At 33.7% G+C, this 72,089-nt stretch overlaps 1 protein-coding gene and 1 long non-coding RNA gene across 2 annotated transcripts; both read right to left on the reverse strand.

Moving 5' to 3' along the window:
* Positions 1-17,483: 17,483 nt before the first annotated feature.
* Positions 17,484-27,572, reverse strand: LOC128880999 (rotatin). Its single transcript, XM_054131633.1, has 29 exons — positions 27,305-27,572; positions 27,048-27,232; positions 26,778-26,951; positions 26,527-26,666; positions 26,188-26,446; positions 25,956-26,114; positions 25,772-25,876; positions 25,188-25,709; positions 24,877-25,097; positions 24,551-24,788; positions 24,274-24,483; positions 23,985-24,191; positions 23,739-23,912; positions 23,532-23,667; positions 23,227-23,451; positions 22,889-23,150; positions 22,637-22,812; positions 22,317-22,559; positions 21,882-22,105; positions 21,510-21,803; positions 21,108-21,348; positions 20,796-20,964; positions 20,507-20,703; positions 19,667-20,400; positions 18,899-19,103; positions 18,587-18,798; positions 18,370-18,510; positions 18,092-18,221; positions 17,484-18,006 (listed from the first exon to the last, which is right to left on the reverse strand). The coding sequence occupies exons 1-29, from the start codon at positions 27,348-27,350 to the stop codon at positions 17,723-17,725; spliced, it is 6,513 nt and encodes a 2,170-aa protein (XP_053987608.1). The 5' UTR covers positions 27,351-27,572; the 3' UTR covers positions 17,484-17,722.
* A 2,280-nt stretch (positions 27,573-29,852) lies between these two features.
* On the reverse strand, positions 29,853-42,711 carry LOC128880718 (uncharacterized). Its single transcript, XR_008457899.1, has 2 exons — positions 34,486-42,711; positions 29,853-33,772 (listed from the first exon to the last, which is right to left on the reverse strand). It is a non-coding gene; the product is annotated as an uncharacterized LOC128880718 (long non-coding RNA).
* Positions 42,712-72,089: the final 29,378 nt, after the last annotated feature.

The following is a 72,089-nucleotide window of genomic DNA, read 5'->3' on the forward strand; positions in this document are numbered from 1 at the left end:
ATCTCTCGAAGACAGAGGTTAAGATTATAAACTAATTTTTGGAAAAAGAATACAGTGACGGGCAAAACCCTAGGCATCGAATAAATCTGAAGTTTGCCGACATGTTTGTCTCGTTTCCTCTTTTGAACATTTTCCAAAGAAAGAAACGAGACAAAGGGTTTTGCCCATCTCTGAAAAAATATAACCGACTTCGAAAAACATTAAAACTGCACCAAAAAAAGTACGAAACAATTTCTAGTTACTTTATATGAATACTCACCAGCTCTACAGGGTGTCTACGTATAAGTTCGGACATACGTAGGCTGTCAATTCTACAACAAATTTCCAATTTTGATCGAGAAAAGTTGACTTTCAAAAGTGAAAATTCTCGAGAATAAGGCGACACAAAGAAAATGTCTTAAGAGTAATTTTTTGTTGGAAATTTGTTGTAGAATTGACACCCTGCGTACTTATACGTAGACACCCTGTAGATATAATTGTTTAAGAGTATGAGAAAATGCACTGAAAAGCACAATAAATTATGCTCGCTCTGCCTAAACCACCCAGTAGATGGATAATTTGTCGCAACATCTTTCGCATTGTGCATGAAAAAAAGAAGAAATTTCTTTCGACAGTTTCATCTTTTCGTTTTTTTAAAAGGAAAATTACATGCTGACAATCAATAATCGTTTGCGCTTCCATAAGACATATCGCGCGAGTTGTTCAAACAAAGTGTATATAAAGAACAGCGCGAAAAAGAATTATGTCGCGACACGTGGAGTATGTATGCAATTAAACTTGAAACTTTACATTAATCTTCGTGGTTTACGTTTTGTCGACTGAATGCTGATATGTGACGTTAACCGTATGCAAACACGAGAATCGTTCTTACCTGAATCCAAGGCTAGGCGCCACGGGTTCTTTTAACTCGTGGCGAATATGGAAATCAATGGCGCCACAATGAGCGATCGAGTTGCGATAGTGGCGCCATTAGCTTGCGTGCTCCTCGTACGCTGAAACGATCGTGGTCTAGGTCTGCTTTTTATCGTTTTGGATTAGAAAAATAAGTTAGGATGTCTTGTTAGCTTTCTCTGCACTCTATAGTGCGAGTTTGTAGTCGTTTCTATCATCTCTTTTAAAATGTTCTATCATCTTTTTTAAAAATTTGTAATAAATTAAGTTTGAGGTCCCTTAAAGTTCCTACGTGGTGCCTTATCAAAAAAATGTCTTAAATATATCAGTACTGCAATGTTCGTTGATTAGTCGATCTGTAATCGTATTTTATTCGTTTACGCTTTTTTTCGGTGAATATTTCCGTTCGCAGGTCTTCTGTCTGTCGTTCCACGACCCTTGCAACGATCGGGTCAGCGATTGATTATTTCCGCTCTATTTCTGTCTGGCGCACTTTGATTGTGATTGTCCAAGGTTGACGATCGCAATCGTGACTATTATTTTCGATATACATATATTCGTAGCGTGAGAATGACTCACGTGTCGTCGAAAAACGAAACGTGACGTTAGTGTACGATTTTTAGGTATTGTAAACCACATTGAGAGGTCAAATATTAAGTGATTTTTTTTATAAAGAAAACTGTAATTAATTTCTTTTTAACTTTGAGAATATCTTAGGCATGTTGTAAAGTACGTTTGGTAATTTTTTCGATTCATTTCAGCGTTAATTCACATTCGACTATGGTGATAGAGCGATTTTTGTTAAGTAATCTTAATCGTCCTCTTTTATTTTTACCCTAACATCTGAATCTCTTCAGTGGAAAATTGACTATACAGTAAAACTCAAATAATAGTACAGATTTTACCTTTGTATCTACAAGTGAAATGGAATCATTTATGTCTGTTTCGCTTGAGCGACCGTTGACTCGAGCCGTCGGCACTTGTGAAAACAAAACTCACAATCAGCTGACTGAACTTCAAAGCGGAACAGCACGCGTATAGAAGAGGTAGCTACCGAATACTTTTACATTTCTTGTTGTATTGTTTTGTAAATGTTACGAATGACTGACTAAATGTGGATTTTTTTAAATTATACGTTGTGGAACGTTTTCCAGAAACTATTCACGTGAATTCTAATTGAGAAAATATTCGATCTACTTCTAGATTCTAAAGTATAATATTAAAAAATGAATAATAAACAAGTTTGTTAATTTACACATGTTTATCCGCATTTATAAGGAAAAAATAAATTTTGTGAACATTTATATTCAGTAGATATTGTATGTATAGACACTATGTGAAAACAGTTGGTGAGCTTTTACTTGCATTTTAAATGTCCCACATTCACTGATAAAGGTGAAATAATAGCGAATGAAAATATTCAAATAAAAATAGTATACTTTGACAAGCGAGACTTATCTGAAATTGCATTCAGTAAAAGGTGACTCGCTTTTATGTAGGTTTGCACACATAATAGTTCATGTAAATTTTCACGAAATTTTTTTTTTTTTACTTCAAAGTGTAGATACAAGTGCAAATTAAAAAGAATTTTTTTTTGTTTAAATCTCTTTTTTCTTTTATTTAGAAATGAAGAACTATCGTGTCGAGTTAGGTTGGAACTTTATTAAGGATTGCCTCTCAAATATATTTCCACATAAGTTAATCAGCAAATTAATGTTTAGATGTTAATACCCTTGATCTATACAAAAACTGTATAAATATTCATTACTTAGACGTATTATAAATTACACTGATGCGTTTTAAACAAATGCGATTAATTGTTTTAGTTAAATTGCTAATCCACTTAACCTTACTTAAATTACTGTTTTATTTAAAGTCTCCTCGATGGACATTTCATTTTTCTTTATTTTTCATGATCAGACATGTAGTTACTTAACGTACCATCTTTTTCTTTTTCTCCCAATATTTATTCTAGGTAGGAGGTGCAACTGTTGATCGTGCGAAAGATTCAGTTATAATAAGAAAAACAAATCCCTCTATATTTATATTTATTCTCTGTGGACAAGCTCGGTACAAGAGTTAATTTACAGTTTTACTCTTTTACATGATGCCTGTCTATCAATGTGTTCATCCTGTCATGTGATTGCATGTGCAATTAGTAACGGACGTTGTATGGTCTTGATTCTCAATATAATCCAATACGACAGTTAATAACGCTCGGAAGACAAGATAATTGGTTTACATGACATTTATTAGGTACATTTACTTTGAAAGTAGACTAGATCGATAGACAGATAGATAGATAATTTATTCCTTGTAATTTTTAGGCAGAACTTTTGTTTACATCATATCATAAAAAAGTAATAAAAAGAAAAAGAACTGGAAATCTAAATGTGCACAGTGAGGTCAAATAGCAAAATTGTGGTCAAAAATCAAAATTTCATTACTAATATCAATATATTGCTATTTATTCACAAAAAAAAAAAATTAAAATTAACCATAAACATTAATAAAATCACAACAAGATTAACAAATTTAACAAAAAATTAACAAACCCCGATTTTGATGAAACTTTGTATACTTGTTTGTGGGACCTTCTTATGAATTACACCATCCTCAGTACGTGCGACTTTTGCGTTTTGAGGGAGAAATTAACCCTTTTATCCGAGCCGCTCCTTTTACTTTTGCTCGGGAACGATTAGAGATTTTTAAAAAATGTTCAAACAAATATTACACTGTTTTTAGAGGCCTATGAACCAATACCAACAAATTTTAAAAAAAAAACAATTTTTTTGTTAAATTACTCCCCTCCTCGAAATTTTTGAAAATTTTGATTTATTTCTAGATCAGTAAAAGCGTTTTTTTTTATTCTGAATCCAACAGTATGTATGAGTTTATGATTATCATACAGGAAAGTGATGTAATATTGTAAAATTGTTGCTTTAGTAGTCCATATTTCGAATTCTTTATGAATTTTTTTCTCATAAATAATAGAAGTTGCTCCTACATGTTATTTAACAAAATATGCTTCGTTTTGACCAAGGATGTGAAAAATAATTTTTACAGAAATCCATAAATCAATTAAATCAGAATTTTTAACTTCCAATTGCTACCCCACACCAACAGTACGGCTCCTTATTAAAAATGATGAAAAACCGAACGTTGCAAGTATTTGCAAGAAAACTTGTAAGATTCTTAAAATATAACAAATAATGTATCCAAATATGTTGAGAACACAGGATATTTTTTGCCGTTTTGTCTGTATGTTCATTTAAAGATAAAGATTGTATTATGGATACAAATGATTGATACATGATTATTTATAATAATTTCCATGCTGACACACATTTTCTACGATAGAAATCTGCCTCACATTGTGATATATACTAATATTGAATTTTGTCCACTTATTCCGCAATGTGTGTCGCAGCAAACCGAATCGGATGCAGATTGCGTAGTTCCGACAGAAGACACACTATCACCATGGAACCAATTTATCTTCTTTCCTGTCTCTACTTCCTGCTGCGTTATCGAAAAACGTCAGCGACACAAGTACGTCACAAAAGTGGTGTGATGCTTAGCGAAATATTATGATTATTCCTATGATAGAATTTTTCTTGGCTTCAAATGTCATGACTTGAATAACATCGCACGATCTTTCTCAATAAGCTCACTTTCTGAAATAGAAATTCAATTTTTAATTATTAACTGGAATATATGAATGTATACAAATATTAGCCAGGAATTTTATTTATAATTATTACTTTATTTATATTGTCAGCATACAGTGCACGTTGCCCTTTTTTTAAAGAGAAATGTGTAGGTGTTAGTACTAGGATCTTGTTACAATACAAGAGGAAAATTAATCGAACCACCAATTTATACTGTGATCAATATAAAGAGTGCACACAAATTGAATAGATACATATAAAATAGAATTCATACACACACATAAGTTATTCTTTGTATATAATACGTTTATGTAAACAGTAATACGTTTTATTTCCTTTTAAGTAATTAAAACAGAATTAATTAAACACTAATCGTATCAATATGCAAATGAAATCAATGATTAAAAGTAAAGAGAACTTTAAGAGGGAAATGTTGAAGTAATTAAGAAAATAGCTCGTAAATATAAGTATGAAAAGGATATAATTTACTACATATTCAAATAAATAAATATAAAACGTCGTTTATCGATCAATCAGTTTTTGATTACACGTAGAGAAAATCATGAAAAATGTAGAAGAAAATACCAAGTCCTCCATTTCAATAAATTTTAGTCTAAGAATCTGGTTTTAAATATTCATATGTTTCTTATATATACTTTTAATGTTCCAACGCGCGATTAACGAGTCAATAAATTCAGTAAATCGTATCGTTGAACTATAAATACGTAAAAACATCTCAATTCTTACTATTATGTTGCAATGGTCGCGTGGAAATAAATTTCTTAGCGCGATTCAGGTTACATTTTCACGCGAGACCTGTTATAAAAATAAATTAGTAAATTAATTATCATATTTACCAAGAAAGGTCAGTATCTGTCGTATTTATATTTACTGACATTTGTAAATAGCTTTTTGTTGCAATTTCTTCGTTACGTTATTTCAAGAAAAGGCAATGTTCACATCATCTCAATTAATGTTACGTGTTCTCTTATGCAACAGTACACATGTAAAGCCAATGAATGTAGGTATTTAATTGTTCACACTTAAGAAAATTAGCGCTCTATCTTTATATTAATGAAAGTATAAATTGATGGATTAATTAATTTTCCTCTCAAATTGCAAGAGGGTTCTATTATTGATACCTCTCATAAAGGAAGAGCAACGTATTGATACAAGAAATATGTATCAATACGGAAATACAGGTATTAGCTTCCATAATTTCAAATAATAGCTACACGTGGTATATTTTTTCCAAATCAATTTTGTCATAATTGGACTAAATAATGGACTAAAAGAGAGCAATTTACATGCATTACATAAATATTTGAAGTCCTATTGTTAACAAAAAAAAAAGATACGGTATCCACGAAAGATCATTTATTTTCCGTTTTCTTTTTCTGTAATCGTTAGTTTATATGCAAAATCGGGGTTGAATTATTCAAAACATATGAAATTAACGTAAAATCAATCACACTGGATTCGTATGTATTTCAACCACGTTATATTCAATTTTCTCGTTCTTCGTCGATTAATACATTATCATTCGTGAAATATTGTACTCCGATGAGTTCGTTAATACTTCTTCTTTTTGGAATTAATATTGCGTCGGCAACGCAAAGACGAACGTTTACGCGAAAAATACAGACTTTCATTATCGCATCTGAGGTAATGCCTTCGTTGCATGTTCGTCTTTTTTTTTTTTTTTTACTTGCCAATTAAACTCCACGCTGTAAATTCGTTCGTGTCAGTCTCGTGCCTCGTGCATTGATTGTAGACCGCATTGCGATACTTGAAATTATAACGTTACTTCGGTTTTTATGTCTTATTGTTTCTGGCACGTGACAATCGTTGCTGTACAATAAATTGTACTGTACAGCAGTCATGTAATTAATTCTGCTGGTACTACTCTTTTTCTTTACCCTTCGTACAGGGTGTATCAAAATGTCTGTGTGTAAACTGAAGGAGTGAATTCGATACACAAAAGGAATGAATAACTGTTTATTTAAATGTTTATTTACTTTACATTGTTTCATAGTTAACGCCATTTTTTGCTTATATATCAATAATTCTAACCCTAGAATTTCTAAAGAATCATTTCTTCTTACTCTTCAGTATTTTTTTCGTTTTCTTCACCTATTATACAAGGTGTATGAAAATATCTATCTCAGATTTTTAATAATGCGTATAATAAATTAAGTCGTTCACGGTCCTCCAGACATGATGGTTATGAAAATATCTCCAACTTTTAATTACGATCCACTTTAGTAATAATAATATACTCGTAATACAGTATAAAATATGATATGTCTCCCATGATAAAAATATACTTTCACACTAAATTATATCTGTTCGATATTATTCTCGTTGCTTCCCCATTACGCCACGATGAAAGATACTTTCTTATTCGTGCGTTCTATTAATAATGCACTGGAGTAGGCTATTTCTAATTCAATTCAATCAATCAATCGAGCTTAATAAGAGCAAATCAGATACGAGCTGCAGCGCAACTGGTTCGGCGTGCATTTCGCGTGGAACACGATCCGCATGCGGACAATACAATTTTAAACAGTTTCAATTGTGCTCGATGCGCATTATATAAAGTCTCGTTTGTTCCATTTGTGCGAAGATTTTGTAGATTGAGAAGCCTTGAGAAACCAAGAGGCCTTCGGTCGTATTAACCCTATGTACATAACTTAACCGAGACAACCACGTTCAAGCACACTTACTTATCATATAATTCAATGAACCGTGCACTGGTATGGATTTCAGTTATCTTCCGAACTTGCAATTCTTAAGTTTTTAAAGAAAAATGTCAGAAATATGATGGTAAAAGTTAATAATAAAAAAGTTTCATCGTTGCATTCGTTGCATCCCATTGTATTAGGGGGACCAGAAAGTAATGTCGTTTCTTTTACATTAAATTCAAACAAATCAGAACCACATCAGAAATACGATAGACTTCCTCAAAGACATCAATATATATTCTAAGATATAAATAATCGTAAATAGTTCTGTCGCTAATGACCTTGTAGTCGATGCGACATAAAACAGACAAGGAAAACAAAATTTATATGTTTTTAATTTTAATCAATTATGTAATTGTCCTCGTTATCAATAACCTTCTGTCCTCTAGTGTGCAAATTTTCAATACCTGATCGATAAAAATTGATTGGTACACGATGAGCTGGTAAATAATAAACAAGTATTCGCATTCGCAGAAACGACATTACTTTCTGGTCCCCCTAATATCACCGACATACCTCGGTGTTTTCGCTCCGTCCTCTTCTTTACACGCTGTACTTGTCTACGTTCGACATTCGGCGGCAAACATCAAAGAATACAGGGTGAGGCACTTAAAACCGGTCACCTGAATAACTTGGCTGGTATTAGTGATAGGAAAAAATGCATCGGGCTAAAATTATTTGGTATCGAGGAACTGGTGTTACAAGTTTAAATTTGATTGGTGGAGGCGTTAAGGGGGTATCCTGAATTAGGAGGTCTAAAAAAAAACGGTTTTTCGTGAATTTTTTTAGGATGGAAAAAAATAATTAATTCTATCGAACTTTTTATCCTATTTTCATACATGTTCGAGTAGTCTGTACAAATTTTTTCAACAAGAAATATTCAAATTGAGTCGACTGTGACACAAAAAAACCAAAAGAAATTATCATTTTCATACATTTTTCTTCCGTGTGAACTAAGAAAAACCCGCAAAAATGGTAAAATGTGAAATTACTGCAAGTTTGAAAAAAAAGAACGAGTTCTTTGGGTGAAAAAAATCACTTTAACTTGTTAAAAAAAAGTTGTTTAAAATTTTTTTTGTATGAATTTTCTTAATTCACATAGATAATAGTATACTTATATATATTAAAGATACTAATATATACTTCATTCTTATATTCTACTTATTTATATATAAATATAGACTATACTTAAATTGCTATAATTAAATTAAAAATTTTAATTTTTCCTAACTTCGAGCAAAACAATAAATCGCTGAACGACCTGATTTTAGAGTCGTTTGAGAACCATACGTGATGCGTTCAAAATCTATTTAAATCGAATATCGCGTGATCGCGACCCACGCATTATCAGAGATGCCTAGTAAATAATTTTGTTATCGTATACAGTAATTAGTGATTTATTCCTACAAGGAAGGATCGCGTGAAAAATGTGATAAAATAGTCAACAAAAGACGTCAATGGTAATAGTTAACAACGATGATTAATGCCAATGAGTTTCCATTCATTATCAAGGTCTCCTGTAAATCTGCAATCGATAACAAAATGTTATTCAAACACATTTCTTCCTTCTTGTACACATTCATTATCACGCAATTATTTCTTATGCAATTTTATAGAAACATTATCGATAAAAATGAATCGGGGGAACGATCATACTTCAGTTTCAAATAAATTGTGATTTTATGTTTTTTGATTCTTATTAAATATATTCGTACATACATGCACGAATAATGAATATAATATGTTTATTTATATATGTATAAATAAAAAAATATTCGCCAACCGTTGATGCAAATAATATTAGTTCATAACGAAAATAACGTTTCCTTATATTCGGTATCTCCTAAACGGTTGGAAGTAGAAAAAGATGCTATAAGTGAAAGTTAAATGGTATCGCATAAAATAATTATGGATGACACTACACACGATGTACAAATACACGTACTCTAAAGTTCAGATACATTTTCATTACAAAGTTACACGCTAACGGTGGTCGAATCGCTCAGTTTAATCCGGTTTGTTGCTCCTCTTGGGACTAATACGAAATATCTCGTCTCAGTTTCAACAGCCTGTCCGAAAACTTCTCTTATTTCGTAACGATTAAAGAGATAAAAGTCACTCTCATCCAAAGCTATTTACCACTTCGGTGCAGAAGTCGTTTACCCAGATGATTTTTACCTCCAGCGTTTTTATTGGAACATTAATTGCGACAATTAACATTTTATTTACCGGGAGCCTATTTATAGGCTTTTCAATTGCAGTATTTAGCTATTCGAATTTATTTACTGTGTCGATGATTGTCTACTTACAACGTTCAGTGTTTGGAAACAGACTTGGTTTTCAATGTACCTAGTAACGGTACAGAACAATTTTTTTTTTAATTAAAGACTGTTTCTAAATAGCTCGGTAGATAAAGCGTTAAGTATTGCAATTGTTGACGTGTTTATATTGAGAACGATTTAGAACAGTAGTTTTCAAACTTTATGGAGAACTTATCCCTAAACGAAAAGAAAATTTCTGGACTTTTCACTACTTTTCACTGCTTGTTATCCAGGGGGATTCGAGAGAAGAATTTTTTGGGAGCAAACGGAAAATGATCTACTGGTACGTTTCAGGGTGATCGAAAGAATGTTTCTTAGTACATGTGTCGCAATTTTTGTATTTAAAAATATTTTAAATTAACAAACTTACGGCGTTGTAGTTTCTTTACACTAGTATTCCTCGGTGACCACTCGACCTCGAAGCTGAGTTATCCGAAATTGAGAACACAAGCATTTTTGAATACCATATTAAATTATATAAGCGCTATCAAGAGGGTGTACTCTTTTTAACCTATTTTTTTTTTGTGCACGAAAAATGAGCGTTCTTCAGGGCTAGAATGTGTTCGAATCTTTACCATTTCATGATCGACAATGACAACGCCGCAACTTCGTCAATTTAAAATATTTTTAAATACAAAAATTTCGACTCATGCGCTGAGAAACAATCTTTCGAATGCCCTGAATCTCATTACCAGAAAATTGTTCGTTCGTCCAAAAAAGATTCTCAAATATGCATCTCTTTCGTACCGTACTAGGCTTCGCTCCTCAAATATAATAATAATCATTGTAAGAAACACGAAGGACAACTATTATTTCCACGTGTACCACTGTACTATGATGTATCCTTCCAACGGTATCCGTACACTCGATTTGGGTACGTTCAGACGGAACGTACGCAATCCATCTGCTTGTTCTATGCTCCCATTAGCATCCCCGTGGTTCTTTCTTGTTATTTCGGCCATGGGCGCGAAGAAACTGTGACAGCAATAATACACGTGCGAACCGTGACGCACGAAATTCGTTTACCGTCCAACGAGGATACAAGTTTCTCTTGCAATTTCGTTGGATCGGATCGGGGTCTTTCCGTTTCTGCCGTCGTGAAATCCAAGGTCCCGAGACCGACTTGTCACTTCTCCTCGTTGTCTTCGACACCAACACTCGGTACAGTTGTTGTCTTACCTCTCTTGTCTCGTCGTACATCGCGTTAACGTACATGGTAAAAAGACAAATTGTTCCTTTCGTTACGTTGCTGTGGCGTTCGCTGTATTTTTCCTTCGTTTAACTAGGAAAACCAAATGGAAGTCCATCGCGAATTTTAAATCGAGGGATGATCCTGCTGCCTTCGCGCGTTCGAATTCTCCTCTAATGCTCTTCTCGAACAGACTGTACTTCCATAAAAAAAGGGATTGTTTTCATTTAAAAATGACATAAGTATAATCGTCACCAGCTCTTAGACTACATGTACTTTGTTGCACAGTATCTATACTATTCCTAGGTGGCAAACGCCTGTTGTTTTAGTACATAAAAAGCAGCACCGAAAAGTATGTACAATTATGCTGTGAATTTTCTTGCGCATTGGTCACGTAGGTTCTCTTTGCTTATGTGAGAGGGATTATAACTTTCCATACTTTGTTTGCGTTTGGTACTTGATTCGTTTTAAGATCGATTCGTAAGAACAATCGCTCCGCATCCAATACGAACTACCCACTAGTTTAAAGGAAGCGTGGAGCACAAAAGAAAACTTAAGGGGGCATTTCACTGTGAACGCACAAAAAAAAAGCATATTTTCAATCATTTTCTTCTCAGGAACTATTGCATAAAATTGAATGAATGTTTTTCCCCTTAAAGGTATGATTAAGGAAAGTAAATAAGAAATTTTTTTTTGGTAAAAAATATTTCGTCACTTATTTACGAAATAATATGCATGTGTGCAAAAAAAAAAAAAGTTATCCGCTGGCGCAGGTGATTTTGGCTCTCCTGGTAATCTCAAACAGAAAATCGAAAGAGTTTATTAAACTATGTCGTCACACCTATGGTCGGAACCTCAACAAACAATTACTAGTTTATATAATTTGCGAAATTAACAAGAAAATAGGACAAATTGGTAGAAATATAGAAGCAATAAGTATCGGCAATGTTCTTATGACAAACAATTTACAGTAGAGAATCAGAAAATATTAAATTTCCAGTAAAAAAAGACTTGAAAAATGCTCTAATAAAGGAATGAAAGAAGATCCCATCCCGAATAACATCGACATTTGTGATAGTTAATTTAATGCCTAGAGGAGTTGCAGTAGTTATAAAATCAAAAGGAAATCCCACGAAGTATTGATTATTTAGAAATTAATGTAAATTTCGTTTTTTTTTTTTTTAAATGAAGTTTTAAAAATTTAACACTTGTACGAATACTCATTGCCTCTCTATTTCTATCGATTTCTTGTTTTTTCTTGTTGATTTCTCACTTATACAAAATAACTAATCTTTTCGTAGTGTATCTATTCTAGAGATTTCCAAGAATACGTACGATATCGTTGTTTATAAAAAAGAAAGTTAATAAATTACAATTTCACATAGTATTTTTTGTAAATCGATCGGTGTACGAATACTTTCTACACCCGCATGTAAATTCTAGTACATAGAAAAGTACGCGTGCGCGAAACACGTTTCTGTAGTACATATTTTTAAGGCCATGTACCGATGCTTCGTTCGCGATCTAGGTATGGTATAGATAGCTATGGTTTGTTGTCGTTTCCTCAGCGTCAGGCCACCAATGGGAGGCGTGGAGACGAGACCAGGCCTTCTTACCTCGGCTCCGAGTACTCGTACGTATACGTATACTTACACTGGTCCCACGGGTCCGTCCGCGGGGCCCATGGGGTATGCGGAACGGAGGGGCGCGGAGCGACGGATACGCGAACGCGGAGGTCACCATTGACGCAAATCCATCTGACAGTCACGTGACCGACCGCGCTGGAACACAATACCCGCCGCGCTGCCGCCTTTCATTAAATCCGTTCTTCCGTGCGTGCACGTATGCGCTAGGCCTGGCTCGTATCGCTCCAGAAGGCCCGAGAGGATAATAGGCTGTACAACGCAGCCCACCCACGCTACCGAAATAATGGGCAATTAAACGACCAACGGATCGACCGTACGCTGAATGCCAAACGGGGCCCCATAACAACGTTCTCGTCTCGAAACGATCCGCGTCGTTCCTCTATCGCGGCGGTCGGCAAACTTTTTCCGAGAACCGCCGAATGACAACGATATCGCGGAGTTCCTATGCCAGGAGGCAATATGCCGAGGCAATTATCTTGCTTAATTGAATCGTGTATTTTAGGTACCATGAGTCACTGATTGATTCGCAGTAATTCGATTAGGTGACTTCGCGGCGTCGGTAAGGTTCTTAGGATGAGATTGTCGATACAGGGTGCCGGGGAGTTTTTCACCTGTTTGTTTTCCTTGCTCTTTCGCTTCTACTTTTTTTAACGCGGTGCTTGTTAGATCAGCAATTCTGAACATTTCTAGGGGGTTAAGATTTTGTTTCTATACGAATGGGAAGTGTACGATGTAACTGTTGCGCTACCGCCATTTTTTGTAATTTTATTAAATTCATCGATTCTGTTTAAATTTATTTTCTTCGACACAGGGCCGGCGCAAGACAGATTCAGCGCGTTCTCCGGAACCCGGTCCCGCGTTTTAAAAGGTCCCGCGGTCTACGAAAATTACAAGGCACCGATTTTGATTAACTTTTTACAGACTGATGATACCATTAACAAATACAAGACACTTTTTTGGTAACGCTGATTAAATTGAAAGGCGCGACAAAAGTCATCGAAATGTTATTATTTAATATTCATCTTATAAAAAATATATAATATGTAACAGCATTTGTAAATAAATAATTAAACGTAGGGCTTGAACGTGAATCCAGGTCCCGCAGAATTTTTGAACCCGGTCCCGCAAAAGGTCACGCCGGCCCTGCTTCGACACCTTCACAATTAATTTTAGTAAAAAGTACTCTGGTACTCATTCAGGTACCTAGATATAGACGTGTATGTATAAGTACTGTACACGGTCCCTTGGTAACAGTAGTACCGTGAGTTTATGGCAAATGTACGTATCACGGCGCAAAAACCTTGCAAAGGATGTATCTTTCAACAGTTCTTTGGCTGTTTACAAGAATTACGGGCAGCGCAGGTGTCGCTCTGGATGACTGTGATGTCAGAGGAAATACTGCTTCGCGAAGTTTACCACGCGTCTTCCTTTTACGGGAGCCTGGACGAGCCGGTTTTTGCGAACCATGGCAAACTTCTGAACGTGAGAATACGTCATTCAGCAAAGATCAGCCAGCGCGCCAAATGCTCGACATCTCGAATGAAAATATTGACGCACAACCAGACCTACACCCGCCGATGAAACTTGCGTTTCGTTTTACCAATATAACATTTGCAATTCCTATAATATAGTTTAATATCTATTCAGTGAGTTTTCTAAATGATAGTTTAATTATGGTTATGTTTAGAAAGAATTTACGAGAGAACTGAGGAAATAGGTTTATATTAAAACAGAGAATGGCAATAAAGTTTGAAGAGAAATTAAGGCGTTAAGGCTAGGCTATTAGTAAAAGAATGTTTGAAGAAAAAGAAAAGGGCGATAACTAATTGTAAGATAAGAAATGGCAAAGAAAGGGGAGAATATTTTATGAGATATGGTTACAACCGAATAGGAACAGATGAATTAAGGGGGTATTATCGTCTAGTTTGTTTTTTCAGTCATTTTTAGGAATTAATTTTGCGAAAACTATCAAACCTACAGTACCAGGGTTTTTTTAATGCATAATAAAATACGTTTCAACTAACAACAGAAATTTTTATGAAATACTTGATTGAAATCTATACAAGTTATGCGCTGTTATACAGGTTGTGGCGTGAGACGCTCGTTCGATCGGGCGCACAGTCTGTGGCGGTTCTAGTCGTCTGAGACGGAAAAACAAATGTTTTTTTCAATCTATGTGAATGTAGTTATCGTCTAAACTAGAATTAAGTAAGTACTAAATTTTTTATCGGAATCGCAGCTGTTTGAAAATTAAGGTTTAATTTTCCCGGAAAATTGTCAACTAAAATATGAGAGCAGGGCTAAAATACTCAAGCTATCGGTATAATTCCAGTTCAGACCATAGGTGATGGTGCCCTCGAAATGTGTGTAAAACCAGAAGTCAGTCGGTCCAATAGTTTTTGAGAAAAACGTGCGCCCGACTTGAAAAATGTCGTTTCGAGAAAAACGCGTTTAAAGTTTGCTATACATTTAACACTAATACTGGTGAACAGCCTTTAAGCCTCTGTAACTATGAGAGCTCTACGAATTTCAAATTAATATTTTAGAGGCACTTTCTCAAAACCCTAAATGATAAGAAAATGCAAAAAAAAAAATATCGAATTTTTGATGTTTCTAGACGATAATACCCCCTTAAGAAAGCGGAGGGAGGATGTGGCGAGGGCACTGAGGAAGAGGGATAAAGAAATACAAAGACAGATACAATACAAGAAAATTAGAGAAGTTGAGATGTTACTTTAATTCGTCCATTCCACCACAAAATGTGATTTTCAGAAACAGAAAACGTGTTAATATACATTATAACAACAAGCTTTGTTAAATAGAAATCCTCTTATATATTAGTTTGAGATCCAGCAATCCTACGTAATAAGCGGTTACACTAGTTGCATATTAGATACTAAAATACATTTCTTGTTATAATTCTTATTACAGTTAGAAAAGGAAATAATAGTACAGGTAATTAATCATTACGCATGAATCGTTTAAACTTGTTTTACTTGCGTAGTAAACTCGTTCCATTATTAAATAGCTTACGGCACTAATTATTCCGTAGAGCAATTACAACATCAACGACTTTACTGATTGATCAAAATATACAGAAACAGTAGCATATTTTACTATGGTATTAACAAAAGAATGTTTACGTTATGTATTCCATCAATTATGAAACTTCTGCTCTTAAGTAACACCCAGTGCAAATAGGTATAGTGATCCGATACTCGCGCATAAATTATATTTTTTTTTTTTGCGCTCATGTGCGTCACTCGTCGCAAGAAAAGAAAGACCCCGGGCAGATGGTGCAGAGTTAACTGTCTGCCGAAGACGGTCTCTCGACTCTCGTTCTTTGTTCTGCACGAAACACGCCCGTATCACTTTTTATAAAAATGTCTTCTTTAGTCCGGTTTAGATGTACAGGGTGTCTGCCTGTTTTCCAATCGAACTTGGACGATATAGCTTCATACTAAAGGTTATTCATGAAACCCGAAGCGCGATAAAAACGTTCAAACTTTCCATTTCAAAGAGTTATCCAACTCAATGTATTATATGTAAATCTGACATCAACGAATATTGAATATCTTATGGATTGAACTTCGTTGTAATTTTGGTAAATTTTAAATAACCAAATGGAACATAAATTCAGATGTTGATTCTATTATTTTCATAATCATTTCCATTGTCCAATGACTCTTGAAAATTGGTGCATAAAAACCAATAGCTTACGGAATTTCCTGTTAGCGACATTTAATAATAATTGCGTGGAATGTCACCACTGGTCAACTGTAGAATATCACGTTAATTAATTAATTAACACGAAACGCGGGATTCTGTCATCGCAGAAATTAAACCATATTGTCTTCAATAACCAGACGCGTGCAAACGAAACTTGAGAAGGAGATATCATTAGGAAGCTAACATAGTTACACGCATAAAACGTCACCATAATTTTTAGTCTTAACGAGCAATTCGATCCATCTGCCTCTTGATATTTTACTGGAGTTTTCTTTTATCTTTAAGCCGAACTGAGATGATTAGTTGTTCTGTTTCTCGCGAATCACTCGGTATTGATTAGACATACATATACATAAATAATGAAATAATCTGAAAATAGAAGAAGTAAATTATTAATAAAATTATCGAGTTACAACTCCATTGATAACCACATATCAAAGTTGACTGTTAAAATTGAATTACGTCTGAGAAGTGAAATAAAATGGAATAAAATAAAATAAAATAAATGAAGAAGCAGTCGTTATTCCTCGAAGAATCCGGGCAGAGTGAACGATTGCAGATATGTAACATGCTTTCATACGTGTCAAATTGTCAAGTGTCAAGAGAAAGTGGAGATAGTAACAAATCATCAGTTCATTCGACTGATCGTTGGATACATCGAGACAAGAATTCGTAAAACATTAATATTACAACAAAATCATATTCACGGTCATCATTTAAACAATAAGTATTCTTAATAGTTAATTTAACTCAGAAATTAAGTTTTAGGTATACCAGGTAATAGATATAAAGATATAGCAAAACTTTTCAGAATTAATCCCTTCAATGAATATTCATTCTGAACCGTGATCGTTATTAATATTCAAATTAATTATCGGTTGAATGCTTTCGTGGGATATTTGTGTAATTTTTATTATTCGCACTAATCTCGATAAACAAACAGACATCATACTATCTCTCCCACAGGAGGATTCAATAAATTTTAGACTTTATTTCGTATATAATACAAAGTGCCGTCATTTAACATATTTCTCTCCTCGTCGTGTATCATTCCACATCATCGCCAAGGCCGACTGACATCGGTTTTTCATGAAAACATTTTTCCTCTTAAAATAGAAAGTTCGATAAAGGCATTTAGTTTGTAAAATCAATTTTAGTTGTTTTTCACAGTGACACACATGCTAAAATAAAATGAATTTTGCTATGAGAATAGAAAGATTTGTTTGTTTCTGAAGAATAGCGCAAATAATAGAAATTATACGTCATATAAATATGTTTAATAAATGACAAAGAAGACTGAATCATTTTTATTACCAAATATTCTGTAAAATATCTTTTAAGATATTTATAAAAATATACAATATATTTCGCAATAAATTTCATTGTTGTTACGTTATAAAAATTACAAAAAATGATTACAATAAAACGATGCAATGGATTTTACTATAAAAGTTATTCACATACTATTACAAAAATTAAATCTACTCGTATGTACAATTATATTTATCAGTCATTTTCTTAATTGAATTATTCAATCGTTATCGTATTCATGTATTTTAGTATCTACCGGACTAAGAATTCTTAACACATATTGTAACATTTTAACTGACTCCTGCTCCTGTTTTCTATCATCTATAGATAACAATGTTAGTCTCCCTAAAGCTTCTTGAATACTCTGCGAAAAACCAGCGCTGCGCACAATTAATTTTCCTTTCTGATTATTGCATACAAGGGACCATAACATAGAACCAGCTATTTTAATTTCGCCGAGAGAACCACTTTTGAATATATCGTGCAAAACATTAATGAAGTCCACTGCAACATATATATATATAAATTATAGAGATTATGGTGTTAAAATTATTTAAGTATATAGTAATATTAAAATGTGCCTTCTTACCAGAACTAAGTAATCGTGGTCTGTTTGTCACATTAAACGACAGATTGCGCAATATGGAAATAGCGAGAATTCTGCTAGACGATGAAGAACATTTTGACAATTGCAATAGAACGTCCAGACCGTCGACAGACTGGACAGAAATAATTAGAAATTAAAATAATGGAGCATTATTCATTTACAATTTTTTAATAATAAAATAATTAAAGTGCTTTTGAGATATTTCATTTCGCACTTAGCATGTTATATTCAAACATTCATACAGTAAAATTTACACTTACCTTTGGTACACATAATTGACCTTCTTCGTAATAAGTAAAATCAATTAAGAATTCCAAACAATACAATTCGACGAGCGGCCATGGTTTCACCCTTTTTGTCGTAATTGGATGTATTTTTGTAAAAAACTGCAGCAGATTACTCTGCAATGTTATAATTAATTAATTAAATATTACTATTGGGTAAATTATACTTGATCGCTAAGAAAGTTTAAATTACCTTCGAAATCGACACCCTACATTCATGCACATGTACTGCGTTTCGCAGAATATGAAATGCGAAATGTAACTTGTGATTATCGAAGAGTTGTCCAGCTTTATCGATTTCCTTACAAATTAATTGTATAATTACGTGGATTAGAGCTAGAGTATTAGGAGTTCTTCTAAGTCCCGCGCCTGGCAAGGTAGTCGTTAATGTCAGCGATTGTGCCGCTATAAAAGTATTAATAAATTTTACTAATCAGTCCAATAATTTTCTTAACTCGTTAATTAAGAACTAAAAATGAATCATACGTTAAATTTTATACAATACCTGCAGTACATTTGGTAGTATACGTTGCAAGTAATTTTAAAGTAGTCGTCGCAACAGTGTTATTTAACGCAATCCAAACCCACAACTTGTGCAAGACATCCGCTAATCCACATTTCGTCAGAATCTCTTTCACTTGTGTGCTGCCGTACATGAAATTCATTAGTAATATGAAAATTCCATTTACATCGTGTAATAGCGGAGGAATCTAGAAAAAAAACGAGGAAAACTTTTTTTTTATCATACTTGCATAGATGTCATTGGAAATTCCGTCTGACATGTATGCAGTTTTTGCATGCTCAATTGAAAATTATGTATTCATTGGAAAACCCATCGATTTAGCATAGTGAACAACTTTAAAGAGCTCTCAGGGGTTGTGGCTATGATCGATTGTAGCTACAGTACGGATTCAGCAATCCCGAAATAATCACAGAATAAAATCATATGAAATTAACACGTTGAGCCCCACGCCGATTTTTAAGGAAGTTCCCGCCAGGCCACGTGTGCGCTGGTATTATAGAGTCAATGTTTCTTATCGCAGTAGAAGTTTACTTTTAGAATGCGATGTCTATAGGCATACATTCAACACGTTACGCGCCAAGTCTGTTTTGTTTTCTTTACCGTTCGGTTAGAAACACTAGATAAAAATGGTACAACTATACATGTTGTACCCTGTCAGCCACCGGTGGCTGACACGGCCTAAACGGAAAGTCCAGTGTCAGTCACCGATGGCTGACGTGGCGCTCAACGTGTTTAATCATCGCTATGCACCTTTTTGTTACGGTCTATTTGATTCTTGAAAAACTCAAACGGTTGCAGATTTAATCTAACATATAATTCTTTCAATATCATTAAAGTTGTTGCCGGTAAATTCTCCTCCAGGGCGAATTTCTTAGCTGTATTAGATACACATAACAAATTAGTAAGTGCACTTGTAATCAAGTCCTTGTCCTCGGACAATTTACGGTTTTTCTTGGATCTGTTGTAGTTATGAGCGATAAATAGATGTAATAGAACGCCACAGAGTTCTTCGCCAATTGCGACATCTTCTTTTCCAACTTCACGATCCGCTGCTTTGTCGTAAATTATAAGGATGTCATCGTTTTCATTTGATCTCCTCGAATGTCCACTCGCGCTTCGCAGAGAGAGTTTATTAATGTTTGATATAACTTCTTTCAAGTTATTTCTGCTGTCAGTCGAGGTCTGTATCAGAGTGGTATCTATTGCTGTTTGCAGCGAGGTGTTGCTTTTTCCTAAAGAATCCTTTTGAATTTCCTGCGAAAGGAAAAACGCGAGGCAACCTATCGCGCTCATACGAAGCTCTGTGTTCGTGTCCTTTATGGCAATACAAATAGATGAAAGTACTGCTTCTAGGCCACATAATTCTAGTGCGGTTTGTACCGATTCGAAATGTTGATTTTCGGTTAATGAGAGAACAGCTATAAAGTTGAAAGCCTCTGTCCAGAGTCTATTTCTTAAAGAGACCAATTGTTCTGTGTCGGTACCTGTGAAAATTGAATTTTAATTATAATTAAATTCAGTTTCTTTGCTCAAAGTATGAAATAATTAAATAGTATTAATAGATGCGATTTAAGAAAAATTCAAACTTACAATATAAGTCACTGTTCAAAAAGTAGAGTAAACTATAAAGCGAGTCTGGAGAAAAATTAATAGCAGAGACGTATTCGTTACTGTAAATGACGCAATTCGTTAGCACCGTGCAAATGCTAATATACATTTCCAAAATATCGCAGTAATGTGTACAATTCTTTTTGCCAATGGTGTCTTTGGGAATTTCGTTGATACATCTGAAAAGTTGTAGGGACACAAGGAACAATAATGTCACAACTATTTTTTTTTTGTGAAGAAGTAAACAAATAATTGCGTCGATTGTACTTACCCAAGTAAATATTTATCTATAGAGTGTTCATAAATTTGACGAACGATTTCTTGTTTGCCTACGAATATCAAATTATTTAGCAATCTGCAAACAGCTGTGATTAGAGGTGGTGTTACTACCAATTGCAAATAATTATCCATATCTGTTGTCCCTGATCCTCTCACTGAAACTAGGTATAATTAATTAGAGAATGTATTTGCATCGCACATGTATAAAACATTTGTATAAAATTTTACTTTATAAGTACAAGATACAGAATTTCAATATTTATGAACTGCGATAAAGAAAAACATGAATGTAGACTATACATACAAGGTTGTAATTCATCCTGACAGTTATACAGATACGAAATTGTTCGCGGTACTAATGACGTACAACCCGACTGCATACTATGGATAGATGGTGCATTTTCGCTTTCTTGTTCCCGGTTGTCCATTTGCTCGCAATCCAGGGTATTATACATATAAATATTGGAACATAAGACACTGATCTCGTAGTAAGTGTTGTTCTGTTCTATGTATATTAAAATAGCATTTGCTCTCAAGGAATCCACCTAAATCAATAGATATTGTAACATTATTATCAAAATTAACAATATCTTTATTATATAGATATTTTTTCATATCCTATATTTAATTTAGAATTGCGAGTAGTTCTATAATCTAAAGATTTATGTTTTTTCTTGATAAGGGAAGTAATTTAATATATACTTACATACTGAAAAGTCATGGAATTACAATTCTTCACTAAGTTACTGAAAGCTATGCATGCCTGTTCTCTAACTATGCATGATTCTTCTCTACTGACAATATATTGGATCAATGTCTGACACAGTTCGCTCGGTGCTAATACTATGGTATTTAAAAGTTGAGTAGCTGTGTGCAAATTATTTATCAAATCCGCTAATAATTGTAAAGCTGATGCTCGCACCAAAGGATCTCGATTTTGCCATAGCATGGGCAACCAATTTAATGTGCGGCCTTCTTCGTACCAAAATGCAGTAAACGCCTATGGAAAATTTGAGAAGAATACAATTTGAATTAATTATATCAATGTAGATGGAAATACTCGGTTACATATACTTACATTCTTATTAAAATTTATTTGCATCTGGTATAATAAGTGATTGAGGCATATTATGGAGTTTCTAGTTATAGATAAGCCCATAAAACTAACAGTTCCAGCTCCATGGAAAGATATAATTAATTCGATCAATGTATTTCCCAATGATATTAGTAAATTTTTATGATTTCCCCAATGACATTTCTCGATTAAATATGTTAAACATGTTAACAACCAATCAAGATAAGCTAGTAACAAACAAAAATTGTAATTTATTTTTAACTTGATACGGTGGCTTCCACATCATTCATATTAGGATGAGGTGTAAAACAAAATATATTTAGCTAGGATTCATGAATTTTGATGAACCAAAAAATTTGCTAGTAAGAATTTTGGTCTCTAAGGAAATTTTATGGATGTTGGGTGTGGCAGTCGGGAAGTATAGAGAATAAGATTCACCTAAATTATAAAAATGCTGTTGGTCTCCAAAGCATAATGTAGAAACAACGAGTTCGATAAAGTGGAGCCAAATTTCTTGATTTTCGTCCGAAAACTTTTTAGTTTTCTCTACAGCCGAACATGCACGTGCTAGTTTTAATATAGACTGATGTACACCTTGATTATCTATCTCGGAATTTTTTAATAATTCTGTCCATGATTTGGTTATATTTTTCATTATCTTGCTAGTCCATGTCCCTTTTCCTATTCATCATAAAAAGACGCAAGTAGATATCGCTATATCTTCAATACAACAAGATTATTTTTTATCCAAAACATACCACTTTTCGTAATGCTAACGTAGATTTGTAAAAAATTTAAAACTTCAATAAACAGGTCGCGGTCTTCTTTACTTGCAGGCTGCGAGTGTAAAAACCGTTCAAATGTTTGTTCCCATGGTAACAGATTTATATCCTTTATTTCTTCGTATTGTTGCATTTTGTAAAATTTTATGTACCTGCAAGAAGATGGTAGAATTACTAACTTCATATTTATAGAAAGACAACGTAGAATATTTCTGAAATAGTATTTACATTGTAAGATAATCAAGTGCGCATGAAACTGCATCATGTGTGATTGAATTTTGTATGTTGTATAATTGTTGTTGACAATAATAATGAGGGTAACTAAAACGTAAAGACCAAAACTCGTTCTCTTGAATTTTCAATTTTTCGGATATATCGGAGTCATAGAGATCATTCCAATTTTTCCAAAGTACATTTACACCATCATTCCACTCCCATATCCAATATTGTTTGATAAATGTTGATGCCAGTGGATTCGTACTGTGAAGAACTATAACATGCAAAGAGAAATATTTATTTCAATTTTTATAATAATATATGTTAAATAATTAACGAAATTCATTTACCAGATATATCTGATCGTCTGTGTGGACTTATTTTCCAATGAGATTTACAAGTAAACGGTAGTTTCATTTTGGATATAATAATATAAGGTAACGAAATGTTTAACTGATTAAAAGTTTCTGTATATTTTTCACTCAACCTCATAATGTATTCGTTATAAAGCAATAAACATAGAAGCTGTGAAGCATCACTTTTTATGCATTCGTTGTTTGGAAATAGAAAGAGACCTAAAGAGTAATTATTTATTAAAAAATTAACAAGTGTAATTAGATAACTACACAAAATTTTAATGTTTTGTTATACGTACTTCTTATTATATTTGAAAGAACGTTTATACTAGTGGATAGGTCGTGACGTATAGAGCTTTCAGTGGATGCTAATACGTTTAATATAGCGATTATTGAGATCACAGAATCTGGGTAATTAATATAATCTTGTTCTATCTAAAAATCGATATGAATTATTTATTCAATTTATTCACTTTACCCCGTAATCTAAATACAATGAAATTTACCAAAGCACTGTTAAATATCTCTAAAATTAGAGGTAAACCATTTTCACTAATGAATAGCTTATGTAAAGAATTGTCAGACAGCATAACGCTAATTTGGACTAATGCAGATTTCCGTATTTTTGGATCAATATTGGGCTCACGTAGCATTTCAAGTACAGATAATAAATTACTCCTCTGTGAAAAAAACTTCGTATATTGTATGTGACATCAGATTATATCTCGCGTCATTCTATACAAATATTTAACCTGATAACTGCTTCCCGATTTTTTACCAGACGTTTGATTTTCAAGTATACAAAGCGAGCTAAGAGGTAAACCGTGTAGAGACGATAATCGTGGCAATTTTTTAACCGAATCCTTTTCTTTTCCAAGAAGCCAAATCAATCGACAAACAGCTTCTTCCCTAATAGTGCTATCCGGCGAGAATAGATATCTTAGATTGCCTTTAAAGACCTTATAAAAAAATATGTGATTGATTATGATGTTTAGCTAATTATATGGGAAATGTAATATGTATTCTTGCATGGTATATTACCTCGATGTATGGTAACTGTATATTAGAAGAAATATCGGGATCAAAGATTTTTGTTACGCATTGTCCTAAATCTGTAGAAGGATCAGAATGGCACTGCAAAAGAGGCAGAACTGGTACAATGGATTCTAATGATCTTAACCATCCACTTTCTCCCATTTGAACTCTTCCCTTTAGTATATAAACTAGCATTTCTTCTGACATTTCTTGGATCTAACATAAAGATAAATAGTCCCTGATAAATTATGTTATATTCAACGTTTGGAGAATTTTATCTTACCCTTTTGTCATCATTTGTTACACCATGAGCAATTATTTCGGTCAATATAGATGATTCGAACAAGAATACTAAATTTTCCCATGATAGTTTCTCAATATTGTAGTCTACACCTAGAATGTTTTTAACTAGCGTATAACATTCCAGATATGTCGTGTACTGCACGTCGGTATCTCCATTGGCCAATAAGCCCAACATTAATTTAGTAGCTAATGTACGATCTTCGTTATTTAGAGAGTATCTTAAATATTTGAAATAATGATGTCATTATCGTGCAGTATACTTTAGGTAATTAAAAATGTCTAAATTTTGCTTGTATAGTTACATACCTACTTATGCTTTGTAGAAATCTGATAGTCTTTTTAATAATATAGAAATTTTTATGATAAGATAAACTTAATTTCGAAGTGTATAACATTTTTAAAACATCTGAATGAGACAAATTGGACGAATTTTTTATCAATGATATGGCTGCTTTCATTGATTTTGCTATTGTCCTTGTCTCGTCGAACATTTTGATGTATGTAATTTCGTCATTACCTTGAAATTGCTATGAATAAAAGAAACAAACGATAACAAGTTTAAAACTTAAATTACTAATATAATATTTTATTAACTACAAAAATTAGAAATTACTTACACGACCGTATTCTTGCATTACAGAATGCAAGTTAGGGTATAAAAAGTAAATGGGACCATCCATTATAGCTATACATATCAATGTTTTAAGCGATTTAGGAAAAACAACGTCTGCTATTTCCAAAGGTACAATGCTGCTTAAAAGTTTCATTGTAATACTTGCAAGATGCAGATACGTTATTCTATAATGATCCATTGTACTATAGTTTTGAAAATATTGTATAGCATCTCCTAAAATGCTGAATAATGTTTTCATGTCTTCGGTTACTTTTACGGCTATATTGTCATTACAAAGCCAAACATTTGGCATTACACTTGAAATAAGTAATTGTAATAGTTCATATGCTAAATCCGTTATGTACTTTGTGTTTCTTAATGGGAATTTTGAGTCGAGGGGAATACTTAGTTGCGATATGACATGTTTTAAAGATTCAATACAGAAGGTTGGAAGTAGCATCTGTTGCAGTTGTAAGATAGAATCGTCTATGTTATCTGTTGCACTTTGACTCCTTTCACTTGTACCCTGCATAGAACACACAATATTAACAGTTGTGAATAATTTTAATTATTTTACAAAATGCATACCGTGGACTGATATGCTTGATAATTAGCTTCTAGGAATCCTCCATCAGGGCTGTCTCTAGTCTCGGAGGACGAGTAAACATTGCTACTTAATTTCCCTGCTAATAACTGAAAAATAAATTTTTTGGTAATAAATGGAGTTACTCTTAAGCGATAAATAAATCTATGTTGTAATACACTTATGTACTTTTTGTTTTTTATTCGCGATACATGGTTCACAGTAATAATGAATCCGTAATCTCAACGATCGCGTTAGTTTGTGCAGTGTTTTTAATACCATTGGTACGATGCTCCTAAGATTAACGTCTGAGGTATTTGTACTGGATTCCAAAAGATTATGCAATATCTGAAATTTAATTTCATATTATAAACTAATAAATGTTCATTGTAATGATGTAGTGAAATGAAATTTTAAATACTGTGACTATTGCTGGTCTTTGGAGAAATACTTCTGCTGGAAAATCTTGCATCATTACATTTGTTATAAATTGACACGTATGTAATATGAGATTTGTGTCTAAGCTGTTGCTTAGGGCTTCTTCAACTGCTGATAGGACACCTCTATCTGATGTGACCAAAGCTTGCCATGGCATAACTAACCACTTGATACCTCCTTCTGTAGTTTTTGATATTGGTGTTCCATCTCCACATTCCAATGTTAAGTCAAATGGTATTGTACTGTAAACCAAAGGTATTAGAAAATCTTTTTTCAGAAATTTTTTTAGACATAAACATTAATATTTAAAATAAAGTTTTACCTATCTAAAACAGAAGGGAGAGTAAGTACACTATTTGACATATTGCGATCCTCTGTTTTATGAGCTTTGTGTTCATAATCTTTAACACGTGTTCTATGTTTGTCATAATCAATAAATCCCATTCTCAAAGAGCTTGGATTCTTAAAGATAAATTAAACAAATTATTATTTCTTCTTATTCATAAGCGAGCATATAAAAATTTTATGATTACTGTTACTGTTAAATATAATTATTAAAGAAATGTGGTAGACCTTTGTGTTTTCAGTATCTGTAACTGCTGTTTGCAATCTGCTTTCATTAATAACAACTTCTTCGAGTTCATTTAATTTATCATACCATTCTGAACCTAGTTTCCTCCTTAACTCATGAAGTTCATTTTGGAACCGCAACTTACCAAACGCATTTAAATAACTTCTATCGCCAGTCTGATAAAATATAATAAAATTAATGAAGTTTATAAAATACAAAAGCATATCTTAACATTATATTTTAATTAATATTTTATATAATTACGTAGATACCTGTAACAAACGAAGTAATAAATCTAGAACTGTCTGTGTATGTGAAATGGGCTCAAATGAAAACCAATTAAATAGTTTCGTTATTAATTCCTTTTTTAAAGCATCACAATCACAGCTAAATCCAAGATCATATTTTAAAATAATATTGTCTAAAGCTCTTGAACGTATTTCTTCGAGATTATGACCTGGGAAGAATTTAACGAATTTTTTAATTTTTTATTTGTCGTACTTACAAAAAATAAACAATTCGCATTTACTTAATTTTTTAACGTGTACTGCCGATATTCCATTCATGTTTGGCATTTCATTCAAGATGTGAGCTGTCACATTTTAGGTTAGTCGTTCTGGCGTGTTTTGAATATTTAACCGCCAAATACCATGTGCATTGTGGGTAATTTTAATCTTTGACTAGATTCTTATGAAAGTAAAAAATATGAGTAACTATATTTCGAATAATATAAAATATCTAATTTATTATTCTATACTATTTTATTTTGAATGAAATATATTGTTTCTTTACAGTGGACAAGTGCAACGCACTGGTGGTGAACGCAGCTGTAATATAATTGTTTAGAAAACAAATGTTTTTATTAGTTAAGACTATTGTTTTACATTAGAGTAAAATAGTAAATAAAGGTATTTTTAAGAATTAAAGATCGAAGTCTCGTGGTAATGCGTGGTTATATGGATATATTCAATGCAGTTTTTGATTTCTCGATTGTTGCTTAGAATCAAAAATTGCTAAAGTAAAGCACATTCCAATATATTATTATTTATTGTTGTATGAATGTGAAACATTAAAATGTGGATTAGAGAACAATTTTTGTATACGTCTGGAAACGATTCTTAATGTTTTTGCATTTGTGCGACATCTGTTAGCGATATATGAAAACATACTCTGGTGCAGCGACAGATGTGCACTCATCTATCTATCCCATTATTTAAATTTCCCGCGCACGCGCAAATCGACGAAATATTCGTTCAATCGAATTTGATGCAGTATCAACACGATATAACACGACTTTGCAAGAGAAGAAGCAGGTCCATGTTTCATTTTCCCCTTTAGGCGAGTTTTCTCTCACTATTTCTAACAAGGTTATTGATTTTGGAGATGCTTTTAGGATACTGAATCGAAGATTCCTGAAGGTATGTACATTTCTTAGCAAAATTGCAGTACTTGACAGTACTAGTACTATCCATAATTATTCGAGCTAAGTACTTTGAGTTTTATGTACGTATTAATTTTGATTGTTTCATGTCACAACGTATTACTTTAATTACAATATAACAATAGTTTTTTAAATTGGATGCAAGAGTAGTAAAGAAAATATATTATTTATTAAATTAAGCAGAATCTGGTAATTTCAGTTTAAATGTTTAGAATGAGCTCGTGTTACATTTCAATGTGTGACATCATAACGCTTTTAGATAAATATTTGTCTAAAATCAATCTTTTTAACAACAAACTAGATTTTCCATATTTGTCAGAACTAATCAAACAAATTCTAAAGTCGCACGAGTAACAAGTGTATCTAGTAATACAAGTGGATGATGATAGGAATTAACCTAATTCGAATAGGTTTTGTTTAACTGTACATTTACGACAGACATTTTAGAAATGTGTGTTGTTTGAGAATAAAGTAATAGCGATTAAAAAGTAATTAGTGATTAAAAAGTAAACAAGTGATCTTGAATAAAATAAAATTTAATTGTCATTTAAATAATTATGAACGAAATAACAATACTGTATACAGGGTGTCCCAAAAATGTTGTAATACATTGAAAGGGGTGGTTCGGGAGGTGAGTTGAAACAACTTTTTTCTTAGCGAAAATGTCGTCCGAGGCTTCGTTAAGGAAATATGAACAGAAAACCCCGACAAATCAGAGTGCGCGTATACCGTTCGAGCGGCCGTGGTAGCGAAGGCTACGAACTAAGCGGCCGCGTTCAATGTCCTTCGATGCACGTCGAGTCGCTTGTTCGCGTACAAGCGCGGCCGCTTAGCACATAGCCTTCGCTACCGCGGCGGTATCCGCGCGCTCTGATTGGTCAGTGTTTTCCGTTAATATCTCCTCAACGAAGCCTCGGACAACATTTTCGCTAAGGAAAAAGTTGTTTCAAATCACCTCCCGAACCACCTCTTTTAAGGTGTTACAACATTTTTAGGACACCCTGTATAGAGTATATACGTGTTTTATACGTAAAATATCTACAGTACTTACCCAAAAATACAAACCTCTGCCATTCCTTGGAAATTTATATTTATATTTGTTGCATAAGAATATTCAGAATTCAAAAGATAGGAATTGAATTGAATTACTTAACAAATGCTTTCTTAGAAGTTTGAATGAAATATAAAATATATATAATAAACAAAAAATAACTTTACTAAAGATTTGAATATCATGAATCTGTTTAATCTGTTGATATAACTAGGTGTTTGATAATAACAACATATTCCTAACATACTCGACTTGTGAGCAAATGCTGTTTTCATCTTCTACATTTTTTATCACAATAGACATTTTTTCCTCAAATTTTCATATTTCACTTTCAGTGACAATATTAAATTTTTTGAACGAATCTATTCTTTTTTTAAGATTCAAAATTTTAATAATAAATAATTAATTCGTATAATTACCAAATTTGTAAATAAATAGAAACGATATCTGATTTATTCAATATCATAAATATTACGTAATATAATCGAAAGGATGTCTGAAATTAAATGGAAAATAAATTTATCACGAAAAAGTGAAAAATAAAAATGACATCCTCACGAGTCGACTGTGTTGAAAAATCAGACATTTTGAAAGGACCGTTTAATCGTCTCAGGAAATCTCAAGGATAATAATTCGAAGCACATGCCTTCTGCTAATAGGGTTTGTGTGTAGGTATTACAATCAGATTAATCTCACAACACTGATTTACATAATTATGTACACGTCATTTAACTGCATATAAACGTACAAAATGGTTTAAAACTAATAAATCGAATCATTTGCTAGTTGTCGTCGGAGCTTCATACGGGGCGGGGGAAAGGGAACATGCATATCTTTGTTCTCGTTTCTTCGACAATTTTTACATAGTTTGCGAACGAGTCGTTCAATTTTTTACGAATTCATACAAAGCGTTTCCACAAGTGTTTGAAAAAAAATGGACAAAACCAACGTTGTAAATCGCTATTAAAAAGTCTACCAAAAAATCTTCGTTATCGATAAGACACTATAATAGGATCAGAACTATTCCTAAAACTGATAACACGTCACTGACATTGTTACATTTCATTTATGAGGGTATTCTTAAAAAAATTCAATCAGTTAGCGAGGAAATGCTTTTTCCAACTTCGTTTCAAGTAAATACACTAATCCATTATGCAATACAAATATTAAAAGTTCGAATAATTCTGATCTTACATTAGAGAGTTATTCGAGTGTATTTTCGGTCCACTCAGTGACTTTTCTTTCTTCTGATTAGCATGATTTTGTGGAAGGTAAACCGAGCAGCGTGGCATTTGTTTTTGCGAAGCAACAGTGCAATGATCGTGCCAAGTCTGAAAATTTGCCAAGAATTAATTGCCAGGAAATAAGTTTTAAGTATTATCTCTTGGCAAGGCAACGTTTCAGTTGAATGTAAATAGAATCTCTTAATCCAAGTTTCTTGTCATTATCTCCTGTTTCTCGATACTAAAGAGTTACATTAAAAAATTAATTCTCGAGTTATCATTTTTTTGAGAGAACTTCTTTTTAAATATAGTGCGTATCATTTTTATTTCTTTCTTGAATATAATACGCAATAATCTTAATTATGGATAATTATGTAGGTTACATGTATTCGTTGTTGTTCTTGCAATTTCACTTTACATTAATTTTTACTACATTTTTATTTATTTATTCATTTCTTTAATTTTCCATTTCTCTGACTGTATTTTAATTTATTCTTGTTTGTTTTTTCTTTTTAGTCGAATAACAGGAAATGTTGGTGTTGCATGTGTATTAAAAAAAAATTGTCTCATTCTGTTTACATTTAAAATTATACTATGCACAAGTTAACCACTGATAACTGAAGTCACGAGTACAATTTATTTGCAAAAATCTTGTTTTGTAGAAATTATGCTACTGCTCGTTTAGTTCTTCCACTTTTCTGCTGGTTTCGAGTAGATTTGTTTATTTCTCATTCATGGCGTTGTTTCGTGCCTTTTTTTTTTTTTATTGTATATATAACAGAAATTTAACGTATAATATAAAGAAATTAAATAGTACAATAACGGCTCGCTAAAATGGCGCTCAATTCCTGGAGCACCTATTTCCCTTCTTAACTGTCGCGTTTTCTTTCGAAGCCTGCGGCAGTTATCGAGGTATTACTATATATAATTTCATTTCAGACAATTTAAATATTTTTCAAATATCGTTTTACAAATTTCGCATTAAATAACATTTTAAATATATAGAATTTAAGTAATATTTCTATTTAAAGGCTGCTTTAATGTTACGTTTACAATCGTACAAAGTTAATTCATTCAAATATGAAATTAAGGAAAAAATAAATACGTAACGCAAACAGTTAATTGGGTAATCGCATTTGTATCGTTACAATTAATTACAGTAAACAATGACCGATCTCATTGATTCGCATACATCCACACACATCGATTCGAACAAGGGCACTCGAAGCTGTTGAATCGATAACCTACTGGTCTTTCGCAAATTCGGTAAATTAATACGATATGATGTTCCGTTTTAAGCGATCATAAACGAGTACAAACGTTATTGCTTTTAGAATTCCGTTGTTGTAATTGGTATTAGGAATGTCGCCTACGCGTTAACCAAAGGAACGTGTCATTATGCGTCCATTAATTAATAATATTATTAACGTTACCAACGTAAAGACGCACTAAAAATCGAACGAATCGGAATTTAAATCGACGCTCCGAGCTTCGCTGTGCTTTAATTCCCAACAAATCGCCTATTATTTTCGTATGTATCTATTAATAATATAATACGCATATTTATTTGCTCACGAATTCTGAAATTGTTTATATTCATTATATCGCGGTACCTAAAAATAAATAATCAAACGAATAAATATTGATTTAATTTAGGATAGAATAAATAAATACTGTGACATTGACGTCGACACTGTTCTCTTAAAATTTTACACTATTTATTCAAAAAATTCTTAGAGCGATACATTTTCATCCGTTTTAGTATATTTCAAACATTTTGCATTATTAATGCAAAAATAGTTTCCACTTTAAATAAAAAGTTCAATGATAGAACAATTTTAACAAATATTGCCGTTAAATTTCTCTATTTTTATTTAAGAAAGAATAAAATACTAACTTAAATATTTGGATAAATTTATTTTAACATTATCACTTGTATTCTTGCTGTAAAATCTTCTTTTCAATTGTCACATTGCAAGGATTATTGCTCGTGATACAAGTAATAAAACATTAGAATTCATTTTTTATATAACATGTGTCATATGTGCGCAAGGTAGGTGTGCAGAAGTCATCGTCTATTGTCTACAGTCCTTATAAGCAGATGGTAGTGGGGAGAGCGTTTTGCTTTCTGCAGCATCTTTGGACAATTACTGTTTTTCCATGCAGAGTAGGTACTCAGTGTACAGAAGTTTATGCTTATCCCTGTTAAGACTTTTTGATTCAAATTTTTTGATATCGGTACATTTTTGTCGGCTTTATTCCACATAGGTAAGGTCCAAATACTCTAATCATCTCTCCTTTCATTATATAATTCATCGAGAATAGGAATTTGAAGTTTCATTTAATTGTTTCTCTCGTGTTTAAAATGAATTGAAAGCTAAATGAAAGCATATTTTATCTTCTAAATGGTACAACATGTATATCATTGTTGATATTTTATATATTTTTACATTTGTGCACATTGTTATAGGTTTTTACATATCCAAATTTGCCATAAATGCATAAATATTAGCAGTTTAGTTATTCATTGCCATTTAAGTTTGATATTAGGCTGTCCCGAAAGTTTCTTTCGCGAGTCGTACTCAATTATTTTATGTGGTCGTGTTTATATAAATAGACAATCAAATTTCATATATATTCATGTTGTAACAGTAATGGAGCAAAATGAATCGTGCACAATTCAGTATTGTAACATAAAACATAAAATATTGTGCATCTATTACTTTTTAATAAAGCGAAAGAAACTTTTGAGACAACCTAATACAAAAACATCAAGAGAGTAATTAGTGCAACATTAGATAGGACTGTTGTAAGTAGTAGACGAGTGGTATCTTGTGCGCATCTACCTTGCGCATATGCCGCACATGGGTTGCGATGGTTTCTCCGTTTGCAACGCTAGTGTTTTCGGCGCTAACCATCGCGGTAGCCAATATATTGTGGGTTTCTTGATTATTTCGATAGTTCCACGAATTTTGTAGCAATAATCGAGGTTCTACTACATAATAGACACGCACAGTGAAGCTCGTGACGCTCGAATGCGTTTTTCCAACGAGTCAAAGCGTAAGACTACGATTTTTAGTGAATCACGTTCGCATCAGGTCGTCGAAAATCGATCGGATCTGTTTCTGACGACCGACGTGCCAACGGTGTACACGTATAACGATATTATTTTCTCACGCGTGGACGAGGGACGAAAAAGAATTCCTCAAAATTCCTTCGGCGAAACGTGCAAGCGTTGAATTTAGCGCGGATCTTCTTTCTACCGCGCCTCCATTGGCTTTCCTGATGGAACAATTGCGAACAAAAATTGGTCTCTGCCGCTTTGGCAATGTCAATGGCAACGCTCCAAATCGATACTCGATTTTCTTTGAAAAAGAAAAGCGGGACTTGATCGGGCTCATTGATTCCGTCTGATTCGATGTATCCGAGAGAGGTACGAATATTTGTATAGTTTCTTTTCCAGTTGAAAAATCGAAATTACAGTTAGTGGACAGACATGGGCTAAATTAAAGAAATAATTTATTATGATTTCATTCGTTATCTGTTAATTAAAAATTAGAGTTTCAATTACTGAATGAAGTTCGGGAGCTTTCTTCGCATTAAATAATTAATTATTCTATGGTGACGTTATTTGTTATTTATTATAAAGCGTTTTTCAAAAGAGGCTTTAGGATATTCTTTTTAAAACAAAACAAAATGGTATGGTCGAACGCACACGGGCGCAACCGATTTGAAATTAGTGTTGCAAACCGTTTGCGCTCTTTGTTTTACCTACTACACTATATTTGTTTTACCTAGATCCACGGTCGCATGCAACTACATAGTTTCAGAGTTGTTTGAAACTGATCGGTTGCACCCGTGTGCGACCGGCCTAAGGAATACATTGAATCTATATAATATCAGTATATTTAGACGTATTTTGTTATTAAAAAATCACACTGTAAATCCCCTTTTGGAAAGCCCATTTCTGTCGCTGATGGAGATTATTTTTGTACCTTAATTGTCAACAATGTGAACGCGTTTCTTGGACGACTGGCGTTAATTGGCGGCGAAGTAAACGTTTGTCTTGGACAACTGATCTCGATCGATGGCAAAACAAGCGTGATTGACGGCAACTGAACGTCCTCCTCGGAATAAACCAATATTAATTAACGCCCAACAGGTAGAGTGGGAATATCTATTACACAACCGGTATGGTGGAGTCAATTTGGCCCCGACGAGGTAATTGATGAAATGTACGCTTTACTCAACTAAATGTGTCATTGTATGTGGATTAATATTGGATTGTTGTGTCACCGCGGATCGCATGATTAAATAAACAAAATTGAATGTAACGTACGTAGATTGATAGCACAAATTAATGAAGACAATAATGAAATAGTTCGCCGAAGAATATTCTCAAGTTATTGAATCGTTTCGACCTCGATTATTTATAATTATATCAATTACTAGTATCACGACAGGCAAGGAGGAAAGAGAAGCTAAATTACGAAAATGTTCTCTGGTCAACTTACTGGAACCGTCAGATTAAAAGTTTCTTTATTAATTTTTCAATTGTTCCACAGACAGGAAGTTGATAATTATCATAGTTCACGACCTTAACGAATATAAGTTTCTAATTGCATTTCTAATTATATCAAATTGAATTTGTACTTTTTTTTTTAGTAATAATGTAATTAATAATTACTAAATATATGCGCGTTTGATGAAAGTCGAAACTTTTATATATGTAGATTAGGAACATGTTTAATCAGTCTATTATTGTCTTCATCATTTTAAGCTTCAATTAAATGGAGAAGATTGTCATTATCGACATATAAATATCACCATTATTCTCAAGTATTAAAAATTCTTTTTATTAACTTGAAAGGGATACTTACACTGTTTTATATATATTCATTTATTAAGTTGATTTGTAGCTTTTTAAGTTCTGAAGATGACTCCAAAACAAAGAGCCCAAATGTAAACAAAAATAAATAATAACTTGTTTCTGACTGGACAAATATCATTCTTAAATTTATATACAGAGAAGCTTGTCTTTTTATGTAATTATTACGACTGCCGAGTAATCACGATAAATAAATAATAGTAGGAATGACTAAAGCAATTACAATCTATTTACTAAATATTAACCATGACATTATTACATAGAACATTGAGCGTGGGACATTTTGACTCTCTCCTACCAGTTGATGTTAATAAATGATTACAAACAACAATTTACTGTGCTATACAAAATAAACGGTTTACAGTTTTGGGAATTGATTTTTTTTAAAAAAAAAGTTAAAAAGTGTAATACGTAGGAATCCTTAAAATAATCTTTTGTACAGGTAGAAATAAATAATGTCGACGTGTTTTGAGGATTGAAAAACCAATAATTTCAGGATCCGAAGAACTCGTTTATTTCACGATCACATTTTTGCAACATTTACAAGGATTGTATCTCGGTGTCCACGTTCTCATTCGACAAATAATAATCAAATTGCACTCTTGCCTGCTTATTCGAGAAATCACTGGTTCGTCTTATCTATATTTTGTAAATGGCGCAATGGAGACGCAATAATACACCCTTAAAACATCTTCGCTCGTCGTTAAATTACTTACTATCAGTCGAGTAGTGTCTTCAGGTTCGTTTTACGCAAGATTATTTATTGCTTTTTGTTGCTTGACATCGTCTTTCCGTTGTGTAATCAATGCCCGCGCCACTTGTGACGGATACATTCGATAATTGCGATTATGCACACGCAACTAAATCGCTGTAAATCGCTCTAATTGCTAACTGTCAATTGCATTTACACAAACGAACGGTAAAACGCGTTCGAAAATTGATCGCGTAATAGTCACTAAACATTATGCCAGCGTTTCTTAACCTTTTTAAGCTCGTGGCGCAATTTTTAGTAATGAACAATTGCATTGCCTAATTATTTCGAAAACTTTAAAGAATAAAAATCCGATACATCATTACACCTGTGCTAAAATAAAAATTCAACAGGCCATTGGACTTATTTTCAAACATCCATGGCATAGAGGTTAAGAATCATTACCTTGTACAGCGTTACCTCAGTAATTGATCCAATTTTTCCCTCAGTTATTGAACCAGAGTCATTTCTATCGTTCTCAGCCTGAGATGCAGTCCAATTTTTACATTTTTCATTTGTTCTTCGTGAAAGTCCCTGATTGTTTAGTTAATAATGAAAATAAAAATGCGCGTACTTGTCATTATTTCTTTTTTCACAGTGTTATCAATGGATTCGTGAGATCTCCCTGATGAAAATGAGTCCGAACGTAACTTCAATTGGTCCATTTTTAGCAATTTAGTCATTCAATGATTTTTAATGATTCGAGTAACGTGTAATGAAAAATAGTCCGATTGGAGTCGTGTTTGGACTTATTTTCATCGGGAAAATTTTGCCAATATATTCATAATATCCTAATGTAGCCATAATAACAAGTAAAGAAATTAAGAGAAGACATTTGCTGGAACAATAATCGTTATTTTCTCTCCATAGTTGAATAGAGTGCCTGATTCGCTGTAAGCAAGGTAAAACTCCATTCTTGTATCCATGTACGCTGTTATTGATCGCGTATCGAATTATTTGCACAATTTCTGAGTTGCACTTTTTCATTCGTTAATTTGCATCTAAAAATTATGCGATTCTCTTGCGAACACGTAACTTCGTCATTATCACGCTCTATAAAAACCATATACAGGAATAATGTCTCTCACGATTTCGACATTGCGCGGACATAATTGCACACGTATTGAATAATAAGTGAATAATTGTTATATTAAGTTAGGAAAATTATTTCGAAATTGCTTTCGTTTATGTTAATTACCTCTAATAATGACTATATATCAATAGTGAAAAATGATTTCGAAATAGCTTTCATTCGTGACAATTACTTTACAAATAATTCTTGAAACGTTTTTACAAACAATTCGCCCGCACTATTGGTTACTCGAGTAGCTACGATTTGGACTGATAAGAATATCATCCAATGACACTCTTTTCCAAGAGAAACAATCAATTACTATTCGAAAATGTGGAAATTATTTGGAAAATTTATTTACCCGAATGTTTGAACCTTTTCACTGTTGGAAAGAAACTTGTGCTGAATACATTTCACAATTTATTATGAAATTGCGATTGTAGCTATATGTAGAAATTACATAAATAACGATCCTTAAAAATGGTCTGTAGTCACAAGTCACGAAGTCGATACACCTAGTGTATTTTTAAAAATTTTGTTACGAATAGTATTGCCATAATGAAAAGATTAAATCATTGGTTTCGTTTCGTCGGAAGTACAATAAAAAGTAATACGATCACAAAGGTAAACAATAATCACGAGAACGATCTTTCACGCAAGTATCGCAACAATTCATAGTAAATCGCGCCAACACGAGTATCGACGACACAAGCAACGACACGTTCGAGTCGAATGTTCAGAAACGAGGATTTCTGGTGTTCGTCGCGTCATTCGCGTTAACCCTTGAACTGCTATCGATTTATTTTTCATCGTAGCCACGATTCGTGTTCTCGACGTGTTCTTTTTTGTTTTTTTTTTTTGTTCCTGTTTAATTAACATCGATTATCAAAAACACGCGCTTACTTTTTATGGGTTTCGTTGGTTGTTTCACAGCGAATCGAGCTGTGTTCGATGATCTTCTTAACCCTTCTTTTGGACTCGCTAGTATTTCGAAGCTGATCACACGTTTAAAAATAATTCGTTAAGACTACGTTTTAAGAACGCTGAAAATGTTCAAACACCTTAGCGACGAAAGTTTACATTCCTAGAGGACAGAAAATGTTTCATTTTTTTTTCCCACGTACTTTTTATTCTCATCGTTTTGTGCACACCATTTTCGGTCCGAGCGACCAGTTCATGTTCATCTGCTTTTTTTTTCATCTAAACGATCGCTCGACTTTTGGGATATTTTTTTTTTTAAATTCTGGTTTCCGGCGCCGTGCCCGTTTCGCTTCGTGCAAAAAGCTCGTTTCCACGGGACGAAACGAATTTCCGCGACTGGTGGGAAAGAGTTAAGAAGCGTTTGTTTTGTTCTTTTCATTTTTTTTTTCTCAGCAGTGGAAGGGTTAGAGGCAACGACCTGGTTCTTTGGCTATATCTCGTATATGCAGTTAAACAATCGGATTCGCGGTGTAGTCGCCGCGATCTAACGAGTTCCAAGTAACAACGTAATATTTAGGAAATTGATAAGACCCCTGAAGGGAGGGGGGGAGGAGGAGGAAGAAACAGCAAGCCCCTGGGCGAAACGGAAACTCGTCACGTTTGACGAGAGGAATTTCGTTTGTTTCTTTTACCTCGCAATTTGTATCGTTTCTCCGCGTGTTTTTGCTCGCGGTGCTTTTCTCCCTCCCCTTTTATTAGTATTTTTTTTTTTTTCGTCGTTTAAACATCTATCGAGGTAAGGAGAAGTGTGGGTAATCACGACAGGAAACACATACACCGTATACGCTATTATAAAAAATAATAAATATCATTGAAACGTGAAATTACACGAGCGGAGACGCGCGGCGTCGAGACGTTAAAGCGGTGACGTAGGAGATGGGGGGGCGAGGTGAGAGGTTTTTGGTATTTTTCTTTTATCTTCGGTCGTCGACGCCCGCGTCTCCGCTTTAACAATTGTAGACATCGACAACGATACAATATTTCTCGTGTACGTGTCTGGGTGTGTGTGTACGTGTGTATGTTTGCTCGCGTGTTCGTGTCTATGTACGTGTGTGTTACCGCGTGCACGCATTCTCTGTTCGTCCTTATGCATATACCAGAGTTGGGCAGCCATCACTTTTTGATTACTTTTGCGATAATTGATTGCAATTTATGTTCATTAATGTTCACCAATATTCATTAATATTTATCAATATTTATTGATGTTTATCACTATTCGTTAATGTTTATCAATGTTCACAAACGTGGTCAATGTTTATTCAAGTTCATTATTGTTCATCGTGGTTCATCAATGTTCATAAATGTTCATAAATAAATTGATGTTCATAAACAGTAACCAATATACATCGATATTCATCGATAATAGTAATAAATCACCAATAATGATAAATTTTCGTCGATTTTAATCAATGTGTACCAATGCTTATCACTGTTCACAAATATAATCAATCTTCAAATAACGCTCAATAATTATCCGTTTTATGATAATCCGTAACTATCATCGTTTATAATCATTTATCATTAATAAATGAATATGCATTAATATTCATCCTTTATGACCATTAATCATTAATAGGCAATTCTATTCATCAATGTTTATCATTTACTGCTCATCAATATCCACAAATATTTATCAGTATTACCAAATATCAATCAATAATAATGAATATTAATATGTGTTAATCAGCAATCATGTATACATATTAACATAAACTAATATTAATCAGCAACTAGTAATGAATAATATTAATCGTCGCTAATCAATCATTAGTAAACATCAATATACATCAATAATCATTAGTAATCATCAATAATCAATCCTATATGATCCTTGATCATGTTTGCTTACTAGTCTGGTTACTAATCATTCATTAACGATCGATCACGACTGGTAAGCCAGATTAATCGATCGCATTTTTGCCCAACCCTGCTATAACACTCGGCTGCATTTGTTTTCCATCCAGGAACGATAAAATGCAGTTCGGAACAGAGAGATCTTCCCCCACGAAACATTCCAGCTGTTTCTGGACACGATACTCTCGTGCACGCGTGTCAGTATAGGGCGGTAGATACATTAATACGTAGACAACTAAGCTATCTATGTCATTTTAAAATACTGTCTGGATCTTTGTCGATAGAATATCGTCCTTCATTTCACCCCGTTTCGCTGTACATTGTACGACGATCGCGTGGATCGCGATCCGTTTTGTTTCTTCGATAAACGTTTCATCGTCCCCCCCCCCCCCCACCAATTCGATACGATTCACGCGATCGTGTTGATTTTCGTCTTTTAGCAAAACCTTATCTCCTATTCACCGATTTGTATATGCACGTGTATATGTTATATAATATATATAATATATAATACATATATTTTGTATATACAATATATCAATTTGTATGTATATTATGTATATAAGATGCGGTAAAGGTGTAATAAATTAATTGTTAATGTTGTCGTTCATTTTTATACCTTCCCGAAAATTGTTTTTTTTTTTTGTTGTTTTTGTTTCACCTTTTGCTTCTCCCTTTACGACTATAATATGTACTTACATCGCGCCCTTCGTTAACGACTAATGATATGTATTCGTTTTGAACTATAGCGTTATTTTTTTTTTCTTTCTTTCTTTCTTTAGTTTGATACGGTCCTAACGTAGTCGGTTCTGATCGCGAGCGATCCAGAACAATTTCGGGGATCGGTTTATGGACGATCCGAGAGCTCGATACCCTGTGCTGTATAGGCAGTCTTGTTCGCGTAAGAGTCGATCGACAAACAATCCCAGTCGAATTTCACTCAACTCGTTCTTTTTTTCTGCTTTTTTTTTTTTTTTTATTCGTTGAAATAAGAATGGAAATAAATTCCTCGATAAAGGAATCACGGTGCAATTAGCGTTCGGAATTGGGTATCAATTCAAGGATGAGTTCAACTTTCTATCGCCTGAATTTCAATTTAATAGGGAATTCATTCAACAACGAGGTTAATCCACTGTTGTTTCGTTTTTAATTGAGCGGAAAACAAAAAATAAAATTAGAGTAAAATTACATTCAAGGGTCAAGGATCAAGGGTGAATTTTACATTCCATCGCCCGAATATCTATTTAACTCGATACCCATTCAAGACTGAGCTTCATTCTCCATTGCTTGAATTTTAATTTATTCGAAAAATACAATAAAAATGAAAATCGCGTTGCATATTGCAAATTGCATAAAGGAATCGGGTTGCAATTAATGTAGAAATTGGATATCCATTTTGTGGGGAGTTTAAATTTCCATTGCTTCAATATCAATTTCATTCGATACCCATTCGAAGACAAGTTTAATTCAGTATTGTTCGAATTTTAATTTTTTGAAAAATAAGATCTCGAATTCTGACAAATTTTTCAAGAGAAATCTTCAGGGACTAATTTTCTTCTTTCTGTTTTAATATCCTTCATTGTACTTTCTTCTGAATAATGAAATTATACAGACGATCTTGCAGACATCCTTTTTTGCATACTTTTCATTTGTAATTGCATTGTCATTTTAATTTGCAAATTTCTATAAATCATGTTGCATTTTCAGATGGTGTAAGATTTGTTCCTAGAGGATGTCCTGCATACTTAGCTGCGACTTAGTTGGTGAGTTGAAATAAAATATTTTTCCACGTTGTTCAAATTATTACGAATAGCTTCCTCTTTTTATTATTCTTTTCCCTTCCTTAATACCACACTTTTATTAAGTCACTCGGTTATATATATATATATATATCTTTCCATGTTGCGTAAATTATTAATAATAACCTCCTTTTTTTATTATTCTTTTCTTTTCGTTAATAATATATTTTAATGTATATTTAGACATCATTGCAATTGTATTTTAACTGAATGTTCTTTTATCCAAGCGTTGACATCTCCCTACCAATCCAAAGAAAATTGGTTCTACTGTACTCTTTTTCTTCATTAATATTCCATTGACCTTCCACGGTCACGTTTAGCCTGAGACCTACAATTTTTGATCAGTGTCATCCAGTAGTGCTCGCTGGCTTATCTCGTAAGCTGGATATCGACGTCAACGCGAGCCGATTAGGATTAGGGATCGACAGGTACGGATAAGAGGTAATCGATTGCTTAAAAATTGATAGTCCAAAGGATACACCAAGTAGCAAAGTGATGGGGAATAGAAGTAACTGAAACGTCGCTTGTAGTAACAATTGTTCCGTTTTCTCTTTGAATTAAATGCAGAGCAAAGCAGGTACAAAGCAAAGCGGACGTTACAATTGAAGATAGAAACAATTGTAATCTAATTTACCTTTCGAGAAGGCAATAGATGATACGAATAATACACCAGTCATACTATATTTGAAGACTCAAGAATAAAGGTCCTTATTATAGTACAGAGCAAGGAGCAAGAAAGCAAAGCAGACGTTAAAAATGAAACAATTGTAATCTCATTTACAGTTCTAATTGTTAAACCAAAATTCCAGAGGGCAGCAGATGATATGAAAAATGTAGTGTGACTGGTTTAGTGACTGGTTTAGTCACACTACATTTGAAGACGTTCATAGACCAAGCATAAAGGTCCTTATTATAGTACAGAGCAAGGAGCAAGAAAGCAAAGCAGACGTTAAAAATGAAACAATTGTAATCTCATTTACAGTTCTAATTGTTAAACCAAAATTCAAGAGGGCAGCACATGATATGAAAAATAAACCAGTCATACTACATTCGAAGACCCAAGCATATGATTCCTATTATTTATTCAAAAATACTGCTTCAGTCTGTAAATTGTTACAGCCACTTAACCTACTCTTAGGTTTATTGCTGGGTCTCTTTAATTCGTGTAATCCAGTAATGCTTGCTCACGTGTTCTATAATTAGGCTATTCAAAACTGAACCAGTAATCGCTATCTGAAAGCTGAAAATTACTGTGTATCTTTTCTGATCTGGACTTTCCTGCGTTGGATTTAATTAATCCTTAGTTAGACAGAGATTTTTGCAATAGTTTCGTATCGAGAATAATTTAAATTTCAGATTTCATGTTAGAATTTAATTTAATAACCAGTGTTTGAAATTGAAATGATTAATATGTTTTAAACAAACATGTAACGTAGGAGTGGTTCGTTTGTTTGATAAACAACCTAAATGAAAATATTCCTATAACAGAAAATTTCTAATTTCTTTCCTCTTTTTAATTCAAAATGTTAATATTAAAATCGATTCATTCATTTGGTGTTATTAATGGAAACTCGTTTACTTCTGTTTTTACTTAGACATTAAGTTAGGAATTAATTTAATTCGTGTAATCCAGTAATGCTTGCTCACGTGTCCTATAATTAGGCTATCCAAAACTGAGCCAGTAATCGCTATCCGAAAGTTGAAGAACACGTATAGAAAGAAATCGATCAGCCAAAATGTGACGAAGCCAAGGGAATAAACAAGGGAGCAAAGCAGAATAATTGGGACATCATTTGTAGTTTCAATTGTGTTGGTCATTCCTGTTCCAGGGGAAATTAACCGAACCGATACAGGTCGCGGGAAAAGGGTTAGGAGCGAATCGAGAATGCCGATTGTGGACAGGGGGTTGCCGGGGGTAGCGTAGGGGCTGGTGGGGATTTTATCGACGGCCGAATTTACCGGTGCACCAGAGTCTGCGTGCACGGAGATGCAAATTTCCCCGGCTTGCCCTTTAGCGTTTTATCGAATCAATCTTCGGGCGATTAGGCGGACAACGATTTTTAACGGGTCATCGCACAATAGCCTTTTGTGCTCTGTCAAAGGCCAGTCCTCTCGCGGGGGCTGGTGAAAATGCGAGGTGGACAAAAGTGGCATTGCCTCACGGCGCTCTTTCTCTCGGTTTTCTCGATAAAATGTCCCATTGTTGCGTACTCTGTCTTTCTTGGTCCTCGGCACTCGCTTCCGTCGATGCCGTTTTGCGATCCTCGGTTCTGCTTAATCCATATAGCTTTGCAAATCATTTTCTTTTTTCCATCGTTGACCATCCACTTCGATTGTTATTCGCCCATTTCTAGTTCGAAAATGGTTCGATCGAGGCTGATAAGGGAAGCTTGGCAATTGGTACGAGTTGAATAATTTGAATTTTTGCAGAAATAAAGTTCACGGGTACCTATTTACAGTGTCTCACCCTTTTAGCCAAATTTTTATTCGCTCGTATTCCGTTCGTTTCTCTTTTAGAAATAAATAGTATTAAACTAGGGTTGTACTTGTGCTGTATGCTCTCGCTACTGAAATTTAGGCCAGAATTCTCAACTAAAATTTGAAAAGATCATAACTTTTGATTGGGTAAACGGATTCCAATCATCAAAGCAGGAAACTACGTGTTTTTAGATGAAGAATTTAAGAAAAATGTTAAACCATTGAGAGAATCTATTTTGCAGTTCTTCTTCGAACATTCGTAGCTCTCTTACTAACAAACATTCTCGATTGAAACTTTTTTACTTTGTAGATTTCATAGAACCCTACAAAAAACACAGATAAACTTTTTCTCTAAAGTAAAAACCCAATTACTTAAAAATGAAAGAAAGTTTTTCTTTAATAATTCGCTAGGGGTGGTTCCCCGACGATTTTAGTCAAAATCTAAAATTCTCTACAAAAATTGTTTGACCACTTCTTTGGTCAAAATGAATTTCGTTAAATAACATATAGGTGTAATTTCTATTATTTATGACAAAAAAAACTATTAAAGAAATGAAACAAAAAATGATTTGAAAAAAGTGCCCTTCGAAATTATTCAATTCTTAACAAAATATATATGACAACAATTTTATATTTCATTGAGAATTTAACCTTTGTTTAAATGTTTTTTTAAGGATCATTGTCTGTTATTCATTATTTAACTTGCTATATGACAAATTATAATTCTTCTATATAATAAGTAATACTTTGATTAGCAGAGATTTGACATACCTCATTTGACCATCATCATATTTGATTATTTTTTAAGTTCATAGTAGAATTCTCGTATTCTACAACCTTTTTTTCAAGTTAGGTGCATTCCACCATTCTATTATAAATATTAAATTAACTTTCTCCTTAGGTGTCATATATTTGTATCAATTTTTACTCTGAAAACGATCCAAGACGTTGAATAATTGTTTGTAACAATTAATCAGTATATTTTTCTTCAAAACCGTGTCAGAATTAAAAATTGTAAATACCGGAGTTTGCAAATAATTTATTCTGTATATATTCTTTATATATTTCAAATATTTCTTATTATAGAAAAACATAAAATTTTCCAAGGACGATAAAAGAGTTCCTTTCAGAGGATTCAGTTTCTCATTTAATGCTATACAACTTGTGCACAATCAAGTTGTGATGCAATTTCTTTGCTTTTACGATTCTTCTCCCGTTTTTCGTGAAGTGTCCCTTTTTGTTTTTCTTTATTTTTCTCATTCTTTACAGAGTTTTCTATTTCACATTACCATTGCCGCGCGCATCCCTCTTTTCTCTTCAATTTTATAAAATCCAATTTTCTTGCTCTTACTTGATAACTATTAACAGTCTTCGAATATAGAAAAATGCCTATATTCTGTATGTTACAGTGCTTTCTATATCGAAATTTCAACTTGAATGTGAATAAATATTTAGTCATACTTTACATGGGGAATCTACAAAATTTTGAAGTCGAGATAATGCGAAGTAGGTTAATGGAACGTTTTAAAAAAAAATTCTATCCAATTCAAATTTGCTCTTTTGCCAAAGCTTTAGATGAATTCACAGTTAGAAAATATGCAGAAGAATTTATTTTTCTATAATGTCGAAATATTGCGAACTAGGTTAATGAAACGTTTAAAAAAGAATTCTATCCAGTTCTAATTTTACTGTTTTGTCAGTATTTCAATTTGATAGCTTCTATTGTAGAAGCCATAGTTAGCGAACAGATACAGAAATATTTGTTGGAGTATGATAACGCGGAATTCAAGTTACATTTAATCAATAACGGAAGCCATTAGAAGGAGCGCGGATTTGAAGCTTTCGCCGTCGCCCTATTTGCAGAAACTAAGTTTCGAGTGGGCGAGTGCACGATAAACAAAGTTTGGGATAGTAAATATCTTACTGAAGCCGTGTATGGCTTCACTCGTCGAAAGAAAATTCCGGAGCAAATGAGAACCAGCAGTAATTAATTAGATGAATTTTATACGAGGGTTTCGAAACGATTCTCTCTGTATCAATTACCAACTTGATGGAACCAACAAAATGTTTGAGCAAACAAACATTCATTTTTGCGGTTACGAGGTTTTAAAAAATTATATTTTTTCACGATAAAGTTTCAAACAGATTCTGAATAATGCATTTAAGTAAAATTAATTTTTCCACGATGATTTTTAAACACGATTAATTTTTGTACAACAAATTTTTAGAAAAATTAATTTTTCTACAACGAAGTTTCATGTTGATTAATTTCTGCACGATGCATTTAAGAAAAATTGATTACTCCATAATGAATTTTAAATGCATTAAATTCTACACAATTCACTCAACAAAAATTAATTATTCCATAATGAATTCTGCACAAAATTAATGTGTACACAATGATCCTTTTTAATTTTTCCACAATCATTAAAAAGAAAGTTAATATTTTGCATAATGAAGTTTTGAAATAATTAATTATTGCAGAATGATTGTTTCGAAATCAATTCGATCCAATTTCCCTTAAAATTGTTAAGTCCGTGTACGAGGTCTACTTCATGTGATTATAATAATTTACTCTTTACTGCTACGTGAAGTACGACCTCGCAGTCATTGCCATCCTTCATCGATACTCGTTAAAAAAATGATATCAACGAGATCCTTGGAATAGTCTGAAAAATAGAGTTGAGTGAAATCAAGTGGATTGAGAGAACTGATAAATTTCGGTTTTGCTGTTGCTTGTTCGTTTGTATGTACAGAAATAAAGTAAGTATCGAGCCTCGAAATTGTGCTTCGATCTTTTCGACGATGTATCGCTCGAAAACCAGCGAAACCGGATGTCGTTTACTGGTTTTCTTCTTTTTCTTAATTTGGTGCCTGTACCGAAGATATCGACATCGGGAGCACCAGACAGGCAATTCTTGATATGTATCGTTTTTCAGCGTGGCTTATTGCTTAACGTACCGCTACGATTTAAGATCTAGATTCCTTAATTCTATTTACACGTTAGCGCTCCTCGCGAATCGTCAATATCGAATACTTTACCGGACAAGCGTCGATGGTCCGTAGGATCTTCGAAGAAGCGAAACGCTCACCTCGATCGATACTCGCGATAAGTAATTTGACCGTGATTCGGAAATCGAACGTTCATCGTAATTCCCGCCCACGCAAATGTTTGAAAATCGTTAACCGTAATGGCTCGATCGCCGATGGAAATTTAACCCAACGACGAAAGAAAACCAAGGTGAGTTAATAACGATAACTTTGATCAATATTCGCACTGATAGTGATGCAATCGATATTCGCAGCTTGAACGGAACTTGGTGTTCATCGAATGGATAATTGAAGAATGAGTCTTCTATCAGAAATTATCAACTTATGTTTATTAGAGCGCGAGTATTTTTTTTATTTAATAATGAAAAGAATTTTGTTGCGTGTCATTATTTGTTCTCGACAGTATTAGCAATGGATTCGTGAGGTTTCCACCGTGAAAATGACCCCAAACACGACCTTGTTCCGAATATTTTTAATTATACGTAGTTGAAAGTTTTTTTAAAATTATTCCAATCACGTAAAATAAAAAGAGATTCGAATGAGCTAGTACTTGGATTTATTTTCAATAGGAAAAAATCTTCAATCAATTGACAGTATTCTCATAAAGTTATATTGAAAAATTGACCACTTCACGCGTGGTTGATAATTGAATTTTGACACCCATTTTATATCATTTTATCTGTAAAATGGAGTTCAAACTACCATACCAAAACCAAAATAAGTATTTTATTATAAAAAGAACCAAGTTGAATATGAAAAATAATTCTCATTAATTGATTCTGCATTTTGTTCAATTTCATAAACATTCCCACCACGCGAAAGTTTGAAAATCGTTAACGATGATAGTTTTGCCATTGGTGGAAATTTAACCTAACGGAGGAAGAAGGTCAGTGTAAATTAATGTATTGCTGAAGCCAATCGACTTTGATCAGTATTCGCAGTGATAGTGATGCAATAGATATTCAGAGCTTGGATTCTGTGTTTTTATCGAAACTCGTTGGGGAACTTCGAAGATTATTAATACTCGATAATTATGCAAATATTAATGGAAATTAGTATTCACAGAAAGGATAATCTAAGAACGGGACTGTTCTATCAAAAATTATTAAGAGGGTTTGAAAGCTCCTCTAACTATAGTTGCTTCAAACTTTGATGCAAGGGTTCTTTTGAATAATTGTTACGGAGAACTAAGGAAGAAGAACTCGTTTAATGTGCGTCTTATGTATATGATTTTAGTGTGGTGTTTGATCTTTGAATTTGTTATAAATAAAGAAATGCTGTATAAGTAAAAAATCAATTTGGAATATTGTACAGTTTTCAAAAGTCTTGAATAGTAAGTTTTTTTAATTTTTGAATGATCTATAAACATCCGACTTTATTCGTAAACTTCATCAATTTGTGTACAATTATAATCGTAAATACTTTACACATTTTACACAAATTCTATAGAGTCTTGTTATGAATAAATAAATGGAGTTGTAAACGTATAAAGCCTTTTAATTACTGTTGTCAGTAATGCATTTCATGCTTTTTTAAAGCTCGGTCAATTTCAATGCATAATGAAGTTGCATAGTTTTTAAGTATAACAAATTTGTGAAGTTCATGAATTTATACATATATTTTTTAATAGTTTATGAATTCATTCATGATTTTTGTCTTTCTTTCTTTATTTTTGTACTACGCTAATGCAGCTTAAACAAGATTGGAGTCGATATGTTCACTTTGTCGATTCTCTGTAACAGTTATTCCGAATCTTTAATCCTCAATTATTCGTTTTCCGCACAGAGTGCAATTACCGATTTTTTTTATTATTCATTCATCAATTTAAATAGAAATGTCGTAAATATCCGTATTGATTTACTTTCAACGTGATTTTTAATTTGGTGGTTCTATTCCGGACGCTACTTAATTACAGTTTGAAAACTATCACTGGAGAAATCTTCCTAATGCGAATTGAAACATGAAAATAGATTCTGCGATCCGTTTTTGATCAAGTAAATAAATAAACACTGAAACGAGCTGCTGAAACGATTCGAATTGTTTAATATTCGAATTTTTTGGTATTTTGGTATCGTTATCCGAGCTTTGGACTATTCGAATGTTAATTTTCGAGAACTGAAATATTCGAATATTTGTTTATTTATATATCATCATTCGAATATCACTATTTGCATTAATCGAGTACTTATTCTAATATCCATTTTTACTTGCATATTCGAGTACCTATTTGAATATGATTAACCGAATATTTGAGTACTGAGATACCATTACTGCAATTATTATTTCAGTATTCGAATATCGTTATTTCAATATTTGAGTAACTATTCGAATATTTAACTATTCAAATACCAGTTTGGATATTTTAATATTCGAATATCAATACTTGAGTATTTAAGTATTCGAATCTTAATACCTGAGTATTTAGTGTTCCAATACTTGAGTACATAATCGAATATGCTTACTTTAATTTTTGAGAATTCGAATGTTTGATTACTTACTCGAATCTCTGAGTTGTCAATATCATTATTTCAATATTTACTTGAACATACGTGTATTCAAGTATCATTATTCCAATACCAAGTACTTATCTGAATATTTGAGTAATCGAATATCTTTACTTGAATACTTAAATATTCAAATTTCAATTCAAATTGAATTTTTAAATAGGACTTGAGTTACCAATCCATATTCTACAATACAATTCAAATACCACGGATATTCAGATATTTGTTTCCGGTTGTTCCGAATTCAAGTTGCACTCCAGTTATCCTAGTTCAAACACTAACAATATTCAGATATTCGTTTTTGATCGTTCTGAATTCAAGTTATACTCGAATTAAATATGCCGAATATTCGAATCACTCCACTGTTAGAATACGTACTCGAATATAGAGAAATTCGAATAGCAGTCCCAATCCTGGAAGAAATGCCAGAACCAGATACCTCGTCCTAGTATATATCACGTTAATCCTTCTGCTCGATAATCGAATCACCGCAACAAAGGAATTATTTCCCCTCGCAGTTTCGCAAAGTTTCGGAACTTCGTTAAATCGTGGTAAGTGGAAAAACGTTGATTGATTTTTTCCGATTTCGTCTCTTGGATTGTCGGCGAATTATCTGCGATATTGTTCTGGCTCCTGTAGAAATAAATCGGTTGTTCGATGAAACTTTACACCGGCCACGATTTAACAAAGAACGACCGTTGGAAATTGCTTTGCTACAGATGGGAAGAAATTCCGAACATTAACCAAGCTACGTGAAGCGTTCTGATCGTCTCGATTGATTCAGTTGCCTCTTCTGGATATTTCGTATTATAGGTGGCGGGATTTTGTCCCTTTGCGGTCGCATGTCGAGCGAGGGTCGACAGGCGTGTACTTGAATCAGAAAATCCGGACCACGAAGGGTATTCACTCCAGTTTTTCTTATTCATATTCAAAATAAATACTTTCATATTTGTGCTTAAGGAAAGTGATGCCAAGAAATAAAAAAATTATAAGACTCTTTGGTCTTTTGAGTAGTGTTAGATGTATTTTATATGTAGTCGATGTTTTGACCAGTGACGGGCAAAATCGTAATCGCAAATACGAATACGATTGTAATCGAATGTTTTCGAGTTGTGATTACGAAAACGCAAATTTTTCTGCGTTTACGATTGAAATCGTATTCGCAAGTTTTTCTGCGATTACGACCGTATTATTAAAGGTTTACAGCCATAGAAATTCTTTACCTCAAAACCGACTTCAGATTCGTGTTCCTCGCCCCAAAAAACTTAGAAAACCATGTATTCGTCGAAATCGAAAATGAAAAATTTTCAATTAAAATTCGTGCCCATAGAACAGAGCCTAGATAGAGTAACTTTTCTAAAATTGTTTATTTTGACAAAAGCATGGTTTTCTAAGTTTTTTAATGTGACGAACACGAATTTGATGTCGGTTTTGAGATAAAGAGTTTCTATGGCTGTAAACCTTCAAAAATACGGTCAAAAAATCGTATTCGTAATCACAACTTGAAAACATTCGATTACAATCGTATTCGTATTTGCGATTTTGCCCATCACTACTTTTGACCTGTGTATATACATATACCGGATGATTCACGAGAAACAGAACACTTAATTATCTCAGTTCGGCTTAAAGATAAAAGAAAATGTTAGAGAAACAAAAGTTGTACCGTTTAAAGGGGCAAATACGAGGACATAGACAAATTTTCCGAATTTAGTCGGAACTGAACCGAGACAATTAAATGTGTCCTGTTTTCCGTGAATCACCCGGTATACATATGTATATTCAGGCTGGGCCAATAACTATTAGCACCTCAGATATCTTCGAAACTGTAAGTTTCACAGAAATATTTGCTGAAATAAAATTGCACGGTACGAAGGGTGCCATCCGGTGGCAGTAATAGTTTTTTCTGTGCAGGTGGAGGTACTTCTGACATTTGAAGGTCACCTCCATTTTTTTAAATGGCTCGGTAACGTTTTTGGTTCCGTATCACGATAGAGGATCTTAAAACGAGTTCATACGAGTTCAACGAGTGGCAGTAAACTGAAAACTCCGAAAAATCCGAATAAACGAACAATTTTTCGAGCCATCTACGTTGAAAATAAATAGTTCTGTGTTTGCGTTTCGGTAAAAGCTTTTCTGCGTTTTAGTGAAAGATTTGATATCTCGTCATTTATCCGTCGACGACGCTCGACCCCCGTCACGTCGTTTCGTAGACAAAACGGAGCACTGTGTACACGATAAACAAAGTGTATGTACGTACGCCAACCATGCCTTTTGATCATAGAGGTATATTTTTTTCCCAGGAGTCGATCCCACCTTTTCCCAGACGCGCTTCTGCTCGAGTACATGACATTTCACGGTTGTCTATTCGATCATTTTTATTCATCCCGAGATCGACGCTTTTCATTGGAAAATTCCTCGCGAAATATCATCGATGGATGGAAATTTCGCATGAATTTACAGACAACAAATGTCGAGAAGTGGTGAGACGTATACAATCACTTTTCTGATACAATTTTAATTTTTTGAAACAAATTACTGTGTTTCTTACCTGATCTGCTATTTGGATTTTTCTGGGTTGGATTTAATTAATCCTTAGTTAGAAAGAGATTTTTGCAATGGTTTCAAATCGAGAATAATTTAAATTTCAGATTTCATGTTAGAATTCAATTTAATTTAATAACCAGTGTATGAAATTGAAATGATTAATATTTTTTAAATAAATATGTAACGTAGGAGTGGTTTGTTGGTCTGATAAACAACCTAAATGAAAATATTCCTGTCATAGAAAATTTCTAATTTCTTTCCTCTTTTTAACTCAAAATGTTAATATTAAAATCGATTCATTCATTTGGTATTATTAACTCTTTTACTTCTGTTTTTACTTAGACATTAAGTTAGGAACTAATTGTATAAACAATTAAATCGAATGGAAATTCTTGGTACATTATTTATAATTCAATTATATTCAATGCCATATTATTACATTATAGAATTCAATTTATATTTCTTAATGAATTCGATTAATTAGTTTCCAAGCAAAAACTGCAATATATATATATCAGGTTGTACCACCCGTCCGGCCATACCTTGTATTATAATACAATAGAATGTTTAGGACGAATTGTTTTCAATCCGTAGACGAAGGTTATCGACTCTTCTATTCAATAAATAATGGTAAAGTTTGGCTTCCTGTGCGCGAGCGTCAAATAAATTATTTATAATCACGTAGCACGCGATAGTTTGTAAATTATTGAGAGAAGTACGACAGTTTCGTAACTTTTACTCGGCGAGTAATGTTATTAAAAGACAATTATAAAGCGGAACTCGTTACAAAACTTTTCCGTAATCGTTGACCGTAGGAAGATGGAAATGAATTTTTAAAACGAAGCAATTTTGCACCTAAGTGCAATACAATCTAGCGGTTCAAGCTGGTATTGTTTAATCTTACTTTTCTTCCTCGTTGACAAACTTTTCCGAGAAGCCACTACCTTCATTCGCGATATTTCCTTTATTTTGCAAAACAAAACTAAAGGGAATGACGATTAATTCATTACCAAGAAAGTTCACCGACTCCTTCGGTTTTGCTCCGTCTTTCTATCTTCTTGTTCTTTAATGAAGCGTTCAGCAAGAATGAAAGTTACAATGCTGTTGGCAAAGTAATTCCCTTTTCTCGTGACGACAAAACATGTGTAAGTTTGGTGGGTGGTCATTGAACAAATATTTAATAAATATATTAGAGGAATTTAAGATGGTTTTCATCATAAATTTCACATTTTTAACGCCGTGGTTAAGTACAATAGTACAATAGTACAATAGTACAATTCTTGTCTTACGTTCATTCGTATTTATTTTATAATGAAAATTAAAATTTGTACATTTGTTATCATTTCTTCTTGGCAGTATTATCAACGAATTCTTGAAGTTCTTCTGTTGAAAATGAGTCTAAACACAACCTTATTCTGAACATTTTTGATTACATACCCGCTTAAATATTTTTTCAAAACTATTCCAATTACGTCAAATAAAAATTAGTTCAATGAAGTCGTGTTTGGACTCATTTTCAACTCATAAAGAAATACTGCAAAGTTCATATATGTGAAATAAAAATTGAAAATCTGAAATCTGATTTGAATTAGCAAACTCGACCAGTAATTGTTCCTTCTATCTGTAATTAGCTGCAAAAGCAAAATATAGAATGTATAATACTCATTATTCGCTCAATTTTTCAAAGTCAGCAAGCTTGATTGATTCGTTTTTATTTCCTCACAAAAAAAAAAACAGAAAATGAAATATTCACATTAATGATTCTTTATGAAGAGAATAATTAATAATCGACAATTTATTACAGAAGTGTATTCACGATCTTCCTTCATTTCTTTCTTGCTTCGAAACGTTCAAGTTCAAATAATGCGTCGAATATATTTCAGCTTGCCTACAATCGGAACGATGAATATTAATAAATATTGTTTCGCGCGATAACACTCGTGCCGACTTGTGCGCATGCAGCGTAAGAATTGCAGCGATGCATAAAAGGTCTCGCTAGATGGAAAGCCAAGATGAATTTAAAGTAATCCGGAATTAAAGGATAATAAGAAGGGGAGGCGGAAGTATGGTGGCGGAACATTTTTTTAAATTTATGGGGCTATTTCTTCCGCGCGAGAGGCAAAGATGAAAAGTTAACTTGGGTAACGTCTGGGAACTTTTGCAATCCACTTTTAAAGGCATTGCTAATAAGAACTTTGCAAATTAAGACCGGGTAAAAAGTGATTCTTAGCACGGCATCGGTCTGCTTTTATTTAGTCTCGTACTACTGAAACCCGTTTCGACACGAGGATATGCTTCCTGAAGGGTCTTCCACAGTGTGTCCCAACCCGAGTGATACAGAGCTTTAACTCCAAAACTATCGGCCGAATGGAAAATTTCAAATATGGAAATTGCATGGTAAAATGGGGCTCATGTTTCAGCGAGAAAGAATTTTTGTTAACTTTGTTATTTAACGAGATATGATGGTCAAGTTTCGTTTTTCAAATGGAACTATATATTTTTTTTTATACCATGCGATAGTACTTTTCAACACGAATTCATTAAGCTTTAATGTATTTACCCGATTTTTATTAGTTTTCCCAGGCGGTCCCATTGATGCAGTAACTGCACTATGCGGTTCTTGAAATCGATATGGAGTGTCTCGTTTGGGATTCTAGGACCAACGAAGGAAAATGGGAAGAATTCCAATATTCTGGACCACGTTACAAAGTGTGCATTTGTGCAATTCTAGAAAAAGTTTACAATTTAGGAGAGGACTTCCGATCTACCGTTCCGATCTGTATGTTTTCTATTTAAATTCAATTCGTTTCTCTTTTAGAAATGAATTGCATTAAATTAGGATTGGCTATGCATCAAAGGCTGTAGTTGAATAAAAAGGGAGAATTTGTCACAGCGAAAATGATGTTCATTATTTTTGACATATATTCAATAAAATAATAAAATAAAGTAATTATAAAAAAAAGGTAATAAATAAAAAGTTCGATCGTTGCATTAGCATTGTCTCGTCGAGATATCCGATCCCGGATCATCTTACTGCCCATTTATCGTAGAGAAACTTGTGCATTTAAGGAGACTGTTGAATGATACACAATGTAGATCGAAACGTTGAATTCGCCATTCAGAAAATTAAATCAGTCCCTCCCTATCGAGACGTAAATCCCGTACTCCGCCATCGGGACCTGTTTCAAGCCAGGCTTTAGTTCGTCTTTATCGGCTATGCCACGGACCGCGGCAATACCGCCAGCCAGAAGTTCTCCGTGCCGCGGTGAAAGTGTGTCTCCGATTTCCACTTCGGGGGCTCTTTCGAGCCGCCAGGTATCTTTTTCCCTTCTTCGTTTCCCTACCAGTGTCCCGCGGGAGTGCTGATTTATTTAAAAGACGACGCGCCATCGGCTAGAACTAAGCGGAAACGGAAGCGAGTTGGTTCTTCTGGGAACAGGGCGCGAAACAAAATCACACGATGGAATGGAGGACTCGTGGATTCAACCCCTCTCCCCCCTGTCATAGTAGATCGAGAATGTAATTTTTATTCGCGGTAAGTGGGAGTACTTGTCCCGGGGATTTTCGTGCTTCATTCGAAATGATCTATGAATAGGCGTTTCATTTTGTCCGCGATTGGGGGACGTAGTTCGTTTAAATATCGAAGTAGGTATTCTTTACTGTTGATGACTCGAAGATGCAGAGTACAAATTGTACTAATTGGAGGGACTGTTGCAATAGTCGTTAACGATCTTCGATTTTCAATGATGGTCATCGGTGATCATCGATTATTGTTAATACTCATTAATAGACTGCGGATCTTTATGCAAAATAAAATCTTCGCAAATGTCCCTACAAAAATTGAATCTAAATAAGAATCTATTTTATTCTGCAAATATTATAACATGATCTTTACTTTCAATCTATTTTATATTCTTGCATATTGTTTGCATTTTGTAGGTTCTTGCACACTCAAATTTCCTATAAATGCATAAAGATCCGCAGTCTACTCATTAATAACATCAAGGATTAGTATTAATTCGCATGAATAATCGTCAATGGACGTTAATACTTGTTAATGATCATCGATAATCGTTAATATTCATCTATGTAGATCGTTATTCACCAATCATCACCAATATTCATTTATGAACATATAATTAACAATAATCACCAATAATCATGAATATTCTTTAACAATAATTATCGATACTCGTTAATATTGATTAATGTTCATTGATAATCAGTAATCATCACCAATAATTACTAATAATTACGAATAATTATCAATAATCACCAATAGTATTATTAATCTTCAATAATCTTCAATAACCGTCAATAATCATTTACGATTGTTCAAACAACATCGATCAGCATCAAGAATAATGACCAATAATGATCAATATTCTTCAACATTCATCGTTGTCTATCAATAATTACCAATAATCATTATTAAAAATCAATAACCATCCAGACACCAACAATCAGCATCACTAATTGTCAATAATCCTTAATACTCATTGATTAATTGATTAATTTATTAATTGATCAATGATTTAATATTCATTAATCAATTTAGATTCAATTTAACCCGAACTTAGTCTCAATTTATGAAAAACAGAATCGTATAGAATTCCTCAGCAATCCTCAGCATTATATGTACGTCGTTCGCTACCGAAATTCATAGATTCCAAAACATTCACTGGCGTCCGGACACTTTCGACAAGATAATTTCAAATGGTTCGTACGCCAGGTGACTCCCTAACAGTATCAATCGTTAGCTTTTCTCGTTATCGACGTCTGCGAATCGAACGCACGCGAGATAAATTTCCACCATTGTTCTTATCACCCGTTTATTACCCACGCGGAATGGGAAAGTTAATTCGCTCGTAGAGCTCGCCCGCAAGACGGCGCAATTACTTTTAATCAGTTTCTATAAATCCTTTCGGAAGCCTTCGAGAGGCGATGGAACAGGCACGGTGTGTTTTATGCAAATGCCACGGTCGATACACGTAAACCCGTAAATCCCTTTCTTCGGCATAGTCCTGTTTCCAACCAGGCAACTCTTGCGTGCGGTAAACTCGAACCTCGAGGAAACGTTCCTCGCGATCACTTCACGCTGGTGAATTTCCACCCGAGACATCACTCGCATTTAAACGAACGATTACACGGGCGCTTTCTTGCTCGAAGCTTCGCACTCGAACGGATTTCCAACACGATTTCGATTATTTCTCTACGCGGCGTGCTTCAAACGTGGATCTCGCCGAGAGTATTTCACTCGAGTCACGCTTCGTTTCACGATAACAATGGCAATAATCTTGTTCTTCGGCGACATGTAACGGGTTAGGGGAAGGAGCCATTTCGATATTTCCTTAACAAGTTTATTACCACGTCACGTCATCTATATGTGGGTGACGAGCCTCTTCACTGGGTAATCAAATAAATTAGTTTCGAAGAAGAAGTGTTAAGGAAGATAAATTTGCAGTGAATTCGTTGAATTTTGAGGAGGTTGGAAAAATATGTACTGTTACAAATGTTGGATTATATACAATAGTTTCCGATTGTATAGAAAAAGGATTTTAGTCTGGTAGAAATTTTGATAGGTATTATTTTTAGGTATTAAATTTTCATAGGTATTCATAGGTAGTATTTTTATAGGTCTGGGAATATTTCTAACTGAGGGATGCCAAGTATTTTTAAGAGTTCTCGTCTTGTGTATCTCAGAGTCCAATACGTACAGAATATTAAAGAGGTATAATAGTTTACAAGAACGTCCAAAGTAGTCGCTTATGAGTCATTTCTTCCTTAACTACATTTTCGAAACATGAATGACTATCGACTGAACTTGTGCTATCATACGAGGATTTCATCCTTGGTTTAAAACAACGCCAGCAATATTTTCACTTTTTATTGTTATCTACTACGAAGCTGTTACAAATTATTTCCTCGAATTATTTGTTGTTTGAAAATTGTACAAATTTTTGTTGCAGAATTGATGTTGAATTTGAGACTTTTCGAGCGATTAAGATACTAAAGAGTCCAATTAGTAGATTCAAGGTAGATACAATCACGTTCCTTTTGGTGTCGAAGAATATTACTTGTTATTAATATTTAAAAAATCTCACTTAATTTGTTCAAAGTTATCTGCAATTAAATGAGCTACTTTGCATGTTTTAACCTTTCAGAAGGTTCACGATGGCTAGTAGACCTCTCATTGAGGTGAATTATTTGCTGTAGCTTGTTATAGTTTGACTAGGTACATTTTTTAATTGGATTTTTAATTTGATTCGATAAATTAAATACATCACATACATGGCAAAAATATCGAACAATTTATTTTGTACTGTAAGAATGGTGTTGCTCCGTAATTAAACAAAGAATTAAATTAAGGGTTTGGTAAATACTCGCCTATTTACGTTATTATTTTGAATACTAAAGGCTATTTAAGGGCTAATTTACTGATAATTTTAAATAAGAATGAAAGATGAATTGGTTGGAGATTTGTATGCAAAGTGGTTGGAAAAGTAAATCCTCAGTTAACCAGTAAGAGTAACCCTCAGTTACTCAAGTGCACCAAACGAACATATGCTACAGGTATGCAATATTTTCTTGGACATCCTACAATATTCGACAAAACAAATTCTTTTTCAAGCACCGAAAAGAACCCCCATGCTACTGTATAGGTATAAAATACACTGCTGCAAGCGATTACTAAGGGTTGAAAGCGTGACTGGACCGAGAATCGTCGAGGTGTAACTCGGATTACACGCACGATACGATATGTTAAATCCGCTTTAACGACTAAATGGAGCTCACGAGAGAGTAAAAGAACGAGAGGAGGTTTCGCTGGCTGGTGGTTGCTCGCTTCTGTTCCAGCTACGGCTCGTTAATGTCTTTGGTTCCGTTCGCCCCGTCCGACACCGTTTGCGGTACGTGCCCCGAAGGCGCCGCTTCAATTTCCTACTCGGCCCTTCTTACGGACCGATTCGATTCGATTTTGCGAGTTTGCCGAGGAAACGGAAGAATGGATTCGATTATCCGGCTGGTATCGAGCTGGCGGTGCCACGTTGCTATCAAAACTTTCGGGAATGCCTCACGCGTCCCCTCCCCCTCCACCCTTTGCACTTCGAATATTGTTTTTAATACGGCCACTAGGTTCGAGGCAATCTTGCGAGGCAATCTTGAGTTTCTGAAAATTAACATTGCTCTTTTTTGTTCTGAATTAATTTTTTCTTACAAATTATAACCGATTTTATTTAATAGTTTCAATTTTTAGGGGAACTGTTTAAAAGAAATATATATTCGAAGAAATTATGTTCCAATCTGTTTAATAAAGTTCTTTTAGATTAAAAATGTTTAAATCTGAATTTTTTAAGTCAACCACAATGAAGAGAATTTTGGAATACTATTTAATAATTAGAAAATTAAGATTGCGTTCTCCTTCACCGAAAATTATAACTGCGTTTATTTTGGAATAAAGTATTTTCTATTTGAAAAATATTTATTTCAGTTAATAACATAGACTAACAGTTTCGTTATTCTTTGACATTTTAAAGTATCATCGGTCTTTTCTTTGGTCACGATAAATAATTAAAATAAATAGGCAAAGAATAATCCAAAAAATATTATTGAAATTTGGCAAAGTACTGCATGATTGATTTCACAAACAAAAGCAACTAAAATAATTTATATAATTAAGTCCCTGTCAAAGATATACTTCTTGCTTAAATACAAATCCTATTCACGTGTAATTTTCCCATGATTCGGGTAGACAATGTTCCCAAAGGTTTATTTTTCCCTGCAAGAAGCCAGATTACAAATATATTAATACACTTGATCGCAAGCTGTTATTATTGTTAGTTCTTGCTTTCATCTGAAAGCAGAAACAATATTTTGAGAAAACATTCGAGCAAGTGTCCTCTTGATAGCAACATCCACTCACTATAGGATTAAGGGAATCTCAGTAAACATAAACTGATTCCCTTTTAGTGGATTAGCGCACGGATCCCATTCGTAATTTGTGGATTCGATTGGATTTATCGCTGAACCTGCAGCTTCAATTGTGTTATGTGAAGATCTCTGAGGGTTCATGGAGAATTTATTTCAAAAATTCAATCAAATTTTTCGAGTTCTTTAATTTTATATAGTGTATTCATTTATTTGCAGGCTACAGTTTCAATTTTTATAATTTAATTTCTAATAAATATAGCCTGTAAATTTTATGCATTTATGGCACAAACACATGATTAGTGATCAATTTTATTAAAAATAAGTTCGACACAATTGATTCGTTAAGTAGCCCTAAGATTAAGTGACCTCAAGGAATACACTGTTTTGAGAATTTTTAAAAACAGAATATATATCTGTTATATTAAAACGTTGTTCCAAAGAAGTTGCAAAAAAAAAAAAAACTTTTGCGTATGTTACATACAAAATTAAAAAGAAACTTTTGGGAAACACTTCATTTTTTTTCATCCATTTTCTCAATTTCTCTACAATCCGATTGCCCTCCCGTTCAAACGAACCTTCCTCGCTGGACTATGGCGAAATTTGTTCGATCATGCTTTTTGACGGGATTTGATTAGAATCTAACGAGAAGCACGAAGCCAAGCGAAACGTGCTCTTTGAAAGTTTCGCTAAGAAAAGTTTGAACGACGTTTTCCGTTCGACGATTAATCCCGAAAGAGAATTGATTGAACCGATGGGTTTTGTTCGGGAAAAGGTTGAAGAAGAACGCGACGCCGACGCCGCGTTTGCAATATGGTTGTTAAAAGTTTCAAGATTCTCATCGCCAGCTTTGCCAACTAATGTTCGATGATTTCCATTCAATTTGACTTAAAACCTTCCCAACGATAGCTCGTGGCGAGCTGTCGATGTTTTGTATGTTTCTCGATTGTTTCTACAACATCTGAGTCGTAGATGGATCACATTATCGATAGAAGTAGGCAAAGGTATTATATTTTTGAATATGAGATAGAAAACTGTGAAGAAATAGAAATAAAAAAAAAAATTTTTATATATTTTCAAGTAAATCGTTTGATACAGAAATTGTTAATATTAATATAAACACAGAAATTGTATACAGAAATTGTAAATGTTAATATATTTTGAATAATAATAATTAAAGGAATAATAAATATAAAGTAATATATTATTTCTTGAAAATCTTAATAGTGAAATTAATAAATGCCCTGCAATTATATTTGCAGTTAATCGAATAGATAAAGTTGATGGATTATTAATATTAAAGATGTATGTAAAGGGACTAAATAAATAAATATAGAATTTGTACTAATAATTCAACCGTGAAATATAAACCTTAATCATAAAGTTAGCGATAATTACAAATTAATTGATAAATTGGATTAAATTAGTCACACTGTACATAGAAAGCCTTTCTTGTCAGTTAAAATATTACTTTGTTTACTGAAAATGAACAAAATAATGGGGTCGAATAAACATCGCGAATGAATAGGCAGTTTTCTTTTTTTATTCTTTATTTATTATTCGAATAAAAGTTTGCCTATTTCTAATTGTCGCCAATAAAATAATAGAGAACTTTTCGTTTCAAAGTGTTCGGGTGATAATTTATATGTCGGATTCAAATAACAGAATCATTCTCTTCTATTGTTTATTTTTATGTAGCGTGAGTAAATCCTCGAGTAGCGGATTGAATTTCACCTACAACTGAAAAAAACCTAGGATTTTCATATTTTGCGTTATAGTTTTACAATTGTATTGTCAATAAATTAGTCGGGTTTTCCCGATGAAAAATCTTTCAATGACACGTAATCAAAAGTTGCCCAAATAGGGTCGCGTTTAGGCTCATTTTCTTCAGGAAAATGTGGTTAATCTGTTGGCGACACTCTCGTGAATGTTATAATTAACATATTTATGTTCAGGAACAAAATATAATTTTTTTAGTAATTATTAGGTGTAGACATTGATTCTGTACCCTTACATTTACACATTTCTAACTCTAGTTTAAACAGACAACACTAATATTTATACAAATATTTATTTAATAATAGTAATATTTAAACAAATAATGCCAAGAAACACTCTCTGTATTCAAGTTTTCCGTGCAGCATGAATAATTTCTTTCTTGTTTCCCCACCGTCTTAATCTCATCCGCAGGAAATCGTTACCATCCTTCTTAAATTAAATAAAAATATAACCCGACACCAATTCATTCATCAATTGAATAATTGACGGGAAACAATCCATCGAAACGCGACAAGTGTTACGCTTCGCGGTTCGACTCGAGGTAAATCAATGTTTGTCACGAAACCGTGCTCGTCTGAGCCCGTGACTTTTCCTCCGCTCGTGAAAATTGATTTCCTCGAACGACGTGTTTCCAATCCCAGCCCTCTGATTTCGTTAAACGCGATCGGGGAAAAAAAGGCTTCCGTGACGAGGTAGCCACGGGTTGCAAACGACGACGTCCAAGAAAATTGAACTTCGCTGCTCAGGGGGAGACCGTCTATTCGTTTTCCCAGCGATATAATTTTCTTAATTAAATGTTGGAGGAGTTGTAATGTGATTACGATTTGTTGAAGCCCCACGGTGCTCCTATTCAATTACGATGCCTCGTTGTACCGAGAACCTGCTCGCGAAGGAGCCCGAGTCTTCTTTGTAATTCCATTACGGAAACCTGAGCTTTCTCTTTTGATGTTTCGACCATTAGTCCTGTGTTTATTTGCCATGAACTGGACAGAATCGAATGTATGTGTTTTATGTCGGCTTCGTAGAAGATGATTTCCATTGGGAAACTGTATTCTCTCTACTGGGGTGCCTAGGTAGGAAATTGTCGTGGATTTAAAAAGAAAATTTGTTAGATTTTCAAACAGAAAGAATTGAGCATTTTTGGGGGACGTGTCTTTGTATCTGTGTTCAGAATTGCATCGACTTCTTAGTTATTATTAATGACTCATTAGTGCCTGCGTATGTTATATTTTAGTTAACTAGGTAGGTTAAATCTTACAGTATAGAGTAGCGTCCTTGTGGAATTGGATTGTGTTCTTTATAAAGAGGACATTTGTATACAAGTTTATATATGATGTTCATTTATTTTATATTGATCTGTTCAATTTTACATGATTTTTGAAACAAAGATTGCATACCAAATATATTGCAAACGTGAAGAACAATGTTTGCTTATAATAATTATTACTTTGCAAGCCTTACAGTGGTTCACTAAACTAGGAATGATCTTTCTTTTTCTCTACAATACATTTGCTATACAATATTAGTTTCAAAAGTGAATCAAAGTTAACAAATTTAATGATCTTCCCTTTTTCCTAGAATACATTTGGTATCCAATCTCAGTTTCGAAAGTTAGTAAAACTTAACAGATTTATTTACACTTCCTTACGAAACGAAAAATAAAAGAAAACTCTGTTTAATTTTGTGTATTGTAGGTACAAAGAAAAAATAATGAACAAAGTCGTCCTAGTCAGCACCGCATAATATTAGGTTTTCCCAAAAGTTTCTTTCGTTTTATTAATAATTAATATGTACACAATATTTTATGTTTTATGTTACATTACCGAATTGTGTACGATTCATTTCGCTTTATTACTGTTACAGCATCAATGTCTAAGAAATTCGATTGTCTATTTATATAAACACTGCCACAGAAAATAATTGAATGCAACTCACGAAAGAAACTTTTGGGACCACCTAATACATACATATATCGAGTTACGCATAAAATTTTCCACCGACAAATGCTGTTAATACAACCCAAAGTAATTTGGAAAATTGCTTTCGCCGTGTTTAAAATAAAAAAAATAATTCGTGTGTAACAGTTCATTTAATTAATACCGGTCCTTTCGGCTCATAATTAATCCGGAATGGCAGATAAAAATGTTCGTGTCGACGGTGGGTGTAATTAACGTGTAACGGAGAGGAGTTTCTTTCGCGGAAATGGCGGCTGGATCAAAGGAAACTGCGTGGAAAATTCTAATTCGCGTCCCGCGCCCTCAAGTTCCGCGAACGCTACGTTTCCAACGAAAGTCCCCTGTAAAAAGAAGCCTTTTGTCCTTTGCGTTTCACTTTCTTCTCTATCTTTTTCTTCCCGTTGCACAATTTTGCGCCTCCTTATGAAAACTGGCTTGACACAAAAGTTCTTTATGCTCGTTCCTCCTTTTTGCGGCACCTTCTGTGTCCTGCATTTTAGACGTAAAAGCTCCGTTTTACGCTGCATACAAAGCGTGCGTCTAAAACTGAAATCAGTTAATTCGTGACGTATTCCGTCTTTCCGTTCTCGTTTGTAGCCTTTTTGAGTCCCTTGGCCTATTTTCGGGACCGTAAAAATTGAACGTGTTACACGAATATTTTCTCGTCTTTTAATTTGTTAAGCTTTGAAATAAAGTAGAATAAGAGGAAATAAGAAACGTATATTTACGAGTATAGATTGTTTATAGTATGATTAAGTACTGATTATAGGATGATAAAAATGATTCTTTTGTCTTAAAATATGATAAATAAATTACGTATTTGTGATATAATAAATAAAATACATATTTGTGATACGATGAATGAAATACACTTTATGAAGATAAAATTAATTATAATATAAATAAGGAGCTCCAAAAATGATTTCCCTGATTACTGAAGAAATTCAGCCACGCCAGCGAGTACAAAGTTTCCAGTTATTTACAAAGGAAATCACATATTGCGTATAAATTGCAATCACGTTTATCATTACACGCGATAACAGCCCGTTATTATGCCAAGCAATTTGTCTCGCATAACTATTTAACACGTTGGCTGCGGAGTGATTTGCGAAGAGCGAGCATGGCCCGGCCCGAACGAGCTCTGGAAAATTGCCAAAAACGTGAGAACAGTTATCGCTGACAATGAGGGGGTGAGTAGGAAATGTCAACACTTCCGCGGGCATAGCATTTAGGGCGAAGTTGAATGTTTCAATTTTCTATTTCCCTGGCACGCGATCTCTCCAAAGTAGCGATGCGGGCGAGACGAGATAAATCTCGATCTCGTCTCGTTCTCGTCTCGATTTCGAGATGCGATACGAGATCGAGATTACTTGTAACTAGGGGTGTGCGGGATTCCCGAAAATATTCGGGATTCCCATAAAATGTCCGGGATTCCCGAGAATATTCGGGATTCTCGAGTTTATGCGGGATCCCGAGTTGATTCGGGATTCCCGAGAATACACGAGATCCCGCAAAAATCCGGGATTCCCGAGAGTGTACGGGATCTCGAAAATGTTCGGGATTCCCGAGAATGTACGGTATATAGAATAATATCTGAAAGTGTTGTTATTCTTGAAAATGTCAGCAATCCGAATGTACGGGATTTCGAAGTTCCCGGGAATCCCGAACATTTACGGGATCTCGAAATTCTCGGGAATCCCGGAAATTCACGGGAATCCCGGATGTATTCGGGATTTTGAAATTCTCGGGATTCCATCCCGATCCCGGGAGGAATTCCCGTCCCGACCGGGATCCCGCACACCCCTACTTGTAACGTTCGAGATCGATATCGAGATTTGGGCGAGATCAAGATTACTTCAAATTCTCGTCGAGATCTCGACAGAATGTTTTATTATATTGCCGATAATCAACACGTATGACGCCGTGACTGCTGCGCTAACAAACGATGCCACATACAATTTTGTTAATATTATAAGCGGTTTCTGCTTTGAGGGCAAGTTCCGACCGGCACACCGGGAATATGATTTTGCTGTGATATTAACCCTTTGCGCTCGAGTGGCGCTTCTAGGGCGACATATGTAATTTAAAAGTGCAGAAGCGTAAAGTGCAAAAGTATAAAGAGTAAAGTGTAAAGTGTAAAGTGATATTAGATTTAGATTAACAGGGACGACATCGAGGAGCCGTAGAACTAGTGGTTCTTAAAAAAACAAAGTATCCGGTATATAATTAGTTTTCAGAAAAATTCATTTTTATAAATTATGTATTAACATTAATACATTTTTGTTGCAAAATATTAATCAATTATCACGACAATTTGTGTATTTAAACTAGAGATCAAACTACAACATACGTATTTTCTGAAATTTTCTTCTCTTGCGTTATAGAATTATCCTATTTGTAATGTTCTTACATTCTGTGCGAAATGTAATTGTTAAGATAAGAATGTGACTTTGAATTGTTAGTTCGCGTTTCTTTTGTTAGTTCGCACGCGAACGCTCTCTCGGTAGATCGAGACGGCAGTTAATAATGGAAAACCCTTAAAGATGGATGTGTTCAACCACATGTTCCGTATACTTTCTTTTTACTTTACTCTTGTATATGTATATATATTCTTTTTCTATCGATACAAATAAAATAAGTTATATTTGATACAATTCAGGTCTAATTCCTAACAGTAATCCTTAAACCCAATTAATAATCTAAGAACTGGAAAACCTGTATATCGTTCCTAATAACTAGACTGCGGATCTTTATGCATTTATAGGAAATTCGAATGTGCAAGAAACTACAAAATGTAAACAATATGCAAGAATATAAAAGAGATTAAAAGTAAAGTTCATGTTATAATATTTGCAGAATAAAATAAATTCCTATTTAGATTCAATTTTTGTGGGCACGTTTACGAAGATTTTATTTTGCATAAAGATCCGCAGTCGACTAATAACACGTCAGATATTGGCATATTTTGAGCTGTATTGCGAATCTTTGTCAAAATCTCGTCAAGATCTCGTCAAGATCTCGTCGTGATGAAGATCGAGATCGTAGAAATCTCGTCTCTTCTCGTCACGTGCGCATCACTATTCCAAAGTATTGCGTTGTCTGGAAAGTTCACGTCGATTTTCGCTAGGCGCCATTGGAACAGCTTTAAATGTATGAGAATGATTGAGAATTTTCCTTGAGAATTGACAAGAGCTTTCCGAACAGCCCAATATTTACAGATTTTGCGACACGTGCCCCCCTGACCCCTCCAGTCATTGCTGTTTTACGTTTCCGATTGTTGAAAGTGCCATTTCACGTGGAAAATAATTGTGAACCGTTCCTCGAAGGCTGGCGGCAGGGCAGAGGGACGCGAACGTTCTTTTGACGGGAATTTATGCATGCATTAGCATTTCATAAATAATATTTAAAGTACGTTCACCGTCGCTCCGCGTGGCGACCGTGCTTCTTTCATTCGACTTGAACGCTTTATTATAAACATTCCCGGCGAGTTTGACGATATTAAAAAGTTTTTCAGGAAAAACTCACAAAGGGTGGTTACCAAGGGAAACAGTTTCACGGAACTTTTTTAATAGGTTCCATTTGAATCGTTTAAATGGAATTTTTGTTGTTGCAACTGATCCCGCTATGTAACTCCCGCTGGGGAGTAAATAAATATAACTTAACGCAATTAAAAATTTGTTGTTTCAACAGAATTAACGAGAAAGCTAAACTGAAAATAAAAGTTCTGGGGTAAAGGGCAGGGGTATTTTGTTTAGCGGTGCGTGGAGAAAGTTCTGGAATTGTTGAGTTTTAATTTAAAGATTTGATATATTGCTGAATATAAACACAATGCTTTCAAAGATTTTATTCCATTACTAAATAACAACTGAAAGAAATGGATAGCAATTTATTCGTTATGTGTATTTTATTGAATGTTTACATTTTTAGATGTACATTGCTAAATATTTCATTTCATTATTAAAATTCTAATTTTTCAGTTACAGGGAATTCAGATAAATAGCTGTTTATCTCTGATACGTTATTTGAAATTTTTATGTAGGTTGCAGTTTTGTTTACTTCTAATATGTTGGTGGTACTTTTTATGAGTCGTTCTTCGTGTTTCACTTATGAAAATACTAATGTATATATATGTGTATCTCTCTTATCATATTTAACGTATAATATATAAAGCAATATTTAAATTCTTTACTCTGAGCAAAAATGATTTAAAATACAATATAGAAAAATAAATTATCAAATTTTCTACACTCGCTGGAAAGTATACTACTTAGAATATGTACATATATCAAATTTCCTACTCTAGGTTGAAACTACTTGGAGTACAACGCATAAAATAACACAGCAGCTTTCATGCTCTGGGCAGGAAATTATTTGAAATAGAATATATAAAGTAATATTGTAAATGTAATTGTTATGTGGATTCAAAAATAAACTACTTTCCAACCTCTAATCTGTTGTTTATCTTTTTCGCATAGATTCTATCTTCTATAACTTTAAACTTTAATCTTTGAACTAAGGCTCTCCATATACCTTAATGTTTATTTTTCAATCCACAAAATCGTGTATTTGAAACGCAACAGAAGCGTTTCGTGGTCGGATTAATGAAACGAATTCGTCCAATTACGCGATTCATTAATCGATAAATAAGATTTCGGGCTAGCAGCCAGAATCTACCTTATCGAAGAACGTTTCCCTCCTTTTGGAGACGATTGCTGTCTTATTACGATCCCAGGAGACCGTAGTCGTTTCCCATACACGGACAAACTAGGTATCGCATACTAATAGCCGATTAATGGAAAATCGATCGTCAATTTTACTGTACCTGCAGCGACCTGATTAAATATAGATGCCGACGGTAATGGCCGCGAAAGTTTATTTTCGCGTTCGCCCAGTTTCACCGGCACTTTCCTGCTCCCTCTGTATTATTAGTTGGGACTTTCAGCGCGTTGTATGGCGCCAGGGGGTGACTGGTGTTGCCAAACTCGATTATATCGTTTGTAATGCCTGGCCAACAATATTTGTTCCACGCAAACCGTGTAGTTAACGTTAAAACAATTTTACAATTTTCCTGCAAAATTGAAAGAAAACAGAGAGTAATGTTGAGCTTTCATTGAACAAAACTCGAGTTTTGTGAATGAATTATTAGAGACACGTATGGCCATGTGTGCTTGGGGTAATCAAGGATAGTATGCTCGAATTGATTGAGACAGGTGTTATTATTTTGTGAAATTATAAAGTAAGATAATTAAAGTCTTTAATACTTTATAATTTCACAAAATAATAACACCAGCCTCAATAAATTCGATCATAGTACCCTGTATGTATATTAGAAATTTGGTAGTCACACGATATTGCTTATTATTCTTCTTCTAACAGATAAGAAGTATACTTGATAATTATAGTAATTGTAAGAGAATCACAATAAGCAAAATTGTATGACTACTAAAGTTCGTATATCAAGTATAGAAATTAATTATCCGCTTTTACATTCAATCATTTATAACTCTAGTTTAATAAGAATTATTTATCTATCGTGTTTTTATTATATTATCTTGTTACATATGCTTTCTTAAAATGTGTGACTCAAGGAAGATAAAAGTTGGATAGTTCATTTAAATAAATAAATTGTAAATTTACTTCAGAAAGGCACAGAATTAATTTCTACGCCTAATATATGCATTGTAATGGCTACCAGGTTAAGACTTGGATTATGTGTACAGATACATTGTAATAGAGATCAGGTTGAGGACTTGCAATTAGAAAGTTGGGTACTTAAACGTACCAAAATGGCGAGTAAGTATATTTGTGTAAATTGGAGTTATAAATGATTAAATGTAAAGGCAAACAATTAATTTCTACACGTACATATTTATATACATTTAAAAAATTAACAGATTAAAAACAGCAGATGTCCTAAGACTTTTGAGTGGCAGCGTGCCTCTTTCGTTAATGAATTACTATATTAATAATTACACAATTTGTAGACACAGTACAAGTTTCTAAAAATCAAAGGGGATAATAAAAGTCTTCGAAAATAAAATTGATTGAAACATGATTATTTTTAAAATTTGTTTACACTTCGAATTCTACTGAAAATTTATCTACCCCCTTCATATTCGATTCTCTCCTTCGTTATTTTATTAATGCTACATTACAAATATTTTTTAGTCTATTTATCTTATTTCTCATTAATTTCTCATTATCTTTATACGCTTCAATCTTTGGGACTTTCAGTCTTTGACGTTTCGTTCCCTTTTCACCCATTCAGCGTCTTTTCCCACATCTCATCCGTTTCCATTTCTCATTCGCCAAGCTTTTCTTTTCGTCTGTCGGTCGTTTTTCTCTTTCAATTTGTTCCACGATAAAACGTCACTTTTGATCTTTGCCTCCCTTCTCCCTCGACGGTTACTCCTCCTCGTTTGCACATGTTTCTTTTCCTTTGTTACTCGATTGTACCGCATTTCGTCGGTTCGTTGCTCAACATTTCAAACATTTCGTCGCCATTCCGTCGGATGCCAGTTAACACCTTTTCCCTGTCTTCGACGAATTTCGTTTTTCATTGTGAACTTCGAGCTCGGCTCTACGACGTGACGACTGTGCGAGTTTTTTTTTCTAGAAATTCGTAGACCGCATCGTACAGTTTATCGAATTTACAGAAAAGAAATATTCGCGAGGTATTTGTCAAAGACAGTTACTCGATTCTTCGAGGTCTGTAAACTATACAATTTTGTAGGTTATAATTTTGATTTAATTTTCGTGATTAGGGCATATTTTCTGAAATATGTTTACATTTTATTTTATGTATTTATTCATGTCGTATTATTAATTTAATCTAACAGCGCAATTAGAGTTATTGTATAGTCTGAATGCCAGTGAAATTATTTCAACTAAATAATTTGTATAAAGATAATGTATGTATATACAGGGTGAGGCACTTAAAACCGGCCACCTGAATAACTTGGCTGCTATTGGTGATAAGAAAAAATGCATCAGGCCAATAGCCTGGCGAATAGAGGTGTTAGAAAAAATTAGAAAAAATCTAGTTGACCTTGGAATGACCCCTAAAATTGACCTCGAGGTAAAGCTGAAATCACCTCACGGTTCCTTTTCATCTACCAAAACCGTAAATATAATATCATCGCGTTTCTCTACTTTCTATGATCTTCAATTACTTTATGTAGCAGGTCGTTGAACTCGTTTTAAGATCCTCTATCATGATACGAAAGCAAAAACATATCATTCCATTTAAAAAAAACAGACATGACCTTCACGTTTCCTTAACGCCTCCACCAATCAAATTCAAACTAGTAACATCAGTTCCTCGATACCAAATAATTTTAACCTGATGCATTTTTTTCTATCACCAATACCAGCCAAGTTATTCAGGTGGCCGGTTTTAAGTGTCTCACTCTGTATATTACTTTAAAACAAAAATTATATATCTCCCTTAACAGTAAAATATTATCCCAAGTTGTTAACGTTTTTCGAATTGTGCGTTAACGTCATCGTTATTTTGTTCATGTGGCGTATTTCTATATTTGACAAAATTAAAAATTGAAATTGTTAACTCGCTGGTGATAGCGAACACTTGCCAGTTTTCCGAGCATAAATGGAACTTTAATGACGCTTTCGATTTCAATAACTGCCATGTAGTTCGACTAATTCGCGAAACTTCGATTCTAAAAACTCAGCAACTCCCTACCCTGTAATTTTCCTAAGCTCGTGAACTTCGCACGACGTATGCCACCACCCACAAGTTATTACTTCTGCCGCACGGAATTACATTATTTCTGTATTTAAATGAGCCCCCGTGAACGGCGGTCGCGTGTCAAGCAGATACCAGAATAGAGAATATCCTTTTCACTCGGCTGACTATGACTCCCTTGAACTACTGAAACCGTAAACTTATTGCAGCGGGAAATTTGTTACAGGAGAATCTCCTGAGGTGATCCATTTCCATTCTTTACAGTCATTAGTTTACGTTAAATAGCAATAATAATCATCGCAATTAATT

This window comes from Hylaeus volcanicus, chromosome 8 (assembly GCF_026283585.1).
Source record: "Hylaeus volcanicus isolate JK05 chromosome 8, UHH_iyHylVolc1.0_haploid, whole genome shotgun sequence".
Classification (NCBI taxonomy): domain Eukaryota; kingdom Metazoa; phylum Arthropoda; class Insecta; order Hymenoptera; family Colletidae; genus Hylaeus; species Hylaeus volcanicus.

Coding starts and splice junctions, on each gene's coding strand:
- LOC128880999 (XM_054131633.1), bottom strand. CDS start 27,350: ATGCCAAACATGAATGGAATATCGGCAGTACACGTTAAAAAATTAA. Junction 26,952..27,047: donor TATTACTTCGTTTGTTACAG/GTATCTACGTAA, acceptor ATATTTTATCAG/ACTGGCGATAGAAGTTATTT. Junction 18,511..18,586: donor GTAGGGTGTCGATTTCGAAG/GTAATTTAAACT, acceptor ATAACATTGCAG/AGTAATCTGCTGCAGTTTTT.